Source organism: Nelumbo lutea, chromosome 3 (assembly GCF_056320005.1).
Source record: "Nelumbo lutea isolate HS-2025 chromosome 3, American lotus-T2T, whole genome shotgun sequence".
Classification (NCBI taxonomy): domain Eukaryota; kingdom Viridiplantae; phylum Streptophyta; class Magnoliopsida; order Proteales; family Nelumbonaceae; genus Nelumbo; species Nelumbo lutea.
This window is the reverse complement of record NC_142686.1, coordinates 48,270,188-48,342,276: the sequence shown is the minus strand read 5'-3', so window position 1 is coordinate 48,342,276 and position 72,089 is coordinate 48,270,188. Positions and strand designations below refer to the sequence as shown.

General features: G+C 40.3%; 3 protein-coding genes, 1 non-coding gene and 1 pseudogene across 4 annotated transcripts; 2 read left to right on the top strand and 3 right to left on the bottom strand.

The window, feature by feature from the left end:
* The window catches only part of LOC148864805 (glycosyltransferase BC10-like), a 4,414-nt pseudogene extending 2,273 nt beyond the window's left edge, over nucleotides 1-2,141 (bottom strand).
* A 9,335-nt stretch (nucleotides 2,142-11,476) lies between these two features.
* Nucleotides 11,477-13,117, top strand: LOC148864804 (uncharacterized). The gene is made up of 3 exons (XM_088977341.1): nucleotides 11,477-12,247; nucleotides 12,346-12,518; nucleotides 12,697-13,117. The coding sequence occupies exons 1-3, from the start codon at nucleotides 11,663-11,665 to the stop codon at nucleotides 12,806-12,808; spliced, it is 870 nt and encodes a 289-aa protein (XP_088833467.1). The 5' UTR covers nucleotides 11,477-11,662; the 3' UTR covers nucleotides 12,809-13,117.
* Nucleotides 13,118-24,682: 11,565 nt separating this feature from the next.
* On the top strand, nucleotides 24,683-45,007 carry LOC148864803 (RNA-binding (RRM/RBD/RNP motifs) family protein). The gene is made up of 7 exons (XM_088976337.1): nucleotides 24,683-25,626; nucleotides 25,742-25,821; nucleotides 29,090-29,293; nucleotides 37,725-38,379; nucleotides 38,660-39,247; nucleotides 43,406-43,456; nucleotides 44,310-45,007. The coding sequence occupies exons 1-7, from the start codon at nucleotides 24,703-24,705 to the stop codon at nucleotides 44,775-44,777; spliced, it is 2,970 nt and encodes a 989-aa protein (XP_088832463.1). The 5' UTR covers nucleotides 24,683-24,702; the 3' UTR covers nucleotides 44,778-45,007.
* Nucleotides 45,008-46,075: 1,068 nt separating this feature from the next.
* Nucleotides 46,076-49,851, bottom strand: LOC148864802 (putative membrane protein At4g09580). Its single transcript, XM_088978017.1, has 4 exons — nucleotides 49,176-49,851; nucleotides 47,241-47,511; nucleotides 46,981-47,151; nucleotides 46,076-46,562 (listed from the first exon to the last, which is right to left on the bottom strand). The coding sequence occupies exons 1-4, from the start codon at nucleotides 49,367-49,369 to the stop codon at nucleotides 46,437-46,439; spliced, it is 762 nt and encodes a 253-aa protein (XP_088834143.1). The 5' UTR covers nucleotides 49,370-49,851; the 3' UTR covers nucleotides 46,076-46,436.
* A 22,109-nt stretch (nucleotides 49,852-71,960) lies between these two features.
* Nucleotides 71,961-72,053, bottom strand: TRNAY-GUA (transfer RNA tyrosine (anticodon GUA)). Its single transcript has 2 exons — nucleotides 72,017-72,053; nucleotides 71,961-71,996 (listed from the first exon to the last, which is right to left on the bottom strand). It is a non-coding gene; the product is annotated as a tRNA-Tyr (tRNA).
* Nucleotides 72,054-72,089: the final 36 nt, after the last annotated feature.

Below are 72,089 nucleotides of genomic sequence, written 5' to 3'. Positions count from 1 at the left end.
GGGTCAGTTCAAGGTTAATTTGAAGTCAGTTCCATTTAGTTATGAGATAGGCAGTGAGGAAAAAGGAATAGCATCGGTAACCGTTGGGGGAATTAGAGCCCAAGTCCAAGACCCGTTTGTTGCTCACCCCTAAAACTGGGTCTTGCTCACTCGTATGCAGTGAGCAACACTATGCAGAAAAAGGAAAAACGGGTCTTGCTCACCCCTAAAACCACCGGCATGCGTCTGAACCTCGAACTTGGCACAATGAGAACAGAGAGAGAGATTACCAGCGCTTGCATTGGTGCCAAAGAAAATGACGGTATCAGCAATCTCCAACAATGGATTCAGACAATCCGAGGAGAATTTCCTAGCAAACAAATACGAGTAAGTCGAGTTCGAAACTCGGAGCTTGTAGATAAGTTCAGGTGACACTTCGGCCGGTAGATAGGTGTGTGGGCATCCGCTGGTGCTTCCAGTCCAGTTGACTCGAGTGAGCATGAAGTGGCTGCAACCCTTTGGATCCTCAGTAATGCTCCTCTGGATAACACGACTCAGTCTTCAGACATGGCAGTCTGAACTTCCACCATAGCTTGCGATCCCTAATCCCTAACAATGTGTGCCGCCTCATGAGCACGAATAACTGCGACCCAACTCGGAATTGCTCAAAGGGTATTGATGAATGATGATTTGACCCGATCAATGAAATGGCGACACGTGGACATTGACCTGACGTAAGCGACAGCTCAGCATTGCGGCCCAGTACAGCTAAGTAACGGGCCCATAAAGCAACTCGCCACATCATATCATGCAAAAGGAGGAGCTCACCACGACGCAAGCTTCGGATTCCCCGATCTACCTCCAAAGGGATATTCTGAGGCAACTTCAGCTCGCAAGCTAAGAAAACCAGCTCGCCCGAGCTCCCAAGCAGACAAGTCATCCGGAGGACTAATTCTACTAAGGGTACTCCTGAAATATTCCAAGCTCGCTACAAAGTAGCTCGCGAGTGGGCCGCATGAGCATTCCACAGGAATCTTCTATCTGATAGGCCATACCAATCAGACTGCGCCATATCCCTTACTGACGGCGCAGTCATTGTCCTTTCGACAGTCTGCGCCCACGTCTCTCAGTAGGCGGAGGCGTGCCTATCACTTTGGGGACGTGTCACTCGCCCGGGTAAGGAGTATGGCACAACGGCCACCTGTGCAGCCCTGACAGGTAACGGCTGTGGCAGGGGGCCCAGTGGCGGTTATGCCCGATCTCACAAAGAGCACCTCTATAAAAGCCCTCAGGGCAGAGGAGAAACTTCTTCTGAGACCTCCAATCTCTCGAGTATAGGAAAAAAGCGCGATCTTCACTCATAGCCTTCGTTTTTCCCTTTACTACCCATACACAGTATTAACTTAAGCATCGGAGTATTCTCACCGGGTAAATCCTCAGGAATCTTTGCTTTCATATTCTCAGGTGTTGTTCGTTGCCAACAATGAGTCAATTAGTAGTCAGTTAGGAGTGCCTGGATCTCGCTAGATCAGGTATCTCTTGCATCATCACGTCTTTCCCCCTCGCAGTGTATCTCTCCCATAGACCGGGCTCTTTTGACAGTATCTCGATGAAGCTTCGATACCTAACTTGCCCTTACCAAGTCGAAGGGGCGTCTGGGTCGGCGTAGGGCGAATTGACGGGAGTAGAAGCGAAGAGGGAATGGTAAACGAATTGGAAGGAGTGAAGTGGGATGCAATGCTGGGAGACGAGAGCAAAGAAGGAATTGGTGGGATCGTCGAGAAGGGTTGTGGTGAGAAGTCTCCGGACGGCGGAGATTAGGGTAGGGGAGGCACGTTGGGTCTTCTTTCCGGCGATGATGTAAATGTTGAACAGATGCTGATTGCACTACCATCAAAGAACTTCTCTCAGAGAGGGGCGAAGAAGAGGTCGGAGTTTGTGAGGAACAAGAAAGCAATCTTGGGCGGAGGATTCGTGGTACCCAGATGGGAAAAAGTGGATGTCGATGAGGACGAATGTGAGGCGGAGGTGGAGGGCGCGAGAGAGGCTCGACGGAAGAGCGTGAGATCGGGAGGTGCCGTGGAGGGGGGATCCGAGGGGCTAGGAGGAAGAGCAGAGGTAGGGAGAGTAAGATACGTTACACCGATGAAGATTGAAGCCATGGCAGAAATAGGAGGGTTCCGACGAAGATTGAAACCACGACGTTGAGGAAGTAGTTTTTCGAAGGAGAAGAGAGGCGTTACACCGATGGAGAGATCGGGAGTTTTTTTACATGATTCTCGATGCAAAAATATGTTTAAACGCTCTTTTACATCGACTATCATTCCTATTTACATTCCATCCAAACGTATACAAAAGTGAACCAGAATGTAAAATTATACTGAGCCGGGTTTTACACCACTTCCAAACGCAGCCGTAGACGACTGTACAAACTACCTAACTAAATAAAGGTGAATAAACGAGAGTGTAGAGTTTGGTCCTTCGATGTTTTTACCAAATATTGTATTTTTTTAGGAAAGTTACAGATTAGTATTTATACTTTGTTCCCCGAATTTCAAAGCAAGTCCATTCAGTATCTAAAATTCTAAAACTTACCAGGAATTAAGTGCATGTGAAAAGAAAATAATACTCTTCAGATATCATCTAATTTTTTTTTATTAACCATCCAAATGCCCAAATAACTTGTAAATTGATAGAAAAAAAGAAATTTTCTTCATCAACCGTCCAAGTGCCCAAACTAGAATGGATGCATATACCATTCCTGTACTTGGTCATCAATGTCATTGCCTTCCAAGATGATGCTGGGCATTAAAGTCATCAACCTTACAGATAAATAAAAGATTATAGAGAGGAAAAAGGAATAGCATCTCCGGTTATTTCGTTAGTTTTAGTTTAGTCCTCAATGGGCTCTGATTCAAGGGAACCCAAACGATGGTGGTTGTCAAATTTAATCTGGTGGTCACCATTTCACCGAGCTCGAATAGCTACATGTAAGAATAATAATAATATAAAATTATAGAAAATAATATATATAATAAAAATATTATATATACTATTTTTACTTTTATATATAATAATAACTAATTATTATAATTCTTAATTTTTTAAATATCAAATAAAAAATATTTTTATATATACTTTTTCTACTTTTATAAAACATTTTTCTAAAGTCGAGCTAAGCTCGAGCTCAAGGTTCTTCTCAAACCGAGTTCGAGCTTGGGCTTCGTACTACCTTGGTGATTGGCTCGGCTCGAATCCACCCCTATCCCTGTGCAACACTTGGGTCTTTTCAACGTTCACATACTTCTACGCATGCTTCATGAGCGCGGTCAGGTTGGGAAAATGATTCTTTTGCAAAGAGAAGTTGAACATTAAGGAGCACAGACTGTTCATGATGGTGTTCACGGCCACCGACTGGTCTAGAGTCGAACTTCGAGGACCTCGATGTTGAACCTCGCCAAGTATTACCTCAGGGTCTCTCCTTTCCTCTGACGCACTTGCATGACGTTGACTAAGGTCTTCCAATGCCTTTGGTTGCTGATGAACTATGCTATAAACTGTGTCTCTAACTAGGTGTGTTCATTATGCGGTTCTAACCACAAAACCGAACCAAACCAAATTGAATTTATGGTTTGGTTCAGTTTATACCTATAAATGGTTTGGTTCAGTTTGAGAATTTTCTATATTGTGGTTTGCGGTTTTAGTTTAGTTTATTGAATTTTATAAACCAAACCAAACACAAACCGTAAACCAAAATTGTATATACATATATATAATATGAATATATGAATATATGATATGTAAACATTATATATAATATATCTAAATGGAATGCATAAAATTATAAATATATAGCGAGTTCTTTATTTTATAATAAATAATAAATAAAAGTTTTAAATTTTAATTTTTAATTTTTAGGGGAGCTATTTGGGCTTTCTAACTGGGTGAAGCCCAAAAGAACCATAAAATGGTCCAAAGTCCCCAAACCATATTAGAAATTGCACCAAACTGTAACAAAACGGTTCAGTTTCCATACCAAAATGGTTTGATCCGGTTTAGAAATTTCTCAAACCGTAATTTTCTAGTTTGGTCTGAGATCTTCTCCAAACCGCATTGAACCGGACCGTGAAATCCCCTATCTCCAACTACTCCTAGGAGGAAATGGATCGTGATGGAAGGGAGGCATACCAGATCTTGGAAACTCCGTGGAGGCTTGTGACGAAAGCCTTGCACTTGAGATCCTTGGAGGAGTCGTGCAACATCATTATCACCTTGAACCCCTCAATGTGATCGTTGGGGCTCCATCATATTTCTGAAATTGAGGGGGTCGCCAGTTGGCTAGGGAAGCTCATTAGCGATCTCCTGGACGAAGATGGGTTCCTTTGTGGGCTGGTTGTGGTGCTACTTTGAGGGCCGGGCTATTGGAGGAGCTAAGTTTCTATCTTATTGGTTGTGCTCCAGTTCGGCCAACCGCTTTCTTAGTTCTCTGATTTTGGTGTTTTTGTCGGATGGGACCACAGTTACTAACTTTTCCCCTTTTGGAATCGTGGGACGATCTCGGACCGAGCTGAACTCGGCTATCGAGATCAGCGGCTGCTGCAGACATTGGTTGAGTCATTCTTTCGCTGGTACCCGAGTGGCGGAGTGATGGGATCTACTATGGGCGTTGTGCGTGCAAGGCCCGATTGGGGAGTCAAATCTTCTAGATGGCTACAGTCGTTCGTGGTCAGTTGGGCCTTGTGCTGCATACCTTTTGGGGTCCTCAGTGCAAGGATTTGCTATAGTAGGCGTTTGCGCAGCAGGGCGAGTAGCTTGGGGGGAGTGTGCCGATTGCCCCAGCGTCTCCATCATGTCTAGGATACGATCGACCTTCTACTACATGGCTTGAAACTGCATAGGGTCAACTGTTGCCTGATGCTAGGGCTCCCAAGGCGGAGAGTTGTGGAGTAAGCGGGATCCTCAAGATGGGGAATGGGCTCCAGATTGGGGTTGGTTGTGTTCTTAGGCATTGTTGCTTTTAGTGCACAGAGAGGGGTTTGGGATATGACTTTTTGTTTGTTTCCCACAGATGACACCAATCTGATGTTGTCCAATTTGAGGTATTCCGAACCGAGGACAAAATTAGATAATCCTGCCAACTGGGCGAGGCCAAGGTGGAAGGACGAAGTTGCGCACTGAGATCTGCAACCAAGAGAAAGGTCAAAGGCATGTTCCTCGGGTAGATACTCCGACACTCAAGTTAGTGGGATAGAGAAGGACGTGGCCAGGATGAGTAGGTTGAAATAATGTTGGTCGGAGCCAAAGAGATAATGCAAAGAGGTATCAAAGGGTGTGGTTCCGAAGAGTCTCTTACCTCAAGCAGGGAATACCTATTTATAGTTGGGCATCCGTGTCCTAGATGGATATGGCTTTCGGGGTTGTCGAGATGAGGATGTTCGTCGAGGTCTTCAGGAGATTAACTCCTCCCCTGTGGAGTTCGCTTCCTTGTCCATACAGAACACTCCTTCTTAGTCGTGCTCTTGTATTACGTGTGACGTCGATGTGGCTTGAGAGGGGGCGGTTTCAGAGATAGCCACATAGCCATGTGGCACCCTTGGCCAGTTCAACCATCACCCGAAGAGATATATTCGTAGCCTCTGCTCATGGCCATTACTAGTCCTGATTTGAGTAATGGAGATTGCAATAGGGTCTACGCTTGACTAGTTTTCAGCGCTGGCCACTTCAAAGAATGATCTATGCTTTAAATTTTTGGAACACTGCCCATTTTATTTATTTATTTATTATTTTGACCAATTCTATCATCTTGAGATAATATAGTATTTGCAACGTTGACCTTAAGGCTAAGTTTGGGATTGCTTAAACATTAGTGCTTATTTTTGGGCTGGAACCACACCAATAAGCATTTATTTGTATTTTGAGAAATAAGTCCAAAATAAGTGAATAAGCATTTATTTGAGAAGTTCAAATTTTGGGCTTATTTTTAAGTGATATTTTCCTTTTTGGCCTACCTTGGCCCACCACATCATTTAAAAAATACCTATACTATCCCTATTTAAAATAAGTGATTTTTAACCAAACATGTATAAATGCTTATTAGAATAAACATTTTTTTAAACACTTATTATTCTAATAAACACTCCCAAACTTGGCCAAAATTTCTGAAGCAATGATATTTAAAGCTGAATGCGTAAGATTTATTAGTTCACTTCACGGGTAAAGAAAAACCGAGCATGCTGCATTTGGTAGTGTATATTGTTGGTCATCAAAATGGGCATTTGATATGAGTAGTTGTTCTTCGTTTCTACTTCCAGATTCAATGTTGGGAGGCGATTGGGTCACTCACCAAATTGGACTAGTTGCTTGAGAGATGTCGAGAGAACCATATCCATGAATGGTGGCAGAAAAATGTGTTAAGGCCCATGAAGGCCTAGAAGTAGAGAGAGAGATGATAGGTAGAAGAAAATGAAGTTTGGCCCTAGTTTATTTGAATGGGAAGCAAAAATATGCAGACTATCCCTTTTGCAGAAGAACATGAACTAAGTTTGATTCATTGCCAACAAATGAACCTTTACCATAATTCAAACACAAAAGGCCCCAAAAAGTTTGTACTTTATCACCCACTACAGAAGAAACGTCCAACAATGTAAACCCTTTATTTTAAAGTGCAAGGCGACAAAATTTAGCTTGTCATATTCCTTGTCTCAATTTGTAAGGGGAAGTTTGGGAGTCAGAGAGCAAAGAAGCAAATTAAAGTCAACAAAATACTTCAGTCCTTATGCACTGCACCCCATTCCAATCCAAGGGAATCCTGTATCCCTTTTAAGTTCTATGTTTTGTTTTGTTTTTTCGTTTTTTTGTTTTTTTTTGTTTTTTGTTTTTTTTTTTTTGTCTATCTATGAATTTATATTATTAGTTTTCCATCTCTACTTTCATTTCAATTTTTGCCCAATTAAATGTTTTCCATTTGTACAGTTTGTAACATGTAGAACTGGCACTCCAGTCTGGCTTTGTTTGGAAAACTTTGGTTGATTGATTCTATCCTATGTTTCAGGATTTTAACCTAGCCATATTCAGATTGCCAATTAGGGGTGCAACAAATTCTTGTCTAGTAACTTCTTCTGCTGCTGCTTGAGTTGACCCCAATCTCCATTACAAGCAGTCAAAGACTATTAATTGAGCCAGTTTGGCACCTTCATCTAGCAATGTATCAGTTCAAAGGAATGACCTGGCCCAGCACAATAGAAAATTTACACTCAAACCCACAAACCAGAACCACAACATTTCTATACTGAGTACTGACCAGAGCCTTGAGCTCATGTGGGTCCAAATTTGCTTATTACTCAGTTGCTACATCTCTAATAACAATGTGCCACCTATGTCGAAACCATATGAATGCTCTCCAGATGTTATTTTCCTCTTGGTAGGAAACTGTTGCTGTTGTGGCTATAAGAATAATGAAGTTGCTCCAAAATTGACAGCAGGTTCACACTGAAAAGCCCCCCTAAGCCTGTTTACACTTCCATCCCCTCCCACTAAAGACAGACTACTAGTCTATATATTTGAATCATGTAAAGAGATTTGAGATGATTCAATGATTTTATCAAGTTTGTTCACTAGTGATTCTCTTTTCCTTCTTCTCTACATAAAAAAAGACTTGCTTGTCTTCTTCTTCATCAAATAAGTAGTAGTGCCCCTTTCTATCTCTAAGAGCAATGTTGTCAGACTTGGATCGGACTAAAAGCTGAACTGCTCAATGGGTCATGGTTTTATCAGTTAATTGGGCAATTAGTCCACTCAAATAGTAAAAAATGCCATTTGATTGAGACCTGGAATGCCTGTCGGTTCGTGATTTTCATGGTCTGAATGTCAAGTTTGATCTGAATCTTATAACTAAGGGTGTAAATGGATCGGTTTTGGATTGGACCCAGTTTAAATCAAGATTAATTTGGAGGGATTGGACAGGCCAATAAAATATATTGAATTGGACCAGTCCAGACTTAATGGCCCATAAGTATTTTTTGATCGGATTAGACTTGGTGCATCTGTAATGGATTTATATTGGATTAGGTCAGATTGAACTAATATCCTATCCATAAGAATGCATTTGTCAATGGACCAGGTTTAGATTAGAACAAATCTAAATTAAAACTAATTTGAACAGATTGGATAGTCCATACATTGAATTGGACCAGTCCAAAATGGTCCTGGATTAGACTGAATTTGGTCCATTTGTAATGGCCTCGTGTTGAACCGGATTGAATTGAACCAAAACCCCTACTTATAACACTGTATAAGGACATGTTTGATAAGTGCTGAAGTTACTAAACTGAAAGACTAATTGCTTTATTTTTAGTTGTAAAAATAAGTAAAAGAAAAGATGTTCAAGGATAGGGAGCTCACAGCCCACTAACCTCGTTATGATCTTATTTACTAAACTTTTCAGTTCAACATATTCAGCTGTTATCAAACCGCCCTAAGAGCCGTCACAGCCACCAAGGCACCAGTTCTTCCCAACTGAAGGCCTCTGGTTCCACCATACAGCTTGTAAATGCTCACTAAGGGTTCGTTTGGGAGGGTTTTTATATTGGAGGCGAGGTGAGATGATTCGGCTATGATGGTTGAGGACCTGTGTTCCAAAAATGCTACCTGGAATAGCTTTTTATTTCACTAGAGCTTTTGGCATTCAAAATACAATGAAGGGCTGTCCGGATTTTCACCAAAACACAGCTTCCGGCATTCGCGTGTTGAGGCCAACTCGGAACCTCAGAAGCTGCACCCTGAAAGCCCTCCCAAACAAGTACTAACACTGAGTGCTGGGCCTCCTGGCGTGTGCCTGTGCCAACCCAATCGGCCGACCCGAGGTAGCTGCTTATGGATATTGATCAAACCCTAATGTTAGTTAATTCTGGCCTGGTTTAAATCAGGCCGGGCTTCGAAATGGGCAAACCAGGGTTATATCCCAAGAAAGTAGGTTCATGCATCAACCCAAAATGAAAACAAAACAAACAAAAAGTTAGGAGAGATTCAATGATACCTTCCCCTTCTTCTGTGAACCTTGGGATGAATGTACTGTTTCATCTGTCTCCTTTATATCTGGCCCCACCTGCGATGATTGTCTGAATTAGTGAAGTTACGTCGCGACGACATACACACACTCCAAGATAAACAAAACAAAGACATCTCAGCCGTTGATTATCCATTCATGAATCAGTCATCTTCTATCTGCGACAACTGTAGCAAACTGGCAACATGGTTGTTTTGATTGACCGTATCAACTCTCCAACTTTATCATATCGTATCACCAGTGCACCACTACTCCCATCTGTTGTCTTTCTATAATTCTATCGGAGGTGGGTACACCACACGATCTGTCACTGTCGAATTTGGCGGTGGGCCATAAAGTAAGTTATGGTGAATGGGCTTTTCTGTGACAAGTGCTATTGGCCTATTGTGGTGGAAAGCGACGCCCTGGGAACCAACGGTCTTAAACTTGGGAGAAAAATTAAAATTGTTTGTGACATGGGCCCCCACTCAACGCTGCTTGGCCCAGAATAAAAAAAAAGGAGGTAGAGAGTAAAACCACCACCCGGCATTTGGTTTTCAAGGACATGGGTTCGTTTAAGTCGGCTGAATAGTTGAGACAGGAGACAAAGGTTTTGAGGTCGTTTATTTGCATTTGCCACCATAGTTGCAACATCATTACGAGACTGCCATAGTTCAATTTACCAAAATGGCCATTTCCCCAATTCTCTTTTGTTACGCGAAATCATCACCAGTTCGCCACACCAGTACTACAATAAGACAGTCCAAAACATCACCCCCCCGGGTTGATCTGTCGAATTGTTGATTATCTCTGCTTCCCTTTTTCCTCAATAAAAAAATTACTACAAGAAGACCGAATGGGGAGAGAATTCTTTAACTATGGCTAGCTTAGTGTACATAAAGAATATTTTGACACGTAAATTAGTTGATAAATGAAAAAATTGACCAACATTTCTTTAAATTTTTCATATTTAGAGAAAAATTTGGTTAATGGAAAAATTGATCAACTTTTTCATATTTTTTATTAGTAAAGTGAAGGTTTAATGAAAATAAAAGTTTTATCTACTTGGGAGGTGGATATTAGGGAAATTAATCAAATAGTATAGTATTAAAATGTCTTTTTATAAGAAAAAAAATTAAAGAACCTTTAGAAAATTTGTCACTTACCATATGACAAAAGAATACGGGTAAATATGCTTATCTTGATAATGTTTCCCATATAACATTTGTCTAGGCCAGTAATTTACATAACTCTAGAGGTGTAAATCAGGTCGTACTGCTTCCGGCCCGACACAATTATGCAGGCCATATTGGGCCTAGGGTTTTAGGTCTACGGGGCAGTATGGCCCATATATATTTATATAATATTATATAGATTAACATTATATAATAATATATAGTATATAATATACTAATAAAATAAATAATTTTTTAAATTTTATTATACTAATTTATTTAATTATTGTATATAAACAATTGCATACACAAAATTGATATAAAATTAAAATTTTAAGTGGACTTAGGAATTGTTGGATTGTTTATATAAATGAAGTTGCTTTGGTCATTTCTTGAATTTTTTTTTTTTTTGTATATGAGAACGAGTGCATTTTGGGGAACTTCTATACTCATGGAAAAGACATGCTCCGTACAGATAGTATACTCTCTGTTGAATAGACCTGTTCAAGCCCGTATGTTTATAGGCATATGGATTTAAACTCGGGCCAAAAAGCATGGCCCGTAATAAATTTGAATCGGACTTAGGTTTTGTCAAAATAGCCTAGTCCGACTTGACCTAAAATTAGACTTAAAATGGGTTATGTGATTATGTCTATTTGAATAATTTTTTTGATTTAAGAATGTAAAATTGTATTTTAAAACGTAAAAGAAATGGAAAAAAACCATCTTGTAGGCCCATTATTCATTTAAATAGGAAAAAAAAAACATCTAAATTTTTAATTCTAATTTGAATAGGGAAAATTATAATTTTTTTTATTAGGTCGGGCTTCGGGCTTGGGCCCAAGTTATGATCGGGCTTGGGCCTAATATATTTCTATTAATGATGAATAAAAACCCGGCCTGGCCAAAAAACAGGTCTAGTGCTGAACTATGTAGGGAAGTGGGAACTACTTTAGCAGAACAGAACAATTCTCACACGTGAATTCAGAACGCCTACAATTCTACTCGTAAATTTCACACACGTTGGGTCTGACGTATCAAGATCTGCCAAGTAGACTCCCACTCCTTCAATTCTACAGTAATGACCCAACAGGTTTTCCCACATCATCTGTGCTATGGGACGTTGTGGGGGCAATCTTGTGGGGCTGATTTGAATTCCCTTCCTTCGTATGCAAGTTGCCACGCGTCAACACCTTATAAGTCCTCAATTTAACGCCGTCTCCTTCACTAACGACAACCACAAGGCTATATAAGTCCCATCACTTGCCATTTGTTCGTTGTCTCAAGTTCTCGGTTCTCAGTTCTCAGTTCTCAGTTCTCAGTTCCTTCCTCCCTCCCTTCCTCCCTCCCTCCTCCCTTCTTAGAACTGAATTGTTGAAAACTGTAGTATAAAAATATAGAATCAGGTTGACGAAATGTTCCACTTCTGAGGTTTCTCTCTCCTCAGTTCTCACTCTATTTCGCCATGGAAGCTGCACTTCTCAGAACCGGTTCAGCAACCCTTCGTGCATCTCTCTCTCGATCACCCAAGGTTTCTCTCTGCGATCAGGATTCCCTCCCCGGAATGTTATCCTCCGATAAAAACAAGAAAAGGGCTTCTTCTTCGAGGTCCTCTCTGCATTTCGAGAGCAAGGTCAAGCGGGTTGATAATTCGAGGCTTATCCGACGGACGCTTTCGGACTCCGACACGGTTTGGTCGGTTAACAAGGACTCAGGCTGGTTAACAAAGTTGAGTGGACTCGGATCTCTGTCTTTCCCATCGAACCCTGTGCTTGATCGCGGGAGTTCTGCTGGAGTTTTGCGGGGGAACCTCGTTGAAACGGAGGAGTTGGAATTGGCCAGTGGTGGAACGGGTAAAGGAAGCAAGGTTGGTAGAGGAGGAGACCGGGGTGATCGTGGTGGCGGTGGCAGTGGCAGTGACAGTGACAGGGGTTCATCAAGCAGCGGTAGAGCTGATCACAGCAAGATCGACGCTTGTTACCGAGAGATGCTTAAGGCAAACCCTGCGAATCCGCTTCTCTTGAGGAACTACGGCCAATTCTTGCATCAGGTACTTTGAATTGATCGATTTTATCGACTCCTACTTAAGAACTCGGGGTTCTTGATCTTCGGTTGATCTGATATTTTGCTGTTTGTTGTTGTATAAAGGTGGAGAAAGATCTGGTTAGAGCGGAAGAGTACTACGAGAGAGCGATATTGGCGAATCCAGGAGACGGAGAGTTGCTGTCTCTGTACGGGAAACTGATATGGGAAATGCATAGAGACCAAGACAGAGCTGAGTCTTACTTCGAACAGGCGGTCCATGCATCTCCTGACGATTGGTACGTTCATACTTTCAATTCCGTCCTTTTAGGTGCCAAAATTTGAAAACAAAAAGAGTGAAAAAAAAGGATTTTCAAAAGAAATTTAGAGATTGTTTCCCTCTTTTTTCTTTATGTTTTTGTTTTGATTGAATGAAATGTAATTAACGAATCACCGGTATGGTATTGATGGGTGCAGCTTTGTGCTGGGTTCATATGCCCACTTCCTGTGGGATTTGGAGGAGGAAGAAGAAGATGAAAGTCAAGCAACAGTAGAGACCAAAATACCAGCTTCGGTTGAGGCTTTTTAAGAGAGTGACGCTGTACGCAGACGCACCTGGAACTGTGGAACTTCCTCTTCTCTCTCTCTCTCTCTCTCTCTGTCTGTTATAAGGTATAGTTATATTATAGGTAGTGTTTTCTGAGAGGTCTTTCCCTGTAACGAATGAAGTAACTTTGACTAACAAAGAAAAGGCGGGGGTAGTGTAAGGAGTGAGAAACAGAGAAATTTCTATAGAGAAATGTAAGAAAGTTTCCTTCTTGTACAGAGTAAAACAGTTTATATATATTTACTGTATAATAATACATTACAATACAATGGGTTGATGACTCTTTCTCAAGTTCTGTCAAATCTCCTTTCTGTTATATAAATTAATGAAACATTAGTCGATAGCTGTTAAAGCTCTACCTAAACTAAACTCAAAGTTCAAGAAATTTTTACAACATTTGATGGTTGTGCTTTGCTCAACCGTGTTTTCTTCTTCAACTTGCACCAAATCCCCATTTTCCAGTGCAACAGTTTATGCTCAACTTGTCCAGTTTATAAATTCTCTTCCTGAGAGTTGAGAGTTGGAACAGAGAGAGAGAGAGAGAGCATTGTCTAAACTTCTAGCTAGCTTAGCCATAATCCTTCATTCTGCTTCGTGCAGACCCACCCAAGGGGGTAAAAAACAGCAGAAGATGCTCTTAGATGATTTAAATCATCATTTCAATTTTAAAATCAAAGAATAGATCAGTAATTTCTACCTCTAAACTCATTCTAAAGACTAAAAGTACAATAACAATAAATTATCCTCTATGCAGTGAATCTCTGCAATTTGACTGCAAATGAGTCTGCAATTTAAATTCACCCACAATGACTAACTGCAAATTTAATCTTACAAAACCCACAGCCCAGATAAAAAATCTATGTCAATTACAGCTACCTCTTCTTGTATTGTGTGGAACACAGTTCGATATAATTGTGACAACTGACAACTAGGTTTGCCCTTCTTTACTTGTTTTGTTAGGAGAGAGAGAAAAGGGCTGCTGGTTGTGTTTGTCCTTGTTTGGCATAAATATAACATCAAGGGCTATTAGCATAACAACCCTGTACTCAATATGGGCAAACACTCCCACCACCCAAACCAGAGAAAAACAAGTAAAGGTCAAATTTGTAACAATGACTATCATCTCTCCCATTTGATGAGGGGTGATGGTATTATATTAGTCATCCACAAATGGATAAAATCTTCATCCTCTGTTAAAGCACAATACTTCATTTGCAAACAAAGGCAAACCACACAGCAATAACAGATTCAAATAAACTCTAATTAGAGGAGCATTTATGAAGGTTGCACAAATACCAGAACAGCCTCCCGGCTTGCCTACTCATAGAATTCTGGTCTGTTGCCATGATTGGACCTTGCTTTTGATTACAAACTACAAAATTGATGATACTCCAGAATATGTATAGTTTTCAAGGATTCAAGCTTGCATCTTGCTTATGGGGAAACAAAGCACCAAAGGTTGCTTGAGCCCCCGTAACTTGTCTGTGTCAGTTCCACTGGGAAAACATCCTACACCAGATTATTCTTTAACAGAACCCCTTTTTCTTCTGCTGTCAATAATAGATTCAACCCAAAAAGCCTAATGATCTGTTGAACTTGATTTCCTGCTTTATTAATTACTATAAAAAATTGTGTGAAATTTATATACAATTTAAACCGGATCTTGTTGCTAATTGGTTGGTTTCCAATAATAAGCAGAGCATTAACAATAACCATGATCCTTAATCTTTTATGTCTTGAGAGTGCTATATTGGTGGGATGTAGGAATCCTATCAATAAGTAAAAAGGAGTGTCCCACTCACTCTTCCTTAGGATTTACATTTTGTGTTTATCCTGTTAACGAAATGATGCTGCTCATGTTCTTAAGGGAATCATAAATTCTAAAATAAATATAATGGTGCTGCAGTCAATTTTAGATTCTAAGGGTAAGGTATTCATATTGCAGTCCTAGAGTCCTAGATTATCTTCAATAGTAAACAGTGTCTTCATGCAACTTCTCTTTTATCCTCTAAATCATACCATCTTCACCTCAGTATGAATAGAAATAGACCTCAGTATGAATAGAAATAGACTTGATCCTAGCCATGGGCATCCTTTCTGTTGACAACAGTAGTAACACTTGATCTGAGGATGAATGGAACTGATTCACTCTCATATGCAAATACGATGCGCACTAAAGAGTACACTAGGATACATAAATCTGTAATGTTTACTGGGGATGAATATCAGAATTATTCCTGGTTGTGGTCATAGAATGATAGAAGATGGTACAAGGGTAGAAAAAGACGGATAATGGATAGGAATTAGATAATCATCCTAGTTGGTTTTCAGCCAAGGTGAGACTAAATCCATTTGATGGTGGGCACACAAGAAGGAGGTACATTCTTAAGTCGGGTCAATTGGACCAACTTAACCAGCTCCTTGCCTAAATAGCCATGAAGGTATGTGATGTTACTTCTCAATGGATATATTAAGGAATAAGGTATTGAACTTCAAAAGGTTTCATAGATTAATGAATTCAAACAATTCATTCTTCAGCAAAGATAAAGCAGGTTCAGTTCAATCTATTGGATGGCCAACAGATCAACAATAGCACTGGTTAAAATATCCACCCCATCAGTTATTTACAATCAGGAAAACAAATCTAATGGTCCAAAAGTGGCTTACTGATGCCATCATTTTGACCAAATGGCAGGAGTAATTCTTGGATTAACCAAAAAAAAGTGCTCTGCTACCTGAAATTGAATCAACCCACTCAACCCAGTCTATCAGCATTTGCGTCAGCCATAAAGGTGCAAAATGTAATTGGTCCTTGCAAGTTGCAAATGCCATCAATGCAAACTTTAATGGTATCCCCATCATAGTAGAGTTAAATTAGTCCATCGGATGTTCTGTAAGGAACTTAGGAACCCATGATAATCTGATTTACAAGGGGGCATTGTAGATAGTTTGATACGGACATTGTATTTGTTCTTCCTGCTCAGTTTGGGAAGAGTACAAATACAAATATGTACAGTGAAAATACAATATATAAGGTTTTGAGCTTTGAACTGTACACTTTTGTATTTGTACTTCTCCCAAACTGAGTCTCCAGGTCCAGTGAGATGAGGAACTCTACAGCAACTGTCATCTACAAGGGCTCAAATAGAAAGCAAAGCTCTTAAAAAATGCTAAAAAATTGATAGATAATAGTATAATACACACAAAACTGTAATGAATAAATAATTGTCAACCGTCTGTTATTCTGGAGCACTTGTTTAGCCTAACAAGCAATTGGAACTTGATCAACACTTCTCCCCATATTTTGGTTACTTGAGCGCAAGGATCGAGATATTGCAATGTATCGGGATATATCGGTTAATATGTATCATATTGGTAATCCTCCAATATATCTTTACACTTAGGCGGTGTTCGATACCGCATTCATCTAATGGACGGGATCATTTCAGTCCTGTCCACACCCCAATATAGCGTCAACAGGAAAAACTTGTGGATGTGTCCCCTCCACAGTTTATTTTTGATCCCATGCTTCACAGTCTCTCTGAAACCTTATTGTCTGTTTCACATTACCATTAGAGGTCTCTGCCGCCCACCCGTTGAAGCTTCTCTCTCTCTCTCTCTCTCTCTCTCTCTCTCATAGATTCATATTTCCACAGACAACCTGATGAAAAAAAGACAAATGAATGTTAGCTCATTTTTTTTATCAGACAAAACTGATGAATGTTAGCTCATTCTCCACCCATCAGTTTCTCTCTTTTTCATCAGACAAAAAATGAATGTTAGCTCAGAAATGAATGTTAGCTCATGTTAGCTCAGGAAAAACAACTGCTGTTTATCAGAAATGAATGTTAGTTCTCGAGAAAAAACAACCTGCAAATGAATGTTAGCTCATTGTTTTTAATTTTTTTACATTTATTTTCATCTTATACTACGGACCCAATTGTTGAAATACATAAACTTGTTGTAATTCTTTGTTTCCTTGTCTTTTCATGATAATGAAAATTGTGTTTTCTATTGTACAATTTCTGCAAGTATACAGATTGTGGGCAAGTAACAGTATGTGAATAGAGTGTTGATCCCTCAGGGAAGGTGTTGTCAAGTATCAAATTTTAAGATTTCTCTATTATTTAGAAATTAGAAATTCAATTCTCAAGCTAAATTAAAAAATTGATAATGCAAGTAAATAGGTTTAATTCAGAGTATTATAAAAATCCTAGGATTCGGGTTTCATCAAATGATTACCTATGACATACTTATGTTTTCTTAGATTGGTTTATTATTGTAGGAATTTATGATCAGATTTCCCCAAATTGTGTGAAGTTCTCTCTCAAGATACAACACATGTGTTTATGCTAACCGCGTGTCTACTCTCGTGATCAGGGGCAATGAACACAAACCCATTAAGATAAATGGAAATCAGTTTAACAATCACAAATGAGTGTTCTTATCTCTAAGCAACACATACCCTAGGTCAATTATCTCAATGAACTAGTATTTATGCTTCCACTCTCGCTACTTCACACAATACCTTAATTCAAATATTTAATGGCCCATTAATTACTAGCATTAAGCCCTAAGATAAAAGATAAATCCCAACAATCAACGACCCAATCAGTTAAACAAAGTATCATAGGCAAATTAAAAGACTACATCCAAATCCTAGATCAAGAAATTTAGCTACTCATATTATTGATGAAAAGAATCATTCCAACGATAAAATTTAGATTAAACATAAGTGAAATTGAATAATAACAGAGAGTAAAGTTTGACGAAAAAAAACTCTTGAATAGAAGTTGATTGAGGGGAACTCCTCGCCCTTGAATCTTTCAATTCTCCTCTCTGCCGCCTTTCTTCTCCTCCTGGGTTGCTGACTGCTTCCTTGGAGGCTGAAGCTCTCTTGGAGGATTTCTCCTTGCTCCCTTGATTGATTGATGCTAGTCTGCCCCCCCCCCCCCCCCCCCCCCTTTATATAGCTTTAGGAGGAGGGGCTGTTTTCAACTCCTTTTTGGAGTTCTTTCTCAAAAATATAAAGTCCTAATTCCTAATGATTAGTTTAGATCTAATCATATCCTATCTCTTATCTAGTAATCTCAATCTCTTTTATCTTTCTAGAATTACATTAGAAAATTAAATCTGATAGGACTCTTTGCAATTTCCTTATTCTTGTATTCGTATTGGGCTTCTGCTGCGAACTGGGCTTCCCTACGAATTTGCTCAGACTTTGGGCCCGATTTTGACTTTGATGCTGTCCGAATCTATCAAAACTCAAAACATGAAAGTTTTAGATATTTTCCTTATATTTCCAATGCATCTTGAATCATCTCAATCTGAGTTCGGATGGGAGATTTATGCCCAGATTACTATGCGGCACCGAAACTGTGCAAAATTACCCGATTAGCCTTGTTTATCTCCTGACGCCTTCTTTCATGCCCTGAATCGAAATACAAGCATAATGAGTCCAATTAACTACTAATTAAGTATAAAAGACTGAATATTTAGGGATAGAAATATGATAATTTTTATTCTTATCTTTTTCTCTTAATTATATACTATACAAACCTCTTGAAACGTTCTCCTTAAAAAAAGAAGGAAAAGAACAACTCAGAGGAAATGGAATCTATGTAACCAATGCCAAATCACTGAGATAGTCTATGTAACCAATGCCAAATCATTGAGATAGTCCGGGGAAATGGAATCTATGTAACCAATGCCAAATCACTGAGCACTCATACATCTACATATAATTTTTCTAGAATCACATACCCTTATCTAAACTTGATTGGGTTAATTTGAAGCAGCTTCATTACAGGACCTTTTATTTATTTACTTTTTTTTTAATTTGATGAAATATCTGAAGACTTGTGAAAGAGGTTTTAGGAAGGATATGTTGAAAAGGCATAAAAGAATAGTTTTAAAGCAATTCTTTTCAATATGATTGAAAATAAAACAATATCTTTTAGTGAATTGGTAGATTCCCTTAACTCCTAAAGAAAGGGAGTATGAATTGGTATATATCTATGTATGTAGCTTTCTCTGGTGCAGAGATGCCTTGGGCAGAGCCATGTTGACTGTACAAAGAATCTGTCAATGCACTCAGCTTCTCTCTCAGAGAGAGGAGGGGGGAATGCCTTAGTTTGGTTACCATGCGACTCCCTCACTGAGGATAAATTAATTTAATGAGAATTAAAAAAAAAAAAACAGAAAAAACTGTTACAGTAAAAGATAGAACATACCCTATTTTTCTAGAAGCACATACCTTATCCAAAGTTTAGGCAAACTTTGAGTACTTGGATGAATGCTTAGTTCTACTGGATAAGCTTGAAAAAGAGATAACCTCCTAGGTAGAGCAGATGCTAGGTGGTGGAGGGAGTGCAGAAACAGTCAATTTTTGGTGAAATCCTTTTACAATGTACTTATCTTGAACCAGGCAGATATATATAAATTGGCATTGAGGGTAATCCGGTTCAACCTAGAGTGGAACCCTTTGTGTGATTGGTTGCCGTGGACTGTTCTTACAGCAAATAACTGAACAATAGATGACTCCACTTTCCTAGTAAAAGCTATTTGTGTAACAACAATGAAGAAGATGATAGTATCATTGTAATCTGTTAATTGTTTGTGTCTTTATCAAATTTATTTGTTTTCTTTTTATTTTCTTGTCTTGTGAGACGTGGCTGCCACTTGGCAGGGTAGTCAATTTTTGCATCTTGACCTACAATCCAGGAAAGTAAGAATCTTTTGGACCTGCATTCTTTTTGCTGTAATTTGGTGCATCTGGAAGTGGATAAATAAATAGAAGAATTTTTTATGGTATTCAGAAGTGTACCAAAAGATTGTATACACCAATTGGAGATATGATCTTGGTTGGATTCTTGTGCATCAAGAATTCAAAGATGTCCAGTGGGAAACTTTTTGGTCATCCTTTTGGACCACTTTAGAACTGCATTGGGAAACCTCATAGTTGATTGCATTAATTGTTTCTGAAATATTTTGTAGTAAGTTTCTTATTGGATTGTGGTGCCATCTTATCACCATATCCAGAATTGCAGACCTTGTATTTCTTATATCTTAATAAAAAGGTTCTTTTTCTTTTTCTTTGAAAACAAGAAATTTCTTTTACTTTAAAAATATGCACCTATTAATATCTTTGAGTACTATTGGATGTTTATGGCTAACTCTATATAGTTGAGTTGAAGTACTATTCAATGTTTATATGATTTCTTTAAGTACTATTGATATGCTGTTAAACATGATGGAATGAGGGTTAGATGATACCCAATTATGAAAATTGTGCTACTTGGGTTAGGGTTACATATTTGATGGTTGGGTTGGGTTCATTGGATTCAGATAGGTTGGATTGGGATAGGGTTGAGGAACCTCTGTTTTGGATTGATCTCAACCCAACTTGACCAGGCCCAAGTTGCAACCTTAATTGTGCCATCAATCTAACCCAACGAGTTAAAAGCAACAGGATGGAGGCAGCAAATGAGTAAAGTGTGGGTAATTCTGTTTACTATCTGAATTGTTATGCTGAAAAGTTTCCTTTCAGTTATTTCTATTAATGTTGCTCTAAGCTCACTATTAACTCCATATTCACTGTGAATATTGGATGGACATATTAGGAAATCTTTTTTTCCATATTAGGAAATTGAGCAAAAGGGCAGTCCATGAGGTGCATGTAGATCTTTGAGATCAATGGATTTTGTGACATTTTTGTGACATCCTGATCACTAGTTATTCAGTACTTCACATACAATATCATTTTCCTCTCTAGAATTCAAAATACTTGATACTAAAACATGTATTTCTCATTTGTCATTCAATGATGCCATCTGTACATGTTATCTGTTATGTTGGCTCAAGTTTTAAACATGTCTAGTAAGGGTGTTGGAATACTAAATGTTTTATCATACTACGCTTTATGCAATTTTAGAGGGTTCTTCCAATCTTTTGAAGCTTTGTTATTTGATTTATGAATTTATTTCTCGTTGAAGATTGTTTTTCCCCTATCACTCGATCAGTTTGTTGATATTCATACCTCAAAATGCCTTTATTGTGCTTTCAATCTTTTGAACTAAGCAATCATTCATCATTTTTCTAGAAGCACATACCTCTCGAGAGGGAAGAATTGAGTACTCATATGCCATATAACTTTAGGCAAACCTTTATGATGTAGTTTTGCCATATGTTCATTCAATAAGATCAGAAGGGATTTTTAATGAAGGGGAGAAAAATCTTTCATTAGGCAAACCTTGATGATGTAACCATAGATGTAGATATTATCCTTTTCCATAAACCAATAACGTTACTAGTTATCCATCAAAAGAACTTTAACTCCTTGTTCATATAACTTTAGCTCATATGTCATATAACTTTATGTTACGGTCTGACACAGCCTTAGCTTTGCCCATACTTGGCAGACTTACGTTAGGGACATCACCGTCATTTTTGCTTGTAAGATTTTTGGGAGAATTGATGTTATCTTTAGGCAAACCACCAAAAGCTTAACGTACTCTTTGAGGAGGGGTGGTCGACCTCCTTGGGTGCCTAACCTTGGCACTCCTAGACCTTCATCCCTTGTGGGGCGGCCCTGGTTAATGGCCAGCATGGCTACCAGGGTTCCTCATGGGCGCACACATGCTCATGGGGACAGTGTTGGACCGGCACTGCGCTGCTGACACTCAAGGGAGGCTTGGCATGCAGGCCTAGCTCAAGCATGACCCTTCACCTCGCCAGCCCCTTGCCCAAGCTGATTGAGCTATCCCGTTGCCCCTAGTGCACGGGTGTGTTCCGGCCCAAGCGGTTGCCTATCATCATGGCACACAGGTGCCTGTCATCATCGACATACAGGAGACCCTTCACATCGGTGCCAAGTCACCTCTTCGGCGCACAGTCACCTTGCATTATGGTTGTCCCCCTTTAGCACGTAAGCGGTGCCTCCCATGGACCGGTCTGAGCCAGCCGAGTGCCTCGACCATTGGACTTGAGGTCATGATTCAGTGCTACTGACTTTGGTGGAGCCATCCCATCAGGCAACTCCTAGCCTCTAAGCGCATAAAGGCTTGTCCTGTCCTACCTTGGCCTGGACGCCGCACGGGTTTCTTCCGCTATAGAATTACCCCCATGATAGTTGGTATCAGAGTGAGCTAGCCAATTGCAGTCACAGTTGGTGTCAAGAAGGTTAGCCCAGAGCCAGTTGAAACAGTCTTCACGACAAGCAGCAACATTGTGGAGTGCGGTCCCTAGGCACTTCCACCCAGGATCAAGCAGAATTCTTATCAGACCTGGCAAGAGGCCATTCGTTGTTCGTGTCCCCATTCCAATGACCCTAAAACAGATTCCCTTGTGGGGGCAGACGTGTGAGCCTTGTTAGAAATGTGGGTACACTGGCCGTTGGAGCATGGCGGCCCTACACCGACAAAGTATCAGGTGGACATGCTCAGTTCAAACAGGTGGATCACTTGCAGCAGCATAAGTGCATCACAAGGCGAGTGCATGTTCGGCAACTCATGGGTAAAGTTGCCACACTCGCGTTCAAAGTGGTCAGGTCTCCTTGAGGCAGCAGTGGGGCCCCCTCGGAGTGAAGAGGTACCCGAGTCGGCGAGGCGAAGCGTAGTTTCAAGGGCCAAGAGAGCATAAGCCATGGCTAGGTTTGAGTAACCCGAATCGGCGAGGTGAAGTCTGCAGGCCAGCATGGTGAAAGGGTACCCAGGTCATCGCCAACATGAGGAGTAGACCTATCAGCATGTTCGGTAGCATCACTGAAAAGCTACCAAGAAGACGGTTGAGCCTTGAGGTAAGATGATACATGGGGCAGACCTCCGCGAAGCACCACATACATTTCTTCGAGGGCCCTTCTTTCACAGTTCAACGACATAGCCATTGCGTAGTTTGAGTAACCTCAACACTGGGGGTGAAGTTCAGGTAGGCCGGCATGGTGAAATGGTTTTGTCCCCATAAATGGACACCAATATAGGCGAGACAAGGGTTGGCCAGGCGAGCCCTGGAACTGGCCGAAGAGTGGATGGCACGGGACACAGGCACTCATTCACGGAAGGAGTCATTGTTGAGGACGACAATTAATTGAGTGGGGGAGCTTGTTACGGTCTGACACAGGCTTAGCCTTACCTACGCTTTGCATGCTTATGTTAGGGACATCACCGTCATTTTTGCCTATAAGATTTTTGGGAGAATTGATGTTATCTTCAGGCAGACCACCAAAAGCTTAACATATTCTTTGAGGAGGGGCGGTCGACCTCCTTGGGTGCCTAACCTTGGCACTCCTAGACCTTCATCCCTTGCAGGGTGGCCCTAGTTAATGGCAAGCATGGCTATCAGGGTTTCTCATGGGTGCACACATGCTCATGGGGATAGTGTTGGACCAGCACTGCGCTGCCGACACTCAAGGGAGGCTTGGCATGCGGGCCTGGCTCAAGCATGACCCTTCACCTCGCCAGCCCCTTGCCCAAGCTGATTGAGCTATCCCGTTGCCCCTAGTGCACGGGTGTGTTCCGGCCCAAGCGGTTGCCTATCATCATGGCACACAGGTGCCTGTCATCATCGACATACAGGAGACCCTTCACATCGGTGCCAAGTCATAAAGGCATGAAGTATGAACATATGGGCTCAAGACAAAAGTGGTAGATGCCCAAGGGAGATGATTTTTGTTACTTCTCGGCTTATTTAATAATCAGGCCACTGTATTGGGCTCAAGCTCGAGCTCGAGCTCGAGCTCGGCTGAAACCGAGCCGATTCGAGCTCGAGCAGCTCATGAAAAGCTCGACTCGTTGCCACCCCTAGGAGGAAGAAGAAGAAGAATAAGAAAGAGGAGAGAAAAAAATTGACAGTGGTTAACTTCGTCGGAGTTTCGATTCAGATCAGTACTTTGAACTTTTGTCGGTGGAGGGAGTGATGAGAGAGAAGGGGGAGTGAGGGTTGGAAAATTGGATTCAAGTAGAGAGAGATTTGAGGTTTTTTTTGTCATTTTGGTTTTTTCTTATATTAAATTGCGGGAATAGAATTCCAATTCGGGGGTGGGGGTCGGGAATGGCCATTCCCTAAAATGGGGGATTGCCATTCTACCTGGAATGGAAATCGGATTCTGATTCCCTGAAATCGAAATGGACCATTCCGATTCCGATTCCGGACCCCTAATCCTGTGGACCAAACATACCCTTTAGTTGAGCTTGAGCAGACCTGTTACTAGGACTGTTCATAAGAAGGCCCAACCCGCCCAACCCGACCAACCTGGACTGACCAGACTTGAGTCGATCGGGTTTCATCATCACGGGTCGGTTTCGGGTTGTGGAAATTCCTAAACCGATGATTCGGGTCAGTTTCGGTTTTCACACAAGAAAACCGAAATCAACCCGAACTGAACCGACTTAGTTCCTAGTTCAAACATGAAGTTCCAAAGCTCATTAGGCCACCTAGTTTTTGAATGGTTGCAAGAAACTTTGGATTAGTGAATAGTGATTAATGAACAACTTTTGTAATTAACTTTTCATTTAAATTTTATCATAGGAGATGGCTGAAATGATGTTCAATTTATGGTTGTTTTTAAAATTAGCAAGATTTTATCACAGGGATGAACTTAGAATCGAAACCGACCCAACCCGACTCAAACCGATCAGGTCGGTTTTGCTCAACACTGGGTCGGTTTCAGTTTCTATGTCAGGTAACCCGACCAGGTCGGGTCGGTTGAGAAAACCACAGTAAACTGACCCAACCCAACCCGTGAACAGCCCTACCCGTTACATCGCATGTCACAAATGACACCATTAATAGTAAAAGTAGCAAAAAGTAAGCAACCCTATCTTTATTAAGTTTTCATTTTGTGCCCGATATATCGGCTGACTAACATAGTAACAATTAACATGTTTCGTAATCTGTTCTTGTTTAAAGCGTTTCTACTCCTTCAAGACTACTCGAGAAATTCTTATTCGCCAAAAGAGATGGCAAAGAAAACAAAACCGAAAGGCGGAGAAGCAGAGAAAGCTGAGAAGAAGAGCCATGACGGAGGTTCATCCACCAACGTTTTCAAAACCCTCTTCGGAGATATACCCGACGATGGTGGTGGCGGTGTTTCTCTCTTCTCTAACAACCCCTTTCGAAGAAACTATCAAGAACAGCAACAACAAGAGCAACAGTTGGGATTAGGGTTTTTTGGTTCGGGTGGTGAAGTTAGTGATGATAACCCCAAAGGTGGAGGTTCTCAGGGAAATGGGGACGAAGACCTGGGTGAGGAGAAGAAGAGGAAGAGACGCAAAGAGAGGAAGCCGGAAATGGATGCCGAATCGATTCAGGATAATGGTTCGGAGAGCCTGAAAGAGGCGAAAAAGAGAAAGCGAGAGGAGAGGAGAAACCGAAGTTTGGATATTGATTTGATCGAGAAGAGGACGAATGAGATTAAAATAAGTGATGGTCTCGATGTTCCTGTTAATATGGATAGAGACGGGGAAGAAAACAGGAACGCTGAGGGGAAGGAGAAGAAGAAGAAAAAAAGGAAGAGAGACGAGATTGAGGAGGAATACGAAGCTAGGCGTTATGGGGTGGTGGTGAAGGTTGAGAATGAAGAAGGGAGATTGGGGGGGAAAGCAGTTGGCGAGAAGAGGAAAACGGTGGATGATCCTGCGGAGATGTTGGTTTCCAAGGACGGCTTTGATGATGAGAGTAAGCTTTTGAGGACTGTTTTTGTAGGGAACTTGCCTCTGAAGGTGAAGAAGAAAGCCGTGTTGAAGGAATTTAGCCGTTTTGGCGAAGTTGAGTCTGTCAGGATACGGTCTGTTCCACTTCTAGATGTGAGTTTGTATTTTTGTTATTGCCCTTTTGCCCTTTTTAGTGTTTAGAGAGCTATTTCAATCTCTTTTCTTCTTAATAATATTGTTCTCTCCAATTTCTTTTTCCGTTTATCAGAGCAAAACACCAAGAAAGGGTGCAATTTTCCAGGGGAAAATCAATGAATCCGTTGACAGGTTTGAGCTTGAAGCTAAATAGCACGTTTTGTTTTTCACTTTGGATTATCCAATTTAATCTACTCTGATTGATTTTTCTTACTTTTCTTGATATCATGGTTTCTTTTGTTTTGATGTTTCCATTTAACTAATGTCATTTATGTGGTTGTCCTCTATCTACATTTGCCTTCTTTCATCCCTCACTTTTATGAACGGTTTTACCTATTTGTTTTTTTTTTCAGCTGAATTTTATAAGATGTAGTGATGTACACAAAAGTATATAATCCCAATATGGATAGCTAATAAAAATTAAAAGTTTGGAGCTGATCAACTTCCCCAATCCCTATCAAACAATACATGGTTTACATTTATCATTTCTTTCAGTGAAGCTACAACAATGCAAATTCTTCACCCAATAGTTATTTTACATAATCAAGTTAGATTAAACACCTATCAAGACTTCTCATGGATGTTGGAGCCTGTTTGCACCTAGTGCCACCCATCTCTCTCAATGATCTTTTTATCAAAATAAGACCTTAAATGTGTAGAATCTCATAATCACTATACAAAACATATTTCAGCTCAAGGGAAACAAAAAGTAAAAGGACCTATTTAACAATTAAGTTGAGTCCAAAGAGGCTATGTAGTCAACAGCTCAATTGGTTTTTTGCTGTATCTGCATAAATAAACAATGGTTAAGGAAGATCAAGGTGATGCTGGACCCACCAAAAAGCACTTATTAGGTGTCTGGAGTAGGCCTAAGCTAACAGGGAACACGTCACAAGGCCCTGAGCTTGTTAGTTTAAAAATTAGCTTTGATTGTCCAATAAAATAGGCTGGACAGAACTTAGGAAAGTTAAATGATCAACCAACTGGTAAAGCAGAATTCATCAATTGTTGAAATGGGTTTTGAACAAAGGCTACAGGAGGATTAAGTGAAGCAAAGACTGGTAGAGGCCTTTAGGGGTGACATGGAACATTAAAGATGAGTATCTAATGTTCTAAGAGAAATACAGAAAACCTAGGGAGTAGGGACAGAAGAAGTAAAGAAGGAAGAGGGAGAAGTGGGAATAAATAAGAAATAAAATGAAAAGTGAGAGAAAGGAAAAAGAAAGAGAGCTAGAGAGGTAAGTTGGCAATGGAAGAAAGGCTGATTGAAGGGAACTTCAAGTAGTCATTTTCTTGGCTAAAATCTGAAAATGAAGTTCCTTGGGTATTCAATCCATTGTTTGGCAGATTATCTCTTTGGAAGAAAACTGAAGTGTTAATTCAATTGGGTCCCAAGAGGCACTAATGAAGCCGTGGATAGACTAGCCAAATCAGTAATTCTGGGTCTGAATTTGTTAGGGTTGTGTGGGCCCCAGGTTTTTGTAACAATTTCATAGATCACATGATGTGAATACTGATCAGTTTTGGCTGTTTATGTGTCCTTATGACCCTCAGGGTCATCTTTTTCTTGATTTGGAATGAAATTCATTAAGACTTCTTGTGGTACAACAATGGATAGTTCCAGAAGAAGGTATGTTGAAGTTGAATTTTGATGTTTGCACTAGGGAACTTAAGCATTTGGAATTGGGGGGAGTGACTTTGACACTACTATTTTATGCTATAGTTTACCAGTCAATGTGGGCAACTCCTTAAAGACAGAACTTTATGCCTTCTGTGATGTCTAAAAATAGCCTTGATAAAGGGTTGGAATGATTATCTATATAAAAAAGGGTTGCAATGATTTATTGGTGGAGAGTAGATGTGATTCAGACCAATAATAAATAGTAGAATAATTTAGATTATGGCAAAAGTAGAGAAGAAGAAGAAGGAAGAATGGAGAAGAAAGGAGAAAAGGAGTTTGATAATCTCCTCTTTCCTCCACACTAATCTTTTATTAATCTTACTTAAGTTGCATAATTTACAACTCTGCCCTTAATTTGGCGTCCACCTCATTAGCATACTTAGAAAACATAAACAAGAATTAAAGGCCCATAAAGAAAGGTCCGTTAAGAACAAATAACAATAAAGAACTAATAAATAAGACACTAATGGGCTAGGGCCCATTCAGCCCAGTCTCTCCTATACCCAGTTCTTCTAAAAGTGATCTTAATCACAAAAGTTCTGAAACTTCATGTGCCATTGCCTTGTACTCTACTTCAGCTGAGGATCTAGCCATTACAGACTGCTTCTTACTCCATGATACAATGTTCCCTACTACCATAGCATAGTAACCTGAAGTGGGCCTCCTATCATCAATACATCCAGTCCAGTCAGCATTAGTGTATGCTTCTAGCTTCATGTGTCCATGCTTAGCAAACGAGATACCTTTCCCTGGAGTCCCTTTTAGATAGCACAGAACCCTCTCAGCAATTGCTAAATGTGCATCTCTGAGAGAATGCATGAACTGGCTAATTACACCAACTGCATAGGAAATATCTGGTCGAGTCATGCAAAGGTAATAATAACTTCCCAACCAGTCTCAGAATACTCCTCTATTAGTCAACAATTCACCATCAATAGTTGACAACTTATGATTTAGGTCTATAGGAGTATAAGCTGGTTGGGCACCTAGTTTGCCAGTCTCTGCAAGGACGTCAAGAACATACTTAAATTGAGAAATGAAGATACCATATTGATAAAAAAAAAGAAATGAAGATACCATCCTTAGATCTAGCAACTTTAATTCCTAGGAAACATCGAGTTATCCCAAGTCTTTAATTTCAAACTCAGTGTTACGAAAACTTTTGAGATGAGCAACTTCTTGAGTATCATTACTAGTAACCACAATATCATCAACATAGACAATCAGAGGGGTCACTAAGGAATCTCTCTTCTTAACAGACAGGGTATGATCTGACTGAGTCTAAGTGTACCCAAAAGTAACAAGAGCAGCTCGAAACCTGTCAAACCAGGCTCTAGGAGATTGCTTAAGGCCATAAAGGGACTTTTTCAATTTACAGACCTTCCCTTGCATGTCCTTCCCATACGCCCCTTGAGGTAAAGACGTATAGACCTCTTCATGTAGGTCCCCATTCAAGAAAGCATTTTTTACATCGAATTGATGAAGTGGCCAATCAAAAGTAGTAGTTATAGACATCAAATTCAAACTGAAGTCATTCTGGCCATTGGGGCAAAAGTTTCTAGGTAGTCAACACCATACATCTGAGTGTATCCTTTAGCAACCAAACATGCCTTAAATCTCTAAATAGTACCATCTGAATGATACTTAATAGTGAAACACCCACTTACATCTAATCGGTTCTTTTCTCTTAGGCAAATCCACAATTTCCCAAGTATTGTTCTTATGCAGCATCTAATTCAGTCATCATTGCATCCCTCCATTTTGGTTTGGACAAGGCTTTTGGGACAGATCTGGGAGTCGCATGTGTGGACACAGAGGCAAAGAAGGAATAGTAGGAAGGGGAAAAAAGGCTGTAAAACAGGTGTTTGGAAATGCAATGAGCCATACATTTCCGTTTGCCTTTGCAAAGAGCAATAAGGAGATCAAGGTTAGGCGTCAGGGAAGGTATCCGAAGTGGTAGAAGAGGGCTGACCTATTACCTTAGAAGCGATGGAGGTGCAATAAGAAGCTCATCTGAAGGTGTGGAAACAACTTGCATGTCTCTGAGTCTTTGTCTCTGGTACCACTTTTGGATAATAGGAATGTAGGATGGGAAGAAAATGTGGGAGGATGAGTAGGAGGAGGGGGAGCAGGAATATGAGAAGAGCCAATGGAGGACTCGATTGGAGGAGACTCAATAGAAGATTCAATGGGAATTGGAAGAGGGATTGATGGTGACAATGCAAACAACTCCTCTGAATGCTCCCCCTCAGGAGAACTACCGAAGAAAGGAACAAACTCTGCAAATGTGATATCTCTGGAAACAAAGTAAGTGTGACCAATTGGATCGAAACAACAATACCCTTTTTGTGCGGAGGCATATCCCAAGAAGACACACTTGTGTGCTTTAGGCTCAAACTTATGTCCTTCATGACTGTGAACTTGAACATAGCAAGTGCACCCAAAAACTCGAAGAGGAAGAGAGGCTAAAGGGAGTTTTAAACCCAGAACTCGGGAAGGCATTCGATTTATCAAGTATGTAGCTATAAGGACATCCCCCAAAAACTTAACAGGAACATGGAAAGTAAAAAGGAGTCTCCTCACAACCTTAACTAGGGGTGCTCACGGTTTGTTAACCGAATCGTGGGGCACTTTTTGTAACCGAATCGGTAGTACCGATTTTTGGAAAACTGGTAATTGAAACCTATTGGTTAACCGGTTGATTGGTTATTTATTTTTTACAATGTAAATTATTAAAATATATAATAAAAATTATAAATATATATAAAATATTATATTTTAAATAATAAATAATATATCATATATTATACATATTTATATATATAATGTATATTTATTAATTTATAATATATATAAAATTATATTCATTCATAAAATATATATATATAATATAAAATACACATATATATAAAATATATAGAAATATATGTATACTAGTTGGCTTGGTTAATCGCTGGTTTTCTATATTGGTTAACTGAAACCAAATTAGTACCTTTGGTTTTTTAAAAAACCGAATCGATCGGTTCAGTTAACTGATTTTTCGGTTTGGTTTTGGTCAGTTTTTTGGTTGGTTCGGTTTTTCGATTTGTTTTGCTCACCCCTAACCTCAACTACATGGCGGTTCTTCCTTTCCGCCACTCCATTTTGTTATGGAGTGTAGGAACAAGAACTCTGATGAGTAACTCCAAAGGTACTGATGAGTATAAATCCGACCTCCAAATTACCGAACACGTGGAATGTTCGGGTGAACTGACAACTTTGCCTTCAACTCGGAGACACCTCGGACTCGGCTCAACACAAACATGTGGGTTCCACCGACCTCCGAGGAGATCTCCCATCGAGACGAACTCCCACCTAGGAGAGCTCTTCCCTAGTAAGACGAGCTCCTTTTCAGGTGGCCACCTGGCAATACATGCAATGAGTTTATCAATATGTAAGGTGAACCCGCCAAGTAACCGGTCTCAGGCCCACTGCATGCACTGAAGACATGGAAGATAGATCGACATTGGATGTCATAACTATACATCATGTGGCTAATGCATGTTGTAGGTGGCAAAACAGGTAGCACTGATTAGGCTCCAGGTGTTTGAGCCGGACCACATGTGTCTCGATTGGATACTAGCTAGCTTGAACCAGGCCATAGGTGTTCGGACCGAGCATTATGTGGTTGAGCTTAAAAAACAGGTGTCTTGGCAGAGCCCTAGGTGTCTTATTCGAGCTTCACCGAGGCAAAGCAAGCTCCAGGTATCTCAAGCTACGACAGGTGTCCTACATCTGCCCAACACATATACGTCCTGGCAGGTATGCCGAAGCCTATTTAAGGGGCAGGTGAGTATTCATTTGATACTTTATGAATCTTGAATTCTCAACCACCTCTGAATACTCGATACTAACTTGACCGTTGAAGCTACAAGCCCAGGATATCATCCAAGGCCCTCTGACTTTGTTTCCTTTTACAGGATATCACTGAGCTCATTCAGAGACCACCACTTTCTGGCGACATCAATTGGCGCCGTCTGTGGGAATAAGAGACTAAAAACCCTTTTCCTTGCAAAACACTCTACCAGCATGTCGCAAACAACTAGACACACCCATAGGACCTCTCGCCATTCTCCCGACGACACCTCATAGAGACACCACCGACGAACTCCATCTCTAGATGTACCGGAGGGAGTTTCCCGTGAGGAATTTAATGATCTGGTGCAAATTGTGAAAGACATGAACCTTTGGATTCAAGCCAGAGATGAGATTGTGCAAATTCTACGCCAGGCAGCGAGAGATGCAGCTCTAGAAGCCATGGTGCAACAAAATCGACAACCACCACCGCCGGTAGAACAACCAGTCCCACTAATGCAGCAGAACCAAGTAGTGCAACCCATCTAACAAGTAAAATAGCAATAGCTGCCTCCACCACCGGTTGACCTCCTAGCTTCACAGAACGAGACGCCCCGAACGAAGAGGCAAATCACCCTTGCGCCATGATCAACATCGCGGTGAATGAGAGGAGAGGAGAGAAGAGGAAGGGCGGGATAAGTACAACCGACATTGGCAACTTGAACTTTTAGCTCGGCGTTCTCGTGTTTTTGAGGAAAAAGGCCAAGGGATCAAAGGGAGAAGGGACATCAGCTCGCCCACAAATTCCACCTCGGAAGTTTGAAGCGTATACACCCCTAAACGCCCCCCAAGGTGAAATATTGATACAAATACAAAATGAAGAATACCTGAAATGGCCCAAGAGACTAAAAGGGAAGCCAACTTAGAGAAACCAAAGGAAACATTGCAAGTTCCACAAGATAGTGGGACACGACATGAAAGATTGCTTCGACTTGAAGAATGAAATTGAAGAATTGATAGCAAGAGGTTACTTGAAGTAGTACGTAAAGGACAACTGACCTGTAAAGAAGCAAAAAGAGAAAGAGGATGAAATGGACGATCTCACAGAAGGCATCACAGGAATAATTCATGTCGTCGTAGGTGGATCTACAGTAGTTGGATGCAGCTACACTGTGAGAAAAGCTATAGTTGTGAACCGGCTTGGAGGATTGACCTAATAAGAAATAAAGGAACCAGGCCCACGCAAGGACAATGACATCAACAAGTAGCTCTCTAGGTGGATGAGCTGTGCCACGTGCCAGGCACGCCATGAACCTAAGAGTGTATAATGTACAAAAAACTTAGAATTATAATAAAGTTCTAAGTTTTAATGATCAGATTTGTTGCAACTCATTTTGGAATAGAACTGAGCTGGGAACATCATTTTTGTTACTTAACGTTGTGTTAATATTGTTAAAAAATAAAAGCATTGATGTATTAACTCGGCTCCCTACCAGGATGACTCGAGCGTACGATGATACTCAGCTCAGGAAAAAGGGGTAACGGTTAGGAATTAATAACTCAACCGAGCTGGTAAATGCATGAGTGAATGACTTTTAAGTTAGGAAAACTCACTTGAAACCATAGAAATAGTAGAAAACAAACATTTCTATTACTGCTCAAAAGTTTTGTACAACATAAATAAAAAGAGCAAAAAACAACAAGGTTCTTTCAAATTTTACCGAGCATAGAAGCTCAGGGGTGCATCAAGAAGACAAGAAAAAAGATCATCGGGAGGCTTGGTTGCTAGGAGTAGACCCAGGATCATCAGCCGTTGGTTGAGTGCTATCTTCCTCCTTGGGCTCACTCTCAACTTCGGCTGCCAAAACGAGCTCCACATGCCAGCTCGCTAATTAGGCGGTCAAGAGTGGTGGCCGAGTAAAGCTTGCAGAGCCTAAAACCCTTTCTAACGAAAGGGATGACATAATCAAGCATCTCATTGTCATACTCCTTTGAGAGCTTGAAAGCGACAATGCCCTTTTCACTTGCCACCTCAAGCTTGGCTTTGATCTCCTCCTCCCACTTCGTGAACTTCTCCTCCTGCCTCGCGCGCTATGCCTTCAGGCTCTCTTCCCTCTCCATGTTAGCCTTAAGGTGTAGGTGAGCATTCAATTGACACTTTATCGTCTCCAGGTGAACAGAGTCTAGCTTATCTGAATGCTTCCGTTGTTCACCTCGGCGGTTCTCTGGTGTGCACGATCTTTGCTTCCTAGTCTGTTGGTGAATGAGAACGCCGAGCTGAAAGTTTAGGTTGCTAATGTCGGTTGTACCTATCCCGTCCTTACTTTTCTATTCTCTCGTTCACCGCGATGTCGGCCACGTTGCAAGGGCAATCTGCCTCTTCGTTCGGGGTGTCTCTTGTCCCATGAAGCTGGGTGGTCAACCGATGGTGGAGGCGGCTTTTGCTGGTTTACTTGATGGACGGGTTGCACTAGTGGGACTGGTTGTTCTACTTGTGGTTGTGGTTTTTGGTTTTATTGTGCCATGTCTTCTAGAGCTGCATCTATCATTGCCTGGCGTACAATCTGCACAATCTCGTCTTTGGCTTGAACACAAAGGTTCATGTCTTTCACAATTTGCACCAGGTCATTAAATTCCTTACGAGAAACTCCATTTGGTGCATCAGGAGATAGGATTCACCGGTGGTGTCTCTTTGAGGTCCCATTGGGAGAATGGCGAGAGGTCCCATGGGTGTATTTGGTTGTTTGCAACATGTTGGTAGAGTGTTTCGTAGGGAAAAAGGGCTTTTAGTGTCTGACTCCTACAGATGGCGCCAATTGATGCCACCAGAAAGTGGTTGTCTCTGAATGAGCTTGGTGATATCTTGTAGAAGGAAACAAAGTCAAAGGGCTTGGGGTGATATCTCGGGCTTGTAGCTCCGACAATCAAGTTAGTACCGAGTATTCAGAGGTGGTTGAGAATTCATGGATTCATAAAATATCAATTGAATGCTCACTTGCCCCTTAAATAGGCTTCGGCATACCTGCCGGGACGTATGTGTTGGGTAGATGTAGGACACCTTTTGTAGCTTGAGATACCTGGAGCTTGCTTTGCCTCAGTGGAGCTTGGGTAAGACACCTTGGTCTCTACCAAGACACCTGTTTTTCGAGCTCAGCCACATAATGCTCGATTCGAACACTTATGGCCTGGTTCAAACTAGCTGGTATCCGGTCAAGACACCTGGTATCTGGCTCAGGCATCTGGAGCTTAATTAGTGCTACTTGTTTTGCCACCTACCACATGCATTAGCCACTTGGTGTATAGCTGTGACATGCAGCGTCGATCTGTCTTCCATGTCTTTAGTGCATGTAGTGGGCCCGAGACCGGTTACCTGGCAAGTTTGCCTTACATGTCGATAATCTCGTTGCATGTATTGCCAGGTGGTCACCCGATGGACAAGTGTCGGAATGAAGAGCTCTCCTGAAAGGGAGCTTGTCTTACTAGGGAAGAGCCCTCTTGGGTGGGAGCTTGTCTCGGTAGGGAGATCTCCTCGGAGGTCGGTGGAGCTCACATGTCCGTGTTGAGCTGAATCTGAGGTGAGTCTTATCCTTTGAAACGACGGCAAGGTGATGTTCTCCGAGCTGAAAGCAAAGTTGTCAGTTCACTCGAACATGTCACGTGTTCGGTAAGAGGTCGGATTTATACTCATCACTTGCCCCCCACTTTCGAAACCGAGGTGACTAGGCTCGGTTAAAGGATGTACCTGACTATGTCGTTTGTTTGGGTGTTACCTCTTTTGTTACCCCTGCCTCCTTGTTTGGTGACGTGAGTTGAGAAGTTCCGTGAAGCATTCTAGCTGGTATGCACGGACTTGAAATAGTGCCGGTTAACTACTTTCGGACTTCAAGAGCGTGCTAAACTGATTTGGGACCTTAAGAAACCCAACGGTCACGAATCCGAACCGTTGGGGCCATTCGATCATGGCTGTCTGTCCTCCACCCCTTTTGGCTATACATAGAGACCTCTTGGGGGGACCATTTGTGCATTCATCCTCCACTCCTTTCATTATGTTTCATTTTATAATGAAATATATTCTGTTAGTTATTCAAAGCTACTCAGGTTGCTAAGGAAGCATCTGCATTAAAAGCATGACAACTTTTACTGATTTGCAGTTTCTTGTGTGTAGTTAGTAGCTTCAACCTGAAGGCCCATTTCTAGTAAACCACGTCCTTGTGTCCTTGACCACCTGAGAAATGAGAGCTTCCACAGTGGAATTGGTTACCAAAAGTTCTCTGGTTTCTGTCAATCCAAATGTGGTGACCGGTAAAGCTACCATGGAGATGTTTGACAGAATAGCCTCTACCTTAAAATGGTCAATGATCCAAGGGAAGTCAAGCACCCCAAGATCAAGGTCTTCTCTGCCAACAACTCTGCTGTGTTGCAGTCATGAGTCACCCACCAAGCACCATGGAGGTCTTCATTTGTTGTTGGTTTTCTCCAACTCTCTTCTGAAAAGGATCTCTACAAGACATCATTTGGTTCGCAGACCATATAAAATTACCATACAAAACGTCTTCCGAATTATAGGAAATGCTGAAGTAGAAAACATTCCACCTTTGATATCCACCTTGATACACACCCTAGGAATATCTTGTAGTGAGAATTGAGTCATTGACTTGACAACTTCATAACTGTGCAACAAGTTAAGATGGCTAAGTGACACATAAGCATTCTGCCCTGGCAAGGAAAGTTGATGCTTAGGCGAGAAAATTGAATATGTAATGAATAAAAAAGTGTATACATATTTTGTGATGCATGCATATAATCATACATAAGGTATTATGTAATTTACATGTTAATTATAACATTTTGATCATTATGTTAATTATAAAATACTAAACCAAAAATTCAATAAGTAAATGATTAAATAACAACTTAAAAAAGGAAGCATACACAGGTAGGGGTGTTCAATTGGACTGGATTTGGTCCAATCCGAATCCTGTCCAATGTGAACCCATTACAAATGGACCGGGTCCAATCCAATCCAAAGAATATTTTGGACCATTTTGTACCAGTCCAATTCAATGTTTGGACCAAATTTGTTCAAATTTGTTTTAATTTAGATTAATTCTAACCCAAACCCGGTCCATTGACACCTTATGTTCTTATATATTATTTTTATCAATGAACCAAATATTGGCTCAATCCAACCCAATCTAATATAAATTCATTATGGATGGACCAGGTCCAATCCAATCCAATAAATACTTTCTACCATTAAGTTTGGACTGGTCCAATTCAATGTCTTATTGGTCCATCCAATCCGTCCAAATTGATTTTTGGTTTGGATGGGGTCCAATCCAAAACCAGTCCATTGATGCCCCTATAAACAGGGATTAAGGGTCCTAATGTTTTAACTTGTACTACTATCAATACAAAATGGGTTCTAGACAGCCATATCAATATATTAAGTAAAGAGGGAATAATTAGTTGTTTGCCCCCAACTAAGGTGTTTATGTCAATATCACTTTCTAATTGGTCTCCTAGGTGATAGGCTTCCAAAATGCCTGGGTGGTTGCCTAGTCAATGCCTAGGTGACACTCCAACTACAAAGATCCATAGCTTGTTATGGATGCATTTGTGGGAAAGGCTTACCGCCGTTGTGGGCAGCAGCAGTAAGGAGGGGCCCACACGACAGCTCATTAGGGGCCCATGCTTATCTTGCCACGACAGCTCTGCTCGCCAACTCGCCACCAGCTTACATTATCCCTCATCCCATCTATCCTTATCTTATGTTCTTAGTAAGAGTTTTGTTTACCACTAGAAGTAGGAGTTTGGTTACCATTAGAAGTAGGAGTTTGAGTTTGATTTAGAGAGGGATTATCCTAGCCTAGCCGAATACAACAAGGAACCCCCTCTTGTAATCTCCTATTTAAGGAGCTGTGAATTGGAATAAAGCATTCAGTTTCCAGTTAAGAGAAGAGTGAGGAGAGTTCGGGTGGTCTCTTGGACAAATCACCCATTCGGTTTTCCACAATAGGGTCTGCACGCAAGGGGAAGCAAGAGGTTCTCCTCGTGGACCGACCCGTGACGAGATCCCCGTGGACCGACCCGTTGTCTTCCAGGGTCCACGAATTGGAACATAAGCTCGCGAAACCAGCATGGAGGTTCGTGAAGTCAAGGACGATGTCCGAGAGCTGCGATGCCTGTTGGAAGTATTCCTCTCCAACAAAGAAAGAAGTTCGGAGGGAACCACTACCACAAACAGTCACCGTCCGGACTGGGCAGAGACGTCCAGCGAACAGCAGATCGCTGCCCCGACAGCCGCAGTTATTCCCAAGTATAGCCGGCTGGAATTCCCATCTTACAACGGCATCGGAGACCCGCTAGGATGGCTGTATTGCTGTGAACAGTTCTTCCGTAATCAGCGCACTGATGATAAGGATAAAGTCAGTCTGGCCGCCTTCCACCTATTAGAAGAGGTGCAGGTCTGGTTCTACTGACTGGAGCAAGAAGAACCCGGTCTCAGCTGGGGACAGTTTAAATCATATTGTCTCCTCAGGTTTGGACCCCCGTTGACAAGCAACCCGCTGGGCGAGTTAATCAACCTCAAGCAAACTGGAACCGTGGCAGAGTACCAACGCCAGTTCCAAACCCTTCTCGCCAGAGCAACCTCGGTTCGCGTAGAACCCCTAAGAGTGGACGTAGAGATGCAACATCCTCATAACCTGGCCACAACGATGAACCTCGCATGCACCTTCGAACAGAAAATGCAGCTCTCCCACAGAAACCTCAGTATAGGACGACCAACAACAACCTGGGCACCTTCGAAGACAATAGGGGTGTCTCCTTCGACAGCCAGCAGGGAACAACGACCTCTTGCCGGTAACCCCTCCAGATCGGCATCAAGTGCAGGAACTAGCAAGACAGCACCCCCCATTAGACGGTTGTCCCGAGCTGAGATGGCAGAACGACGCGCAAGAGGGCAGTGCTTCAACTGCGATGATCTGTACTCCTCTGGTCATAGGTGCAAGAAGCGGTTCTGTCTTCTGGTGGAAGAACCCGAAGAGGACGAGGAGGAACCTGCAGCATCAGAACCAGAGATCTCCCTCCACGCCATCACGGGGATCAAAACTTCCCAAACCATGCATCTAAGGGCGCGGATAGCAGGGCAACCAGTTCGTGTTCTTGTAGACTTCAGAAGCACCCATAACATTGTCAGTGAATAGGCTACCCGTCGGTTAGAGTTACCGATGGAAATCAGGCCACAGTTACAGGTAGCCATGGCCAACGGGGAAAGAGTTCACAGCCCCGGTATCTGCAGACACCAAAAATCAGGTCGAATCATAATCCTTCCGGGCTGATTTATTTGTACTCTCCTTGGATGAATTTGACATCGTCCTGGGAGTCAAATGGCTAATCACTCTAGGGCTCATCCTATGGGACTTCAGTGCCTTGACAATGACTTTCCACCTGGATGAACCAGTTACATGGCAGGGAACCAGAATAAGGACAAAAACGCAACTGCACACACTTCAAGGTGAGGACTCATGTGCAATAGATATGGAGAGGCTCCTCACGGATTTCTCTGTAGTGTTCAAAGAACCCAAGGGGCTCCCACCTTCCAGAGCCTGCGATCATCAGATCCCTCTGATAGCCGGATCATATCCCATTGTCGTCCGACCCTATTGTTACCCACATCGACAGAAGGATGAAATAGAAAGGCAGTGCGCAAACATGTTACAGCAGGGGATCATCTGTCCCAGCCACTCCCCCTTCTCTCCGGTTCTGTTGGTACCCAAGCAAGATGGGACTTGGAGATTTTGTGTAGACTACAGAGAACTTAACAGTCGGACGGTCAAGGACAAATTTCCTATCCCCATCGTAGATGAGCTATTGGACGAGCTCCATGGCGCACAATACTTCTCAAAACTAGACCTCCAGTCGGGTTACTTCCAAGTCCGAATGATTCTCGAAGATGTAGAGAAAACGGCCTTCAGAACACATCATGGCCATTTCGAATTCTTGGTTATGCCATTCGGCCTCAGCAACGCTCCTTCCACGTTCCAGGCCTTGATGAACAAGGTATTCCACCCCCACCTCCGCAAATTCGTCTTGGTGTTCTTTGACGACATCCTAGTCTATAGCAGATCGTGGGTAGAACACGTGCAACATCTACGGATCGTTCTTGAACTCCTGCAACAACACCAGCTCTTCCTTAAGCGATCCAAATGCTCCTTTGGGTAACGTCGAGTCCTTTACTTAGGACATGTGATCAGCGGGCAAGGGGTCACTGTGGATGACTCCAGGATTCAAGCAGTCAGGGAATGGCCTAGACCACAATCCGCCAAGGCTCTCTGCGGGTTTCTAGGGCTGACAAGCTACTACCGCAAGTTCGTACAAAATTATGGACTTTTGGCGGCCCCACTAACCAATTTGCTCAAGAAAAATGCCTTTCTCTAGGATAGTACAACCGATGTAGCCTTTGTGAGTTTAAGAGAAGCCCTCTCCTCCACGTCGGTTCTACAGTTGGCAAACTTTGATCTCGAGTTCATTGTGGGGTGCGATGCATCCGGCACCGGCACCGGCATCGGCGCCATACTACAGCAGCAAGGGCATCCAGTCGCCTTCTTCAGCCACAAACTGGCCGACCACCACCTTAAGTTACCCGCCTACGAACGTGAACTAATTGGACTAGCAAAAGCAGTGCAACACTGGAGGCCGTACTTGTGGGGCAGATCCTTCATCGTCAAGACGGACCACTACAGCCTCAAATATTTGTTGGAACAACGGCTTACCACCTCACCACAACAACATTGGGTCAACAAACTCCTTGGGTTCGATTTTCGGGTGGACTACAAGGCGGGAACCTTGAACCGTGCTGCAGATGCCTTGTCTCATCGAAAAGAAGACAATATGCTGCTCCATGCTATCTCACAGCCCTAAGTCACCCTGCTAGAAGACATTCGGAACATACTGCTACAATCACCGGAGTGGAACGAGCTGGTCAAGAAAATAGAAGCCGGAACGACCAGCCCAAACTGGTCCGTGCACGACGGGTTGGCACTATACAAAGGGCGGATTTATCTCCCATCTGACTACCCTTTAATTCCCTCCGTCATCTCCAGCATACACAACTCCATGCATGAAGGTGTCTAGAGAACATTGCACCGCATCCATGCTGACTTCCACTGGCAAGGTATAAAGGATTCGGTGCGGGACTTCATTAAGAACTGCTCTATGTGCCAACAGAAGTGGGAAAACTTGCATCCAGTAGGCCTTCTCCAGCCACTTGCACTCCCAACTCAGATCTGGGTAGATATTTCCATGGACTTCATTGAGGGCCTACCCAAAGTTGGAGGGAAGTCGGTCTTATTTGTAGTGGTGGACCGCCTTTCCAAATATGTGCATTTCCTTCCCTTATCCCACCCTTAGAGCGCGGTTTCAGTCACCCACGCCTTCTTCACCCACATCTTCCGATTGCATGGGCTACCCGGATCCATCGTAAGTGACAGAGACCCGATCTTTACTAGCACTTTCTGGAAGGAGCTATTCCGTCTGCAGGGAACAACCCTGGCCTTCTCCTCAGCTTACCATTCGCAGACTGACCGCCAAATGGAGGTGGTAAACCGAATAATAGAGATTTACCTCCGCTGTTTTGTGGGAGACCAGCCCCGACGTTGGTGGAGTACCTTCCGTGGGCCGAATACTATTACAACACCTCATACCACTCCTCTCTTGGCATGACTCCCTTCCGTGGGCCGAATACTATTACGATCCCGGTTCAACACGGTTGGAAGAAGTGGATCGCAGCCTACAAGATCGTGATGCCCTCCTGGCCGAAGTCTCCTTGCGCTTACAGCAAGCTCAGACACGTATGAAGAACGCCTACAATCAGCGTCACCGAGAAGTCACCTTCGAGCAGGGACAGTTCGTTTGGCTGAAGCTCCAACCTTATTGGCAGCTCTTCCTCAGACGCAGGGCCCCCCCTAAGCTGGCTCCCAAATTCTACGGGCCTTTCAAGGTTTTACGACAGATCGGGAAGGTTGCATATCATCTCGAGCTACCGGAACGCAACAAACTCCATGATACCTTCCACGTGTCCCTACTCAAACCTTTTACCGGGACTCCTGCTCAGGTACCTTCCCTACCCCCCTTGAAGGACGACAGACCCATTCTCCAGCCTCGGGCTCTTGTTCGGTCCCGCATCAACTGGGGTACCTTAGAGGTCCTTGTGGAGTGGGACGAACTACCATCAGCGAAGGCCACCTGGATTCCCTGGTCTGATCTTCATGACGCCTATCCGGATCTCGAGCTTGAGGACAAGCTCGTTGCCCAGGAGGGGTGTGATGTTATGGATGCATTCGTGGGAAAGGCTTACCGCCGCCGCGGGCAGCAACAGTAAGGAGGGGCCCACACGACAGCTCATCAAGGGGCACACGCTTATCTTGCCACGACAGCTTTGCTTGCCAACTCGCCACCAGCTTACATTATCCCTCATCCCATCTATCCTTATCTTATCTTATGTTCTTAGTAAGAGTTTTGTTTACCACTAGAAGTAGGAGTTTGGTTACCATTAGAAGTAGGAGTTTGAGTTTGATTTAGAGAGGGATTATCCTAGCCTAGCCGAATACAACAAGGAACCCCCTCTTGTAATTTCCTATTTAAGGAGCTGTGAATTGGAATAAAGCATTCAATTTCCAGTTAAGAGAAGAGTGAGGAGAGTTTGGGTGGTCGCTTGGACAAATCACCCATTCGGTTTTCCACAATAGGGTCTGCACACAAGGGAAGGCGCAAGGGGAAGCAAGAGGTTCTCCCCGTGGACCGACCCATGATGAGATCCTACGCCTGGGCCCATAACATAGCTCTACCCAGTCTGCCATATTGAAACACATGACTCATTAACTATACCATGATGAGATCCTACACCTTCCTATTTCTCTATCATATTCTTGGATCAAATGTGAGGATCATTGAAGATGTTAGTTCCAAGAAAGCAAATCTCACTGAGAAAAGAGACAAGTTCCTTCCCTTTCCTTCTCAGTAATCCTTATACAACATTCTCACCTCCTCTTGTCATTAATCCCCCATTTGAGATGGTTTTCAACCTTCTTTGATTGGTTTTCTAAGTCTAACATAGTGCCTTCTCACATACCCTTTTTCATCTTCCCTAGTCGTTTCATCCTTCTCAAGTTTAAAGTAACAACAAGCATGTATGCCTCATCCCCTGGAAAAAAAGAGGCCCAGCTTATCTGATAGTTTCTCTTTCATTTTACCCCTTCCTCAACCTTATGATGCACCGATTCCCTAGTTCAGTTATCCTGGATTTAGGGGGTGTTCAACAACATGGTTGGTTTTGTTTTTGAAAACAAAAGAAAACTGTATTGATCAAAAAAAAAAAAAAAAACAAAAGAAAACTGCCACATTAACAAAAAATCAAATCTTTAAATTCACCCCCACGGTTACTTTTGTTAACAGGTCACAGGTGTCTAAGAGAATTATTAAATACCTTGAAATTGAATTACGTCTTCCAATTGCTTCCTGAAATTTGATCTAGGAATTATGATTTGCCTGTACTTTCTACCATTTTTATTTTTAATTTTTTGTTTCTCCCATCAAGTCATGGACTCATCAATGTCTCCAAGCTCCACTTTTGAATGATAATGATGCTGCTTCTCTCTCAAGAATTTTTCATTTATAAGCATGGCACGCTTCATTTTTCAAATGGTATTGGCCCATTCTTTGGTGAGATCACCTTTATGTAGTTCAGAGATGTTTTAGGTGGTAAAATTGTAAACATCTCAATACATGCAAATGTCATGGTTTGGTTATTCAATTGGAAGTCTTTTCTAGCAGAACTGTATTTTTACTCTTTTTGGAAATAAAGATCGACTCATGAAATTATTTCATACTTTAATGCTGGAGAATGTGCATGTTGAAAGGAAACAACAATTATTCCATATTTATTTATGTGTTGTATTCAACAAGGGTTAAACATTTAAATATTTCTGGCATTAGGCCATTAGAAGGGTGCCCATGTAGGGTCAATGTCATCAGTTAATCACAAAAGCCATGTGCACATGTTCTGGTCAAATGAAAGAAGAGGAAGAGGGAAGAAGTTGAAGGGGAAAAAAGTTTGTTTATCATTCTATGGGCTTTATGTCTTCAGTTCCCCATTATTTCTTTATTTGATGGTTGATGTGCAGGTAGCATAAGCAGATGGGTTTCATTCATGAGGGCTGAATCCTGGGATTAGGAGGGGATTCTCTTGCTTTGAGGTGTTATATGATCAATGTAATTGGATTTTCTTGACAAGAAGCTGTTGTATCCCTATTTTGTATTGTCACCTTCCCTTAATTTCTCATGAAAATACTCTTTTTATAAAGAAAAACTAAACAAATAGGCAGATTTTAGGATGGTTTATAAAACCCCATAATTCTTTTTATTTGCACCAAAATCTCTGTTTGGTTTGTCCTCTTGTGACCTGACAGCAACGGGCAAGACTGGTGATGCTAGGAGTGCTCGAAGAAATAAACATCGTTAGGGCCCAACAGAATTCTGGGTTACTGCTCAGTGAAGTTACTTGAATGATACTGGGTAATTGATTTATTTCGTTTATACATATGTGTGTGCACATAAACTGCCCATAAAAGGTTGACAAGTTTCTCCCTTTTACATCACTCAACATTTTCTTATAATTCAATAATATTGGTAATAAATTAGCAACAAAGATGACATCTAATGGATCGTGGGATAAGAGGTATGTCTCTGGTAGACTGGAGATCTTAAAGAGTCTGGAAACCCTTGGCACAGGGATCACTTTTTGTTTCGTTTGGTTTGGTTTGGTTTGGTTTTTACTGAGTAGATAAGAAAAATCAGGTTAAAGTGGAGGAATTTCTGGAAGAAATGGGTAAAGGAAGCACATAAAGGAGTAGAAGGGGCTTTAAAGATGTAATGGGGCAAAGATGAGGAAGCTTGTCAAGGGTGCAATTTTATGCTTTATTCTCTTAATGTGGGATTTCTTAACAACTTGAGCAAAATTTACTTTTCTTTCTTGTCTTAATTTCTCATTTGTTATTACATTAATTTTCTCCCTACAACTCTATCTGGTCCGTGTTATGATGACTGGTAGGATTACGACATGCAGGCTGCTGCTAACTTGGCCGTCCAGAAAAAGTCACTGAAGCTCCGAGATCGTGAATTGAGACTCTACCATGCCAAGCCAGATTCTACTCCAGCAAAGAAAAGAAGTATTTCACCCACATGGGCAGATAATTCCCCAAAGAAAAGGTTAGTTGTGGCTTCCAGTGGGGGTGCTTCATCAGACAAGGGTAAGGCCAAGGCAAGACCTCTCTCGTACCAGGGCTTAAGAGCAAGCAAAACAGGAATGCAAAAGAAAGGGGGTTTACGCCCAAGAAAATCTGAGCAAGGGAATGTAAAATCTAAAGAGGGTTCTGGGCAGAAAGAACGCAAGGGCAAAAGGCCTGCAGTCGCTGCTAGAAAGGCAGCAATGAAGAGTGGTGCAACTCCAAGACAACCAGGGAAAAAACGGAAGCTTGAAAGCCGGACCCCAGAGAGTTCACACAAAAACAAGAAAGCCAAGAAGTTGAAATAGGAAAGATAATTTTACAAGGGTCTATTCTGTTGTACTAGCTTTGATAATTTAAAGGGAAATTTTATGAGAACTTGGATAAAAATCACAGCTCTTGTTTTAGTTGCCTTTTCCCTTCCATTGAAGAGATCGTTGTAGCATCTAAACTATTATGTATTATTCAATCGATTGGTATATGTAACAGATATCTGTTGCGTTATTTATTGATATCTCTAGTTAGTTTCTTCCCTCCATTTTGTTATTGTATCACTTCCACTGTTTTCGATTCCGGGCGATACAAATACAATTAGATAGAAATTTAGTAGCTTATGTTCCCAATGTTTTAAATGGTCCTTTATTTTTCTTCAAATTTCTTACTATCCTTTTCCAAGGCTCCATTTGTCTCAAGCTATGTTGTAAGTTTCTTATATTGATTTTGAAAGACTTGAGCGGCATTTAAAACATATGCAGCAGAGGCAGCAGCTTAAAGTTCCCTCGGGTTGAAGGTTGATGGCCTACGGCTACAGGGTACATCCCTCCCTCACGGTAAAAGGCTAAATGCTATTAGCCTTATTTCACATCACTAAGGCATCATGGTATATTCCACTCCGTCAACGGAGGCGTCAGGCTTGTGGAGGTCCTTCAAACAAACAAAAAAAAAAAAAAGCATTATGTCCCTCAAAAAATAGGAAGATTTCAAGACTGAAAATTTAACAAAGAATATAGATATATTCCTTGATAAGTGAAAAGGTAGAAAAGGATGAGTACCCCAATCCCACCAAATAATTGGGAATAAAACTATGTTGAGCCTAAGGATAACAATGGAATAAGTAATATTCTATCTTTGCTAGCTAAAGTTTGTCTAATAGATGTTCTGGCATGGGGTGACGCACGCTAACGTTGCCTGTTCCTGTTAGGCCTCGTCGTCATGAATGAAGTAGAACGATACTTCATGGGTTACTTCTTTTTGCCTCTAAAATTATTTTCTATACTTCATCTTCCTAACCTTCGTTTTACTGTAGTCTGAATTTAACTCATCATCCTTTTTGTCACAACTCGCTAGTCGCCATTAATTAGGACTTCTGCTCTTCAGGTGGCATGTTTGGGTGGGATGAGGATGGGGGAAGGGGGGGAGATGAGGTGGTAGCAGGAGTATATCATCGATCCATTATGGTTTATGGCGGCCTTCATTAGCTGTTTTTGTTTTGTTTGTGAAAATGGCTGGGCATCTTGCACGAGTATGTCAATCCACAAGTGTTGCGATTGTACAACATTTGTCACACCACACTAACATTTATCGACCCCATTGAGACACCGAAACATGAATATTAACAATACATACATACATTAATAACTAACTTTTAATGTATTAACTTTAAATACATTTTGAACGCCAGGAGTGTGGTTAACTTATGGATACAATCAATGACAATGGGACGTGCAAAACCAATTTAATGATCGCATGAGCCACACTATTCCCCGTAGCCATCTGAAGATTTGTCTGACTAAGGCCAGAGTGCAATATTCTCTCAAGTTGTTGCAGGTTTGTGGTGGTGAGGATCTCTCTGCTAGCGGTAGAGATGTAGCTGCAAATTGAACTTGCTCTAACTCTACATGTAAGGACCTGCTGTGATGCTTCTGTGCTACCAAAACACATGGAGGACCAATCTGTCTGAGGACGCCCTACACCTTGCTCTTGCTCATCAGAGTAGGGGTGACTGTAACAACCCCAATAAGGAACATGGTGGCAATTGCCTGGAAGTCATAAAGGTCACCTACCGATTGCAACTCTCCAAGAGTTATTCCAGCCTGCACAAAAGCAAAGTTGAAAACCCATTTGAGAATCTGCCTTGTTAGAAGAATAGATATAGTGGTCGCATGCTGTAGGGATTGGATGTGACAGTTTATAGAATGCTTATCCCATGAATCAGTCCAAGTGGTTCAATAATTGAGAATCTGCCTTCTTGGATGCCCAGAAAGATGGCAACACAAAGGTGTTTCTCACCTAAGTCTTAGTTCTAACAACTAAACATCAATCTGAAATCAAAGTATCAAACAACAATTGATAGAAAATTGCCTAGACAGGAAATACATCGGCAAACCCCAACAAATAGATATCCTATCATTGAACATTTAAGGCCTGATGCAGTGGCATCACAACAAAGCATTTACCCCAACCATGTCGAAATAACTCATGCCAAATGATCTTAAAAAGAAAAATGCATACCCTCACTGTGACATAAGCAGCTGGGATGAGTCCAAAAAAGGTTGCCAGGAAGAATATATGGTACGGCACATCTACTATTGGCGAGGCTACGTTAATGAATGTGTTAGGTAATGTGGGTGTCACCCTAAGGAAAAGCATATAGTTCAATAGGCTATCTCTTCTTTTAGCTACCTGAGAGAGCAAACAGCAAAGACTGAACACTTGTTATTTGATAGAATTTATAGAAGCAAAGATAATGCCAGGGTTGAACCAATTTTCACCTGGGCTTGGAAGAAACTCAATTTGTCTGGCCATAGAGAGAAGACAAGGGGCCTCCCTATCAATTTTGATAGGAAATAACATGACGAAGCACCAGCTGTGGCAGTGAAGACAACCAAAGCCACACCCTTGAGGACTCCAAAAAGGGCTCCAGCAAGCAGTGACATAAAAACAGTTCCTGGAATCATAAAAGTCTGCATGAAGATGTAGACCACACAATATCCCACCAGAACCTGTATGGTGTAGTCGCTGGTGTAACTTTCAAGGTTATTCCTACAGATGTAACAATACTGAAAAGTTAATATATACCAATCAGGTCATGTATGTTCCCAATCATCAAGAATCAGATTAGCACGTGGCAATTCTAGCAGGAAGAAAAATCTACGTGGCCAAAAATAAGAGATTAGCATGTGGCAAAACCAAAACAAGATAAATTGCTGACCAAGGAAAACTATGATGATAATCCTATTGATAGTTTTTATATATAAAATAAAGAAAAATGCATCTCTATAATGTAGGTAAGCATTCACGAGGTCTATGCTCTAGAAAAACATGGGAACTGAGGAACTCTAACACTCGAAAAATTCAGTTTAGTAGAGAAATGCAGTGGCAAAGCTGTAAGCTGAACAAGGAATATCACTGAACAGGTTGATGTGAATGATAACTTAGTGCACACCAACGACCTCATTAATGTGTTGTATAAGAATACACATACACACGCATGTTTGGATGCATGGATGTGCATAGGTCTGCCAGTTGACTCTCATATTAACAGGAACAGAATTAATTTTAGTATTTGGTATATGGATTATTTTTCTTAAAGTTCTGATATTTCTCTTTTCTAATTCTCTTCTTTTCCTCCAATCTTGGTGGTGGTAAGGTGTGGCTTGAACCTCAGAAAAAGATTCACATTGTTTCTTTCTTCTGACAACCGGTTTTCTTTGACAGAGATGAGTTCCCCATGATGATACCAAAAAATCAATATAGAACAATACCACAGCTACGGTTAAAATTTGGAGAACTTTATATGGTTTTCTAAGAAATTGTTGTGATGCCCCAAAAACCCAAGAGAAAGTTAAGATCCAAAGTATTTCCTTTGATGGCTTCCCAGAAAATAAAAATGCCTTTGTAGAAAAATGACAATTAGGTGTTTAATTCCCTTTGGTCGGAAGTTGAAAACATCATAACAATCATCAGTTCAAATTCACCAGTTCTGACATTTGATATTGAAGACTGAAAGAAGTTGGATGGATCAAGTAAAAAACACGTATTGAATTAGAAGCTTCCATGTGCAGGGTTCCCAAAGCCTAATTCTGCAGATTATCTACTGCAACACCCCTAAACTGAAATATCCACACAAACAATTTCATATTGTATTTACATGGACCTTCACCACAAGTCATATCATAATCTGAAAATGGAAAAAAGATGCTCAGAATATGGACAAAAATAGAAATCGCAGTAAGCCAGTCAGCGAATCTGGACATTTTCATACTGAACGCATTCAATAAAACCATGGAATTCCAGCATCTATACAAAAGGTAGAATAAAAGGGGGGAAATGGGCAAAAAAAAAAAAAAAGATTCATTGAAAATTGAAATGCCCACAAATCTCTTTCAGAACATCAATAAATGAATACCATAAATTTCTCTCAAAAAACTAATAAAACTGAGAACTGCTTACAAATCAAATCACCAATAAAAAATAATCAGAAATCAAATCGGCATATAGAAACTCCAAAACTAAAGTCGCAAATCATCCAGAAAGCGGAAATTCATGGAACCCAATACGCCAAAACAAAGGGCAAGCCTCCTCGTCTCCTTGCAAAGAAAGCCCTAATTCAGTCTTTGTTCCTCATTAACAGAAAATTCCCAAACGAATTCAAAACCCTAAAATCGGACAGAACCCATCAGAATCCCCTAGCTAAATAAATTTACCTGAGAATTTGAAGATCCTCGAGAGTCCTGGGCAACTTAAGGAAGCTGTAATCAGAAGCCGGCATCGTTAAATAAACACAGGCAAGCCCCAAGACAAAGGTGAAAACGACGCTAGATGCTGCCGTCACCTCCCAGAAACTCAAAGGAAACTTAGATCCATTGTTCCTGATTGCGATTTCCCCTCTCTTCTCCATTCCGCTCTAACTAGAGAAACACACCGACAAATTAAGGGTTGTGTTTTCTGCCTTGGCGTGATATTTCAGACGTTTCAGCCCAGGTGCATTAGAAGAAGAGAGAAGGGAAGGAAAACGCAACCCTAATGTTTTAGGGTTCGTTTGGATTTCGTTTCAGACCTTATCTTCTTCTTCTTCCTTGGTTCTTCTTCGCCTTCATCTCTCTTCCAGGGATAAAGAATATTCCTTGGCGACTAAATTCCCTCCGACCAGCTTTAATGGAGTTATGGAGGTAAAGTTTGGAGAGACGGAAACGGTTTTTGCAGAGGGATGGGGATATTCTGTGACACGTCAGCCACGATTGCCAGATGCAAAAGGCCGCCGCGGACAATCATTGGTGTACGCAACAGACGCCATCTGCTTTCTCCCTTGTTTCTCTCCTATGCACGCAATTCGACGCTCATTGGAAGGACAAGAACAAGATTCGTCAATTGTTTAAATTTACTAAACTACACTTATGTTCTTTTTAATAAATAATTTTGATATTATGGGCCTAATTACTGAAATCTCCTCCTAACTACATGCGTGTCAATATGAGAGAAGCCATATATCAATCCCACGACTGCTCCAGTTATTCCTGATGTGCGGTTGTTAGTGTTCTGTTCAATAGCGTGCGCGCAGCAGATCTGCTCTCCTTTACAGCCTTTGAAGGTTTAAAACGCTTGGATTGGAACCTACTTCCCTTTTAAGGATGGACGGTTTCGGAGCGGGGATTATATTCTCCGTGCCCGTCCCCAATCCCCAAGTTCGGTGTCATTTCTCAAACTTAAATGAATCAAACCTTAATCATTGAGACTTCAAGATTAACGAATAGTGAATCAATCCAACCGAAACAAAAAAAAAAAAAAAAAAAAAGAAAAAAAAAAGAAAAAAAAAAAGAAAAAAGAAAAACGGATCCCATCAGAGAGTTCAGTGAATCATACCCAACAAGATCAGAAAAGATTGTCATCCTTAATTCCACTCTAATGCTATTAAAAAATATCTATACATAGATATATAGGTAGATATTATATAAATAAAATTAAATAATCCACGAAGGAATTTGAGTTTTTTAAGACCTCTTAATTACATTTAAAAAAGATATTTAAGAGAGAGAGAGAGAATAGTAATACAATATAATAAAGTAAAATTGTAATAAGTCAAATAATATAAATAGGTTGATGTTAAACAATAAAACATAAAACAATAAAAATAAAAATATAATTTTAAAAATTATTAATTTAAAAATCCATTAAACTTCCACCTAAAACTAATAAATATTAACAAAACTTAGTAAAAATTAAAAACATTTCAATTTCACTTAATAAACACTAATAAAAATAAGTAATTTAAAAACAAAAAATATTAATTGATAGTTTTAATAATATTATGATTTAAATATGGGTTTGATATATTGCAAATAGAACATGTGTTCTAATGTTGTATTTTGTTTTGCATATTCTTTTTTATTTTATTAGATAATTTTGTATTAATATATTTTTATTAATTAATTAATTATATCATTAAAATTTATAATTTTTATGAGTCGAGTTGAAACCTTTATTGTGCATAGTGCCAATACTACACAAGAGACTTATATAAAATAGATGACCCATTAAAAATGATATAAAAATAAAAAATAAATGAAAATTTAAAATATAGAACCCGTTTTATCATTTATATGAAGCAAACAAGCCAAACAGGTCTGTCTAGAAACTCATAACGTGTGATACACAACATAAAATAATAATAATAATAATAATAATAATAATAATAATAATAATAATAATAATAATAATTTATATATAATTTGAAACCTAATAACTATAATTAATAAAAATTACTAACGTTAATACAAATATTAAAATTTAGTATAATTTGTACTAAATTACTAAAAATAAGATAATTATAATTAATTATAATAAGTACAAATTATAAAGAATAATAAAATAACCATTTATTAAAATATAAAATAATAATTATATTTGTATTTATAAATTATAAAAATCAGTATGGGTATTTATCTATTACCAATGGGTCTGAGGATGGAAATGTTCCTCATTCCATTGGGTACTTAACTTCCTCGACCCAATGGGGCTGAGGATGGATATTGCCTTGGCAGGGATGGGGTTTGATAATGATACCCAATTGATGATGGGGACGAGGATTTGTTTCATAGTCTTAAACCTTGTGTTTGGACTTAAATTAATTTAATCATGACTAAAAAAGTTAATATATAGATTATTTAATTATAACATTTAATGATTAATAAAGTAAAATAAATAAAATAAAACACTAACTAGTAATATGAAAAATAATTATTTATTGAGTAATTAGCAATAATTGATTATTTTTGTTAAAAATTATTAATATAATTAATCTAAATTATTAAATAATTTTCATAACAAATTACTCTAATAAAGATTACTAAATTTATTATTATTATTATTATTATTATTATTATTATTATTATTATTAGTTTATATTGTTTCACTTTTCCATGATAAATCTTGTGCATCGCACAGGTCTCGGCTAGTACCAATACAAAATAAAAAAAAACAAATCGAACCTAATTCAAATTAGCGACCTATGGATTGAAAACCAACTATAGTCCTCCACTCTACATAATAGGGGTCGGGGTGAGAATTTTACTCCTCAACTCCGATTGGGTTTCTAAGTTTATCCCTATCCCTGTCAAAGCATTCTCCATACTTAACTCTACTAGGTAGGGGAGTTCGGATATCGAATGATGGGAGGAGAAAAATTGCCATTCCTAATTTCAATTTAATGATACTGGATACGGATCTAAACTGGCGAGATCCTCGGAGTAGCTTGGAGTTCACTTGCAAGAGGAGAGATGAGGTTAGAGGGCCCGATGTGATCCTTAAAAATTTGATGATCAAGTTAGTTGCCTATGATCATCCCAATTGAGTTTGGGGTTCACTCTATAACAGAATTTTAATGGAGACACCACCCATTTATTGAGGGTCATAGGAGTGATGGGCCTCCCATGCTTGGAAACACTAAGAAACAAGAATCACATATTTTAATGGCATTGTCAGAAAATTTTTTCCTTTTTTATTTTTTTATTCTATGTCATTTTTGAAACAACCAATGAGATGCACTTTCCCAATAACCTAAATAGCCTCTTTTCCTAAAATTTCTCCTAAACTACCTCCCCCACTTTCTCCAAAATTATCTCTAATTCCTATTTATCTTCTAAATTATCTTTAATTCTTATTTATCTCCAAAATTATCTCTAATTTAGTAGGGAGTTTTCCTCCTAAATTATCTCTAATTCCTATTTATCATCTCCCCTACTTTTTATCTATATCTATCTAAAGAAAGTTTGGATTAAAAATTTTAAGAATTATTTAAATATTCTAACAAAATTATATAATAACTTTAAAATATTTATTAAAAACAGAAAAAAAAATTATATTTTTACAAAATATATCACGAAATTATATGTACTAACAATTTAAATTATGTTTTTTTTTCTGGATTATCAATTTAAATGTTTTTCAAATATTTAATAATATGTAATGGCTTTAAATAAATAAAATTAATATAACAAAAATTTTAAATATTTTATAGATTATTTAAATATTTAAATAACTAAATATTTATCATAACTAGATTTTAAATAGTTAAAATAACGAAATCATGTAATAAATTTTAAAAAAATCTTCAAAGAAGAAAAATAACTATAACATAATATTGAAATTAATAATAAATTAATCAATTATAAAATGAATAATGAAATTATGTAATAATAGTATAAATTATGATTTTATGGATAACTAAATTCAATAAATAATTAACATTTTTAAATTTAAATATTTTACATATTACTTAAGTATTTAAATAACTAAATATTTTAAATAACTATATTTTAAATAGTTAAAATAAATTTATTTTGTTTTGTTATTTAATAAAAAACTTTCAATAATTAATGGAGATTAAACTATTATTATTGAAATTTTTAAATTTAATTTATTATACTTATTGTATTTATTGTATTTTTGTTACAACTTATTAATTAATATTTATATGAGATTAAACTATTATTTGAGATTATACTATTTATTGATTAAGTTAATATATTTTTAGTACTTATTGTTTTTTCATTATCAATAAATTTTCAATAACTATGCATTTTTGCTATAAATTTTCAATAATTATTGGAGATCAAACTATTGTTATTTATCAGAGATGAGACCAGAAATTTAGTTGAAATTATAAGTGTTCATGAGTTGGTTCAGTTAGGGCATAGGTTATTTGCTCAACCAAATTGACTTGGTTAAGTTGGGGAGTTGGTCAGATAAAACTGATTGACCTTTTGTGAAAACGGACCCACTCAATTTGTATTAGCTTGGGTCGATTTTTTGGTTTGGTCAGTTGATTCAAAATATTTAAACTTTAAAAATTATAGTGTAATTATTAAAAAATAAATTTAAAAATTAGATTTATGATATAAAACACTTTAGACTAAGAAATATGAGAAATTTTCCATGTTTCTATATTAAAAATATAAAATATTAATATATGTCCATGGTTAGGTTGTTCAATTTTGGTCTGTTTACAAATGGCCAAAGTGAAACTGATCTAACTTGGTCGAATTGGAAAATTTTTGAACCAAAACCGACCTAAAATACTAGAAAACTGACCAACTCGGGTCGAGTTGATTGGGTTGGTCAGTTTCATCAGTTTGATGAATAAACCTAACTAAAATTATTTATTTTTATTTTTATATTATAAAAAATTATTAAAAGTAGTATATAAAATATGAGTAATTATTAATTATTTTAAAAGTTGAAAATATAAAGCAATCGTGTAGAATTCACATATGTGCCCCACAACATCCCATAGCATATCCTTGTTGTTTATTGGGAACATCTCTTGATGATGACATCATCGATTCTGGTACTATCATTTGGAGATGTTCCCAATAAATGGGGAGATGTGTTGTGGAACGTTGTGGGGCGCCCCCTTGTGGGGCACAGTTGTGAACTCTACTCTTAGTGTTTCTATTAGGGTCATTTAATATAACACACCTTATAGTTTTACATATTTACTTAAACCTACCTTAGAGTTTTCATTTTACTAAAACATCCTATATATTTTACAACGTATTTACTTAATCAACATTTCATTAAGGAGTGATTATTTTTCCATTAGGCCCATGATTTTTTATTCAAAAAATACCCTTAATTTTTTTTTGTATATAAAAGAAAATTGACCAAATATAGCCAATAGAGTGGTTGCCCGCAAGGTTCAAAGTATCGATACACATCTATTGATGCGTATCGTGTCAATGGCTTCTCGATACACCCCTTGTAGGGGCATATCAACCTTTCATTAAGAAGTGATTGTTTTGCCATTAGGCTCATGATTTTTTATTCAAAAAATACCCTTAACACTTTTTTTTGTATATAAAAGAAAATTGACCAAATATATAGCCAATAGAGTGGTTGCCCGTAAGGTTCAAAGTATCGATACATATCGACTAATGCGTATCATGTAGATGGCTTCCTGATACACCCCTACAGGGGGTGTATCGGGGTTCTGACCTGTTCAGAGGGTGGAGGAACCTTAAACCGCACCCCTGAACCGGTTTTGAAAAAAGGCAAAAAAGCACTATCAATATCACCCGATACACTCCTACTGACGTATCAGGCGTATCGATATTTTGAACCTTGGTTGCCCATGTCCTATTAAGGGAAAAAATGCATGGCAATTTAATTTTTATTTTATTTTGATTAAATTTATTTAAATGAGCATTAGGGTCAACACTATCATTTTCCACTGTAATCTAATGGAAGATTGATTAAATCCATTGCAAAGTATAAGTGTTGTTTTAGTAAAATACTAACTATAGGGTAGATTTTAATAAATCCATGAAACTATAAGGGTATTAGATCAAATGACCATTTTTATTATTTATCTTTCACTTAATAAATCTCGTGCATCACATGGGCCCCCGCTAATAACTATAAGAAATTAAGAAGCTCTAACAATTTCAGCATGTGTAGTTGGGATGTTTTTCGTCATGAGTTGCATTCTATTGGAAATTATCCTTCTTAGTCATTTCCCAATACTCTCTTGGAGCAAAGTGTGGTAGGGGTCTCCCCTCCTCTTTTTTATCCAAGTGGGTTTCCTACAAGCAACCTCCTTTTTGGAATTTCAAGAGGAAAGCAAAGTGATTGGAAAATCTATTCTCAATCCTTTTTCTATTTTTTTATTCCCTTCATGCTTCATTAGAGAGCTTCCATCATGCAATGATTCAAATAAAGATAGGCATGAGGCATCATTAATGTTAATCTAAGCACATTAGACAAAACTATGATTAGGGATTGGTAAAGGAAAGATAGTCTCATAGCCCCAACGTTTTCGAATCCCCGTTGATCTGGATGGTCAGACTGTTCACCCTAGGAACTGTTTAGGCAATCGATTCCATTTTACCAAAAACCTAGAATCTGGTAAAAAAGCGTTGAAAAAATCAACAAATTATTGACCCGGGTGGTTGAACCGTCGACCCGTTCAACATTTTTTTACCCGTTTTTATTTTTTAATTTTTTAATTTTACTGTCATAATAGGCCATCTGTTTGAACCGGATGGTCAGACCGTTGACCCAAAAACCAGTGACCAGAACGATTCATTTCCGGGTCGTTTTTAAAACGTTAAGGATTTATACACATGAAGAAAAGAGGATTAATTGAATTCTACGAAAGACAAAACCTAAGCTAACCTTATTAAGAAGAAAAGAATAAATCAGCAACGCTATTAACGTCAATCAAATACCACTAATTTTGCTTAAGTTAGCTAATTAATAGAAAGCTTATCAAACCCACTACATGACTAAAAACAAGTGGTCTGAAACTAACATCATTAGCCTCTTGACCTGGAAACCAAATCAATAAGACCTTAACCATTAACCATAACATTAAAAATAAAATGATCTATTCGCGCGGTTAACCATTAACTATTCATGCCACGTTAAAAACATGATCTGCTACTTTTGGACTTATTAATGAAACATCTGACCAAGAACATAAAGCTTTTGCTTAACAAAATAAACTTGAGCTAACAATGTACAAACCAGAATTAGATAACAGCTATGTTAACAATCATCGGATCAGAGAGATCTTCATCACACACACATGCAATAATAAAAGAAGCAAGAGAGTAGTGAACACCTTTAAATGTGGCCTTCTGACTGGGAAACTTTGCTGCAACGTGAATCACGATGGTCGTTGGAACCCCTATGCAGAATGTGACGATCGTCAAAGCTGGACTAGTACCCAGGTTTGGGTGCAGGATTTTAATTTATGAACGGGAGTTGATGGATTCCAGCACCTTGATCCTACGTGACGATGCTGCTATGGACTGAGTCGCCAGAGACGAGCATATGACGGAAGAGTGCCTGATAACTAATGGATCAATGGTTCAGTCGATGGCGTGTTCGTCCATTAAACTGATGAGTCTCTAAGTCGGCTTTAATGCTGAAATTCAACTCATTTGACAACCGGTACAAGGAGATAAATGACCCAAAATAAAAGAAAAGAGGGGAAAATGTGGTTAAGAGAGTTGAACCACGGATTTGGTTTGGTGTTGTTCTGATTGGTGTTAACGACGGATTTGGGGCGCTGGCTAGTAGGGAGAAGAGGATGGGAGGTTGCCACCGCCGCGGGTTTGAGTCGCAGCGGCGGTGGCGGAACAGGGAGAGAGAGAGAGAGAGAAGGAAGAAGGAAAATGGGTGGCCAGAGGAAGAAAGGGAGAACGCCCCTTCTGGTTATGGGTTGTCAACGGGTTGGGTCTGGGTCGGAACCAGGTGCATCCGGAACCGGCCCAGCATTATATGTTGAGGATCCGGACCTGGACCCGATATGGTCTGTAATTTTTTTGGACCCGGAACCGAATTGATCAGTTCTCAGGACAATTATGTATGACCTGATATACCCGATTATAATAAATAAAAAATAAATATTTATGCTTAATATATATAAAATATTGTATATATATATATATGTTGGATTTGAATCGATTCGGGACTACATGAAACCGGTTCCAAACCGATAGTAATCGAGACCCTGTATCAAAACCCGGAACTAGCCCGTCAATTCTAGTTCCCAGAATCAAAATTGACCCAATCGGTTCAGGTCCATCGGACCCGTCAAGACAGACCCGACCCATTGACAACCCTACTTCTGGTTCTTCATTGCTAGGGTTAGTATCGAGAGTGAAGGAGATGAATAGTGTATACCTTATGTCTATGAAGGTTTAGGTTATATTTATCATGGGGCATAAGGGGTATTTTTGTAACTTTTGAAATATTTAAGGACATTTTCTTAATTTTGGGTTTAAGAGGGCAAATCAAAATACTCATTAAACTGTGGGGATATTGGGTCAAAGAAAGAAGGGTGGAGATGGTCTTGAGGGTGTATGGCGGTTCTCTATATATGTACTAACAACATTCACAAAAGCATAATCATTTTAGTTGATGGGGCAAATTATGGTGTTTTTTTAGTGAAAATTGATAGCATAAGGTTTTTGGGTATTTTGGATCAATTGGTGGGGTCAGATTGGTCCAAGAGTTCTTAGATCATGGGATTTTTAAGGTACAAACAATTTGATCAATGAAAAAAGCCTGAAATGGAATCTCCTTTACTGGATGGATAAATGCAGGAATTTTAAGTTGACATTTATCTAGGTAGGGTTTCTTAGGGGCCTAGATAAAATCATGGGGTTTTATCAATTTGGATGTATTCAGATTAAGGGAATTAGAGATACGAGTGATCTGACTAATGAGAAAGCTCGAAATGGAATTTTCATTTGATTAATGGGTAAATCGAGGAATTTTGAGTGGAAATCTTGTAGGATCAGATTTCTAAATGTCTTGGGTAATTTGGTAAGGCTTAATCAGTTCAAATGTGTTCAGATTGAGGGAATTTGAGGTACGACCACATCAACTAATGAGAAAGCCCGAAATAGTATCTTCATTTGATGAAGGGGTAAATGAAGGAATTTTGAGTTGAGATTTATTTAGGTAGGGTTTCTAACATGTCTGGAGAAATTGGTAGGGTTTGATTGGTCAAATGTGTTTGGATTAGAGGAATTTAGCGTACAGGTGATCCGACCAATGAAAAGGCTCATAATGGAATCCTTGTTCGATGAACTGGCAGATAGGGGATTTTTGAGTTAAATATTGTACGATGTTGTTTCTAAGTGTCCTAGATGAATTGGCAGTGTTTTGATTAGTTCAAATGTGTTCGAATTAAGGAAATTTGGGGTACGAGTATTTCGACAAATAAGAAGGCTCGTAATGAAAACTTTGTATGGTGAATGGGTAAAATGGATATTGTTAAATCTGAAATTTGTTGGGTGGTCAATCAAGTGGTTGAAGAAAGTTTTGGTGAGGTGGGTGTCATGGGGGAGGTGTCGTGATGGAGATTTGTGATTTTTAGAGTAACGAGTAATAAGAGTTATCGATTTGGAATCTTCGCATATGAGGAGTAAAATGGACATTTTTAGGTCTAAAATTTTCTAAGTGGTCAATCAAGTGGAAGATGAAAGTTATGGTGATGTTTGGAGTCTTAGAAGTAGTGTTGTGATCGAGATCTAAGATTTCAAGAGTAGTGGGTAATGGAAGTGGTCGATTTGGAACCTTTCTAGATGAGGGCAAAATGGGAATTTCAAGGTCTAGAATTTGGTGGATGGATATCTTAGGGTCCTTTGACTCTAATGGGAGTGTCCAATGGCTTTAGAAATGTGGGAATCATGAGAATCTAGGTTGTGGGTATTTTGGCTAATGATAAAGTTCAAAATAGAATCTTGGTTTGATAGATGGGTAAATAAATGAATTTTAGGATGAACTTTGGTAGAATGGAATTGATTTGAATTACAAGGCCATTGGGAGGGTTTGATCATATCAAGGGACATGTGGATCGCCAGAATTTTGGCACAAAAAGTGTTGGAGTGTTAAATGTGTTGAAATGGAGTTTCTGATGGATAAACGACGAAATCAAGGAATTTAGGGATAAAATTTGGTTCCCTGGGATTTTGGCATATTTTGGAAAGATTGGTGAGGTCTGACTGGTCATCGGGAACATGAGAAGTGGGTTAGAGAGGGGACTGAGCAAAAATCAGGTGTTGACATCACCGAACTATCCGAAAAAGAGTATGTGAGAATTTAATGATGCATAAAGTATGAATCCAATGCTAATCTGGCCTTTATATAGGCTTCAGATGCATACTAGGAGTGTATGTGTTGGGCAGGTGGAGGACACCTTTCAATTTTATGGAACACTTAGAGCCTGACTTGAACACTTGAAGCTCAGTCAAGGCCACTTGGCACTCGAGTGATACATGCTCAGCTAACCTGCCCACCACGTTGTAGATGCATGGAGTGGGCTCGGGTCTCACTGTCTAATGGGGTTCAATGCCCTGAGGTCATGCTATGTCATCGAAGTTCGGCTCATGGTTCAAACTACAGCTCTCCTATGGCTTCCATGTGTCCAGTTACCTTGAGATCGGTTTTGCCCACATCACTTGCCCCCCACTTCTGAGTCAAGGTGGTTCAACTCGAGTGTAGGAAGTCTTTACTTTCATAAATCATCCTTATTGGATGTTTGGTCACTTGTTCTCTTCTGAACCTCTTGGTCTGTTTGGAAACATCGCTTGGAAGGGCCCTAACAGGCGCGTCACTTGTACGCGTAGACCTAAGGCTGTTTATTAACCCATTTCGAACTACAAAAACTTGCTCAACTAATTTGGTTCCTCGAGGACTTCAACCGTCGCGGATCCTAGCCGTTGAACCCATTCGATCGTAGCCGTTTGGCATCCGCGATCTCTAAAACTCGTAGGGAGTCGAGGCAGCTCACTTCGGCCCCTAACAAGCTCGAGATTAGCCCTAGCGAACCTTTCATCCCAACCCAATGTACCTTGGCTGACTTGAAAAGATTTTGTCTTCTCTACAGGGTTCTTGATATGTTTTGTTTTAGGCTCCCTACTCGAAATGAGGCCCCCTAACATCATAGTGACAATGAGGTCTGTGTGTTTGAGCAACACTTTATTGTGGGGTTGAGGTTTCCCTTCCCACTTCTCATGACTGACCTCTTAAACTGCTTTTTGATTACCCAAGGGTAGCTTTCCGCTAATGCCTTCAGGCCCATCATAGGGGTAGCCTTAACAAGGCACGCATATGGGGTTCCCATCAATATTAGGAATTTCTTGGCCTTGTGTGAGCTTAAGCATCACCCCAGGAAGCGGGTGTTGGGAAGTTTCATTGTTAAGAAGTCGAGGTCAAAGAAGAGGAAGATTGCGAAGGATAAGTCTTCCCACTCCGTTAAGGCACAGGTCATTACGAGTACCATCGAGGTCATTGCCTTGGAAGACAAGGAACCACAGGTCCAAGTAGCTAAGCAACCCATAAGGCTGAAAGTACGAGCTAGGGCCAGGGATACTCCGACGTCACTGCTCCCAGAAGTCCCTTGATCTTTGAGCTCATTAGCCCCCCATAGCTCCCGAGCAAGCACCAATCTAGACTCTCGCTTGGTCGGTTTGCCGAAGTTACTCTGTACAGGAGCATACAGTTGCCTACAAGCTGTGTCGGCGGTCGGTGCTGCCTTCATCCTAGGCAAAGATGGTAGCCCCTTATCCTTCTTTCTTCCGTATTTTCTTGCATTATTCCCGATTTTACTTGACGTTTCAGGCCAACACTATGGCTCAAAGGGTTTGTGCGCAGGCTCAAAGCCATCAAGACCGAGTTGATAATTTGGCTCTAATTGAGGAGAGGAACCTTAACAAGGTGTTGGTGAAGAAGGCCCAGGTGTTGTTTGATTTGGTGGCTCACAAGGCTGAGCATGAGGTAGTCATCTCTATCCATCAAGCGGTCGTTACCGAGCTGCTCCAAAAGCTTGAAGCTTCTAAGTCTGAACATCGAGGCCTTTTGACCCATGCTAGAGAGCCCAAGGCTAGGATGGAGATGGAGGAGGCAAAGAGGACTTAGATGCTGAGGGCCCAAGAGGAGCTAAAGTTTGAATTTGAGAGGTTCAAGGCGGACAAGGCCAATGAGCAAAGGGTCCAGGAGGAGCTGTTGGTTGTAGCTTGAACAGAGGTGATTACAACATACAAACTCTCAAAGGAGTACGAGACAAAGAAGGATGATTATGCAAAGTCTTTTGCGGCGAAGGCCTTTCGGTTGTGCAAGCTTCTATCCACTATGATACCAGACCGTCTCATCAACCAATTAAAGATTACGAAGGCAATCGATGATCTCTTCTTAGTAGCTGATGTGGACAGCAAGGCCGATGAAGAAGGCAAGGTGACCAAATATGACATTGTGACTCCTGCCAGCAACCAGGTTCCATGCGACCTACCCCCCATTGATCAATTGGTGTCTTGTTTGTTTTCTTTGATGTACTGTTTGAGCTGTTATGCTAGGTTTTTATGGTGTGAACTCTTGTTGCTTTCTCTTTCTCTTTTCTTTTTTTTTTGGACTTCTATGTACTGAACATTTTTGTTTGATTAGCAATAGAAATGCTTTTTGGATATGTGGTTCTTAATTGAGTTATTTGATTTAAGTCATTTCCCCTTGTTTTTCCACCTCAGTTGAGTTATAGACCCTTTACCGTTTCCTGAGCTAATCGATCGTTTGCTTGAGTTCTCCTGACAGGGCACCGAGTTCATATCTCAACGTCTTTATGTTTTTTAGGAATCCTTTTAACATGGCATTAAGTTATATGATTAAGAATCCCACCTCGGTTTGTTCCAAGTTGAATTACAATGAGTAGTAAACTGAGGAAGTTAGAATTTTATTTCCATTCCAAGCAATCTCATACGCAATACATCCTTAAATTCATAGCATGCCAAGTGCGAGGTACAACTTGTCCTCCCATAGTTTGCAGCTTGTAAGTCGTAGGTCCTAATACATTGATGACCTTATATGGTTTTCCCAGTTTGGGCCTAGTTTTCCTACTCCAGCCTCCAACATGATCAATTTCTTGAGGACGAGGTTGCAACCCTGAATTTTCTCTTGTGGACTCAAGCGTTATAGTACCAAGATACTTGTTGCCAGTAGGTTGTAGTCCATATGTAGGCTTGGTCCTTTACTTCTTCAATTAAGTCCAAATTGTTCTTGAGCTCGTCTTCATTATAGTCTTCCTCGTAGGTCTTGGTTCATAATGTGGGTACTTTGATCTCAGTTGGAGTCACAACTTCTGTCCCATATGTTAGGTTGAAGGGTATCTCCCCAGTGACCATCCTACTCATGGTCCAGTATGCCTATAGCACACTCGAGAGTTCTTCCACCCAATGCCCCTTAGCTCTGTCCAACTGTGTCTTCTACCCTTGAAGCAAAGTGTGTTTGGTCACCTTGGCTAGACCATTAGTTTAAGGATGGTTAACCGAGGTAAACTATTGGCAGATGCCCATCTCCTTGAACCAATTCTGAAATCCGATGTCGTCAAACCATTTTCCATTGTCCAAAACTAGCACTTGAGGTAGCCTAGACCTGTAAATGATATTCTTCCACACTAAGTTCTATATGTTTCGGGATGTAATCATATCTAACAGCTCAACTTCTACCTACTTGGTAAAGTAAACTATCATGACCACAAGTTGTTTGTGTTGTTTTGAAGCAGGAGGAAAAGGTCCAAGTAGGTCAATTCCCCATTGAGTGAATGACCATAGACTAACGAGGTATTGGAGGTCAGTTTCTGACTGGTGAGGGATGTTGGCATGTTATTGGCAGCAATCATAACTCTTAACAAAACAAAGTGTGTTGGATTTCATTGTGGACCAATAGTACCCCTGTCGAAGTGCTTTTTGGGCTAGTGACACGCCCCCTTAGTTGTGCTCTGCACATCCCTTTATGGATATCATGAAGTGTTCATTTGGCTTCAGAAGGCTTGAAACATTTGAGGTATGGTAGGGTGAATGATTCCTTATACAACTGGTCCTTGATAATAATATACCGAGATGATTTCAATTGCAATTTCCTGGCTTTCGAACAATCTGGGGGTAGAGATCTTGTTTGCAAATAGCTCAGTATTGGGTCCTTCTAGCTTGGTTCGGGTACCAACACTAGAGAGACCTCGACAATAAGGGTATCCAAGATGTTGGGTCGTTGTATATCCTTGACATACATAGTTCTTTGGCAATTGACATCCACCAAGCCGGCTAGCCTCGATAGTGCATCAGCTTGGGCATTCTACGACATGGGGATTTAATAGATAAAGAACTCATAATGGGAAACTAATACTCATACCTTTATTAAATACTTGGCCATGACGGGATCTCGAGCCTCGTAGCGTCTTGTCACCTAATTGACTACAAGCTGGGAGTCTCTATACATCATGATCTTCATTGCCCCGACTTCCTTAGACATTTTTAAACCAACAATTAGTGCTTCATACTCTACTACATTGTTTGATGCCTTGAACCCGAATCATAGTGCATATTCTAACTTAACTTCTTTGGGCCTAAGTAAAATGAGGTTGGCACTATTGCCCTTCCAACTGGACAACCCATTTACATGTAGGACACATGTCGTCGATGAATCTGGACTAGGGCTAGGTGCTTCTTCTGGAGTGGGTTGCTCTGGTGTGAAGGTGCATTCAATGATGTTGGTCAATGCATGTGCTTTGATCGCAGGCTGAGGGTCGTATCTTACGTCGAATTTGCTAAGTTCGACCAGCAATTTGACCAGCCTTCCCAAGACCTCGGGCTTCATTAATAACTACTGAAGTGGCTGGTTAGTGAGAACTAATATGGTATGTGCTTAAAAGTAAGGTTGGAGTTTTCGAGTTGAGATGATAAGTGCATAGTCCAAATTCTCAATATTCGGATATCCGGTCTCAGCATCTTGTAGAACCTTGTTGACAAAGTATGAGATGCTAGACATTATCCACTTCTAATATGAGCACCGATTTTATGACCTCATCGTGAATAGACAGGTAAAGAAATAATACTTCTCCTAGGTCAGGTATTGTCATCAAAGGAAACAAGTTGAGGTATTGCTTCAATTCTTCAAAGGTTGTTTGACATTCCAACATCCACTCAAAGTCTTTAGCTTTTTTAATGGTTTTGAAGAATGGTAAGAATCGACCTCTGAGCTTCGAAGATAAATCAACTAAGAGCATCAATTCGGGCAGTTAGCCATTGAACTTATTTAACAGACCTCGAATGTTGCATTTCTAATATGTTCTGAACCTTCTCAGGGTTAGCTTTGATTTCATGCCAAGTTACCATGAATTCCAAGAATTTTTCCAAGGTGACACCGAAAACACACTTATTCACATTGAGTTTAAGTTGGTACTCTTTCAACACCCCAAATATCTCGTTCAAGTTGTTATATGATTGTGAGTAGCTCAGATTTTAGCCACCATATCATTGATGTACACTTCAACATTTTTTTCCTATTAATTCTTTGAACATTTTGTTTACAAGTCTCTAATAAGTGGCCATAACATTTTTAAGCCAAAAGGCATTACTTTATGGAAAAATAAACCCATTTCTATTACAAAAGAAGTTTTCTCATCGTCATTTGGGTCATCAAAAATTGATTATAGCCAAAAACTACATCCACGAAATTGAGTTGCTCATAACCCAAAGTCGTATCAACAAGGTAGTTTATCCAAGGTAATGGGAAGCAATCCTTAGGGCGGGCTCTGTTTAAGTCAGTATAGTCTATACAGATTTGCCACTTCTCTTCACCTTTTTATGAGTACAACGTTGCTGACCTAGTCGGGGTACTTCACCTCCCTAATGAAGTCAACATCAATAGCTTCTTGACCTCTTCCTCTATCGCTTACAAGCACTCAGGAGAGAACTTCCTTCTTTTTTGCACTAGAGGTCTAACATTTTGGTCGACATTATGCTTATGAGTTATGACTGAGGGGTTGATCCCTATAATGTTGGTTGTGGACCAACCAAATACATCAAAATTTAAACAAAAAAACCTTACCAGCTCATCTCTTAAATCCGGAGGGAGGAGGGAATTAATCTGGACTGTCTTATTAGGATCTACCATCGAGATGGGTACTACTACAGTCTACTTGATGGGCTAGGCCATATTAACAGCCTCCTCTGTTGGTCGGTCTAAGTTGACGGCTACGACTTCCTTGTTCTCGGGCATTAGTTTCTTCTTCAACTTCCTTGGCTTCTCCTCCTTGGTGGGTTGCTTCCCCTTTATTCTTGGCTGGTTACCCCAGACAATCCCTGCATTATTCTTGGTTGGGAATTTCATCGCCAAGTGGTATGTTGAGACCACGGCGTGGAGAGCGTGCATTAGGGGTATACCAAAAACAATATTGCATGGTGAGGGTGAATTGACTACCAAAAACTTTGTCATCACACTAGCCTGTCTCGGCATGGTCCCCATTGTTATTGACAAGAAAATCTTACTGATTGGTCTAACTACCTCCCTCGAGAAACCGACCAGAGGTAGGTCGCTTGGGGCTAGTTTCTTCCTGTCTACCTTCATCTGCTCAAAAGTTGCGATGAACATTATGTTAGTTGAACTTCTTGAACTAGTCATAATTCTTTTTACCAAATAATTCACCATGGTCATGTAGACAATAAGGGCATCGTCATGTGGAAAACGAACATTCGTTAGGTCATCGTCGGTGAAGACTATGGGCTCACTATTCTTTGGCTTCCTTACAAGTTGGTTTCATTGATCAGTTCACAACTCTTGGACTGAAGCTCTCCTTGTGGTCCGGCTACATCCTGCTATAGTCGAGCCTGGTACAATCATATTTATAATACATGCAATGTCATCCAGGAGCTCGTCTACATCGTCAAACCGCTTTCTACTTGTTTGTAGCTCGACTGTCCTTTAGAAACTACTTCAAGTTACCTCTCAAGATCAGTTCCTTGATCTCATTTTTCAGGTTTCAATAGTCTTCTGTGTCATGATTAACTCTATGGTGGAACTTACAATACTTCTTCAGGTTTTGTTTCACTAGGTTCCCCCTCAAGCAAAGTGGTCACTTCAGAAATTCTTCATTTTGGAATTGCATCAGGATCTGACCTCGGGGGGAGGGGGGCATTTAAGGGCATGTACAATTCAAACTTTTAAGGAGGAGTTTGAGATCGTGTTGATGATCCTTCACCCTTCTCACCATTGTCTTCTTTCGTCATTCTCTCTTGTCTCCATCTCACTTGCATTTTTTCTCTGTGTTTTTTTTTTCATCTGGAATGCTTCCTCTACATTCATGTACTTCGTTGCTCGACTCGAAAACTCCTTTATGGTCTGTGGGTGTGTCTTTTTCAAGGAGAGCCCAATGTTCTTGTCCTTGACACCTCAAACTGTTGCTACTAATTCAACAGTCGAATCAAGGTTGCTTACCTCCAATGCCTCATTTTTGAACCTTTGCACATATGCCCACAAACTTTCTCTGGGATTTTGCTTGATGTGCATTAACATCATTGTCATTTTTTGGCACCTACAATTTGTCACAAAATGAGTAATAAAAAACTCAGTGAACTGGGACCAACTCACGATAGAGAAAAGTGGCAGCCCAGAATACGATAGTCTAGCTACTTTCCTAAAAGTAGTGGGAAAGGCTAAACACATGTTGGCTTCTAAAGCACCATGGAACAACATTAAGTTTTTGTTTGCCAAGTCTTTTTCAGAAGATTTGTTACAAGATCTAATAGTTAAAAGAAAGGGTGAGCTTTTGCAAATAGATCTTGGAAGACCAAGACTGTTTGGTTGAAATATTTTTCATAGATCTAGGAAAGACCATAAAATCTAGAAGACCATTTGGTAATGTTATGAAAATATCGTTGTTATGTATATATGAATGTCTTATGTGTGGGCCAATAAACCTTTAATTTAACATGTGGGACTGACATACATCTTCTAAGGTGGGCTCCACATAGACCTGTTCATGGGCCGGGTGGCCCGACGGGCCGGCCCGGCCCGGCCCAGCCCGGCCCCCGGACAGGCTTGAACAAGTTTTTTGGCCCGCAGGCTTAACCTTGGGCCAAAAAGCCCGACCCACATAAAATTCAAGCCTGGCTCAGGCTTTGCCAAAATAGCCCGGCCCGAGCCCGACCCGGCTCGACCTATAGCTAAACCTAAGTAAAAACCCTATGTGATGTCCATTTGAATAAATTTTTTGATTTAAGAAGGTTGTTGATTCACTTGTAGGCCCATTGTTCATTTAAATAGGGAAAAAAACATCTGAATTAAAATAGATAATGTCCATTTGGATAGGGAAAAATTCGAATTTCTTTTATTAGGTCGGGCTTCAGGCTCGGGCTCGGGCTTCGGGCTTTTTATCAAGGTTGGGCTCGGGCTCAGGCCTAACATTTTTCTATTAATAAAGAGTAAAAGCCCGGCCTGGCCCAACCCATGAATAGGTCTAGTTCCACATACCATTGTTGGACATGTATGTGGGGCCCACATGCATTTTATAAGGTGGATTCAACATACCATTGGTGGACATGTATGTGTGGCCCACATACATTTTTCAAGGTGAGCCCCACATACCATTGGTGGACATGTGTGTGGGGCCCACATACATTTTATAAGGCGGGCCCAACATACCATTGGTGGAGCCCACATATATTTTTCAAGGTGGGCCCTATATACCATTGGTGGATATGTATGTGGGGCCCATATGCCATTGGTGGACATGCATGTAGGGTCCATGTAGGTTTTTCAAGGTGAACCCCACATATATTTTCCAAGGTAGGCCCCACATATCATTGGAGCTTTTTCCCAATAGATCTTTCCATTGTCAAATGGGAAAAGCCTAGAATCCAGGCTTCCGGGCTTCTAAACAACTTAAAGCCCATGCGGAAAGACTTGCCAAACGCGGCCTAAAGCTTGAAAACTCTTCATATGGTCTATAGGGTCGCTTGTACCACCATATGTCTCAAAAATCAGGGTCTTAAGCCCTGGGGGTCGAGGTTCCATTAGGATCTCTAGAATAGGGGGATGCTTTTGCCACATGTGGCATGCTACAAGTTGTCTACTTACAACTTCCTAGTGAGTGGAGTCATGCATGTCACGGTGTTCCCTTCGCTCAACCCAAACGTCGGCTAAAGAATGGTGCCGATGTCTCCTACGTTGCTTGGATGCCTGAGAGTGATTTGCCTTGGGGGAAAAATTAGATATACTCAACTCCCTAGAAATATATGAACCCCGAGCAGGTGGTTTTGGTCGACAATGATGTCTTTCGTGCTAATCTTGTCCTTCGTCCCTTCTCCACTTGGGTCGCTCTCCTTGGTGTCTATCATGGCAGGAAGGTGATCTATCTCTTCATTCATCATGCCTTTCACTGTGTTGAGTTGGAGGAACGGTAGGCAAAGGCACTAGTGGAGCTGGTTGGCTTTGATGTATCTATTGGACAAGTTGGACAACCTGGTTCTATTAGATCTATTGAGTTGTGAGATCTCTAGGAGGTGGTGGCAGCTGATGGTTTTGTTGTTGTTAATGGAAGAAATGATTGTGTTGTTGCTTCCATCGCCGCATCTCACGTGGCCTCCCTAACAATCTTCATGAGTGTGTTGCATGCATGGACTCTGAGGTTCATATCCTTGACTATCTACACTAGATCATTGAATTCCTCTCAAGAGACTCCTCGAGAGGTCTCACCGGGGGAATGGTGAGAAGTCCGATGACTTTGTTCAGAGAATTCCAACAAACAATGCCAATTGATTTAGATCAAATTGGTGAGGTCTTCAGAGTAGCTCGGTGTTCACCTATAAGGAGAGTGATGAGGTGTGGCCCAAGGGTGATATCCTAGGCTTAGAACTCTTATTGTCAAGTTAGTCGACGAGCTATCCGAAGAAGGGTATGTGAGAATTTAATGAGGCATAAAATATGAATTGAATGCTAATTTGACCTTTATATAGGCTTTGGATGCATGTCATGAGTGTACGTGTTGGGCAGGTGGAGGAAACCTAACGATTTTGTGGGACACTTGGAACTTGGCTTGAACACTTGGAGCTGGGTTAGGACACTTGGAGATTAGTCAAGGCCACCTGGTGCTCAAGTGTTACATGCTTAGCTGACTTACTCGCCACATTATAGATGCATGGAGTGGACCCAAGGACCGTTGTCTGACGGGGCTGTCATGCGTGTTGGCAACTTTGCTGCATGGGTTTCTAGATGGTTGTCTCTTGGACATGTGGTGAAGTTCAAACCTCGCCTTTCAAGGTAGCTCATCTCGGCAGAAGTTACCTCATCCAATTGATAGCTCGGTTGCCTTTTCGATCCATTAGTTGGTTGGTCTCGTAACCAGCTTGGGATAACTTGCTCCTCCTTGGTGAGCGAGTTATGCACGGTTGGGTGAGGTAAACCATGACTCCTGAGGTGGTCCCCTGCGTCCCGAGGTCATGCTAGGTCGTTGAGGTCCGACTCGTTGGTCAAATTGTAGCTCTCCTATGGCTGCCACATGTCTAATTACCTCGAGGATGATTTTGCCCCCATCATTACAAAAGAAAATATAAATACAAAATCGTAAAAAAATAGACCTAATAAATTTGAACCAATAACCTAAGGATATGTAAGAATGGTAACGAGATGGGTTTGGGGAGGGTTTTGTACATTCTAGACCCTACCCACCTCCCTAGATGTCCCAACCCATACCTCGTAGTTGGTTGGATTTTCAAAATACAAACCCACCCTTACCTTACCCTACCCTAACGAGATGGGTTTGGGGAGGTTTGGTCTACAACCTGCATCTAATTTCCTTAATTTCCTATTATATACATACATACATACATACATACATATATATATATATATATATATATATATATATATATATATAAACAAGTAAAAATAACACAAACAAATATCAAAACATGTAGATGCAAAGTAGAAATTAGATCTACTAAATTATTTGTTTAAAACATGTAGAAAATACATAAGATATCAATTACACCTAAATTTAAAATATTATTAAGTTCAACACCTAATACATAAATTCACAATTTGCAGGGTAGAAAGAATCAAATTTAGCCTAATACCATTCCTATTCATACCTAATGAGGGATGATTTGGCCCAACCTAGTAAGCAACGGACACATGGACACAACTTGGTGACTAGACACATGACTCAGCATCCTCAGCCACTTGGTAGGTTGGCTGAACCTCCCTGGCCACCTTAGGGTCGGGCCAACACCCCCGGCCGCCTCGGCAGGTTGGGTCAACACCTTCGGTCATCTAGGCAGGTCGGGTTACCTCGGGTACTTCAGTCACCTCAGATAGCATTGAAGCCTGGGTATCTTGGGATGACCAAGCCTGCCAAAGTGACACGTGGCAAATATTTAGAAGCCTAACAATTGTCTCCGAGCCTTTCGAGATCACGTCGTGTAACTGCAGACATTTAACTTATCCCGTCCGAATCAGAGGGAAACAGTAATCCTCATCAGTTAGCGGGATTTCCACCTTCCAGAAATGGACTTCTACGACTCAGGCCGAAGATCCCGGAAGCATTCCACGAGACCTACAGTAGCCCAGCTATATAAGGGCACCAACCCCTGAGGCCCAGGTACGCGTAATTATTTGCTCCCTAACCTATTAGTATACAAATTCTCAGTTTGCCACTCACATTACTGACTTAAGCATCGAGCGACCTCGTCAGGTTAGCACCCCAGGTTCTCTGATCCATTTGTCTTGCAATTCGAGCAGCCAGCCAACATTTGAACCGTCATTCAACTAGGAGTTTAAGATCACGCACCACCAATACCCACCTAAAAATCTGTTTTTCAAGCAAAAGAACCCACCAATTTAGACAGGTAGGAATGGATATCCGCTGGCTAGTGTATAAATTGACATCCCTAAAGATATCTAATGGTTGAAACCCAACTACAATCCTCCGCTCTAATTGCGCTATGGTTGGTTAAGCAGCTAAGGTGGAGTCTTCCTACATGTAAGGCTGTAATAAGTCAAATTAAGCAAAATCCGACTCCAATCCCAATTGTTGAAAACTTGCATCAGGATCCAATCCGAAACCCGATCAGATTCATATCAGATTGAGATTTATATTTGATTCCATTTTAATTTTTTAAATACAAAAAATAAAAAATTAATTAATTTTAATTTATATAATAAATTAATATAAATATATACATATACCGAATTTATTATATATAAATTAATATGTAATATAATATAAAAATATATATTTTTATAATTTTAAATATAACTAAATAAAATTTATATATGAAAATCAATAATATTACAATATAATAAGATTTATATTTTAGATGAGATGGAGTCAAATCCAAATTTCGGATATCATATTATCTTTACAAGCCTACCTACATCGAGATATAAGTTAGACCCCAGCGATAGGTTTTCTTGATTCCCATCAAATGGTATTAAAGAGAAAATGAACAAAAAGGAAAAACATTCCGACGTGCCGGATTCGAACAAGCGCCCTAAGGATACCCGATGGTTGCATTCCAACTGCAGTCCTTCTCTCTACCAATTGAACTAAGGTCGGCCGATTGAAAAAAGTGGAGCTCAATCATCTAATCTATCTGATAATAGGTTCCAAATTCCGATCAAACGATAAAAGAAAACATCAATACAAAGAATAAAAGTCCGACCTGCCGGATTCGAACCAGCGACCTAAGGATGTCTGAAGGTTGAAATCCAACTACAGTCCTCCGCTCTACCAACTGAGCTAAGGTCGGCCAATTGGTCAAAGTGGAGCTCAATCATCTAATCTA

Coding starts and splice junctions, on each gene's coding strand:
- LOC148864804 (XM_088977341.1), top strand. CDS start 11,663: ATGGAAGCTGCACTTCTCAGAACCGGTTCAGCAACCCTTCGTGCATCT. Junction 12,248..12,345: donor ACGGCCAATTCTTGCATCAG/GTACTTTGAATT, acceptor TGTTGTATAAAG/GTGGAGAAAGATCTGGTTAG. Junction 12,519..12,696: donor CATGCATCTCCTGACGATTG/GTACGTTCATAC, acceptor TGATGGGTGCAG/CTTTGTGCTGGGTTCATATG.
- LOC148864803 (XM_088976337.1), top strand. CDS start 24,703: ATGTTTCGTAATCTGTTCTTGTTTAAAGCGTTTCTACTCCTTCAAGAC. Junction 25,627..25,741: donor GGTCTGTTCCACTTCTAGAT/GTGAGTTTGTAT, acceptor TCCGTTTATCAG/AGCAAAACACCAAGAAAGGG. Junction 25,822..29,089: donor TTTGAGCTTGAAGCTAAATA/GCACGTTTTGTT, acceptor CATCTAATTCAG/TCATCATTGCATCCCTCCAT.
- LOC148864802 (XM_088978017.1), bottom strand. CDS start 49,369: ATGGAGAAGAGAGGGGAAATCGCAATCAGGAACAATGGATCTAAGTTT. Junction 47,512..49,175: donor GAGGATCTTCAAATTCTCAG/GTAAATTTATTT, acceptor TTACATCTGTAG/GAATAACCTTGAAAGTTACA. Junction 46,563..46,980: donor CTGCTTATGTCACAGTGAGG/GTATGCATTTTT, acceptor GCTTTTGTGCAG/GCTGGAATAACTCTTGGAGA.